The 61194-nt window shown below is 38.6% G+C and overlaps 1 pseudogene across 1 annotated transcript; it reads left to right on the forward strand.

Moving 5' to 3' along the window:
- The first annotated feature begins 5107 nt into the window (after positions 1 to 5107).
- LOC102916011 (cytochrome P450 2C39-like) lies at positions 5108 to 29820 on the forward strand (annotated as a pseudogene). The gene is made up of 4 exons (XR_013048450.1): positions 5108 to 5209; positions 8503 to 8664; positions 9201 to 9358; positions 28775 to 29820. The product of XR_013048450.1 is annotated as a cytochrome P450 2C39-like (transcript).
- The last annotated feature ends 31374 nt before the right edge of the window (positions 29821 to 61194 follow it).

Here is a 61194-nt window from a genome sequence, read left to right on the forward strand (position 1 = left end):
GCTCTTGGGAGCTCACAGACTATGGACCAATGGCTAAGGAACCTTCATGGGACTGACATATGCCTGTGATGGTTGTGCAGCTTTGTGTACTTGTGGGAATCCTGGCAGTGGGGGCAGGGTCTGTGTCTAATACTTTAGATGGATTTTGGAAACCTGTTCCTAATGATGGATTTATTTTGTCCAGGCTTAATACAATGAGAGGAACTGAGTTCTAACTCAAGTTGAGATGACAAACTTTGTTGGCATCCATGGAGGCCTGTTCTTCCCTGAATAGAGGTGAAGAAGGGTAGATTGATCAGAGAGGGGTGCAGAAGGGAGGTGGAGGGAGGGAGTGGGGGAAAGGGGAGAGGAAGCTGCCACCAGGATGTAAAATAAATTTTAAAAAATAGTTAATATTAAAACGTATTAGAAACAAGAGGAATGGAATGGATGGTGAAGACAGAGGAAGAAGTGGAGGGACTGGAAAGACAACAGGGAGGGGGAAATGCCACGGGGCTGTGAAATAAATAAATAATAAAAACAAAAACAAATCAAAACACAGATGAATATGGGGATTGTGTTGTGTGTCTATATTTCTAGCCCAGTTGACAAAGTAGTAGAAGAAAATTTGTCAATTAAATATCAGCCTGAATTACACAGTAACACTTTATTCAGAAACAAACATACTTAATATGGCACATAAAATAGTTATAAAACAAATTTCAGCATGGACGATAAACTGAGAATGGGGAATTTTGAGGAAAATTCATTCATCTCCAAACACAAAACAAAACAAAACCTCAGATGATTGTGTCTCCTAGGAATTTCAGCAACTACACCCATATAATTTCACTTGACTGCCTAAAAATGGCCTACCATTTAGACAACACCAATAAACACACTTGCACAGGAGAGGGAAAGCTCAGGAGGACTCAAACCTACACAAAGCAGTACAAGTCAACTGTGAACTAAGCAATGTTGAGAGAGAAATAATGTGTACAGGATGGAGCACACAAACTGGTTACCCAATACTTATTGGTAAACACTGAAAACATACATGCCATCCACATTATACAAATTTAGCAGGCTGTATTCATATATTTAGGAATATATATGTATATTCAAGTATGAGCCTACTAAACATTAATGAGAATCAAGGTGATTAATTTGAGAATCATTGAATACACACACACACATACTCACACACATACACACAAACACATATATACATATAGGAGGGTTTGGACAAAGAAAAGAAAAAAGAAATTTTGTAATTATAATATAACTTCAGAAGCAAAACTACTATTTAAATATTAGTTAAAATATTTTAAGAGTATCTGACCAGGTAAAACATCTGTTGTTGTTTTTTTAAATCAGAAATACTTGTTTGCTAACCAATAAAATTAAGCCAAAAATCTCTAATGGGCAACCCCATAAAGGATAATTTTGAGGAAGAACTTGTTTTGTCTCCTCTTTGGGGCAAAGTGTATTTGGACAAGAGATTAAACATTGTTTAGTGAAGTAGTCAGCAATGTTCCAAAGAGTAAATTATTGATTCTGCAGCTTCATCATATAAGCTCTCTGCTGCCTGATCACAGCTGTGTCAATGAGAAGGGTGTCCATGGATCCAGTCCTGGTCTTGGTGTTCAGTCTCTCCTGTCTGCTTCTCCTCTCACTCTGGAGACAGAGCTCTGGGAGAGGGAAGCTCCCTCCTGGCCCTACCCCTCTCCCAATTATTGGAAACATCCTGCAGATAGATGTGAAGGAAACAGCAAATCCTTTACCGATGTAAGTATGCTTTATGCTCTTATAGTACTTTGAGAAGGGGGAGAGATATCATGTAGTTTTTAATGAAATACTGGATGCAATCTTGTTTAAAATTATCATTAACATCAAAATCTTGTAAAGCTTTGTGTTTCTTTTGCTTTTTGCCTCTTGTTCTGGTCATGAGTTTTGTATTGAGTAATGTATTTCAGGTAGAAGAACATTGAGGTCATTGCATTTTATAACATAAATCATTATGTTCCGAATGTTCTATATGCTTCTTCACATCTTTGCTTTGCAATTATTTCCCATTATTTTTGGCTTAAGGTCAAGAGTTTGGAATATTTCATCAATGAGTCAGAATTTATGTACTCACTGGTACTAGGATTAGCCATTCATGCTGGACTCTGAAGAACTGACTGGTGCCTGATTTGAAGTAAATATCTATGGGTAAGGAAGGATTCACACAGGAAATAAAAGACATTTACAGTGTGACCAAATATAATTAAGAGTTTCCTTATCTATTTTCCTTTTTATAAAGTCTCTGCCTGGGGCCAAGGACACTGCATGATAAGAAATTTTCCCCCCATAGATATTGGATACTGTAGTGCAGCTTCTACAAGACCTACTCCCTGGGTTTTTGGTAACAGCAGATGAAAAACACACTGTGATTATTTGTGGTGACCTGAAATTTCTGCTCATTATCATAGAGCTTGCTAGTTTTCTACAGGAGGAGCTTCACAGCTGATCCTGTTGTTGTTTTAAAAAAAACATAATGGCATCACTGGTTACCATGCATAAAGGTCATGAGGCACAAGCCATGACAAAACCCAGTATCAGAGCTTTATTGGGGTGGGGGGACAATAGAATCAGGCCTGGGGAAGAAGCCCATGCAGAGAGCAGAGAGAGAGAGAGAAAGAGATAGTGAGGTAAGAGAGAGCAGAGAAGAGAGAAGAGGACTCTGTGTCCTGCTTTTTAAGGATTCCCATGCACATGCACATGTGAGCTTACAGAACTATGCCACGCATGCACTGATTGCGTGACCACACTGTGCGCATTTGTGCAATCACGCAGCACACAAATGACGTAAGACATAAGACCCCTTGCTTAGCTACTGAACTGCACATGTACCATCATGCAGCTGGAGTGGCCGCAGAATCTTAACATTCCAAACTTTTTGCTTATTATAAAAAAGTGGGTGAACAGGAATAGGGGTATCATTTCTCCCAGAAAAACTGCTTCCAGCTGACTTGATGGGCGTCAGTTGACTCTTGGGGTGGGGGGAAGGAAAGCAACTTCTGAGGTAGACAGGTATCCTGGGTTGTCTGCTGCCTTGGAAATTGTCTGACAAGGTGCTGTCCAGGTGGATTGAAGCCTGTTCTAGGGCTTACTAACCTGTCCAGTTGGATTTTCTGGAGCTTGGAAAATTTTTGAACATATTAAGAAGCAACCATGAGAAAATTAAAGTCTTGGGCTAGTGGCCATTGTAGTGTTTAGTATTCTGTTTATATTGGTTAGTGTTAATGAGAGAGAGAGAGACAGAGACAGAGACAGAGAGAGATTGGAACATGTTTTTAGTTTTTACCAGAAATAAGCTTTATTAGAGACAGATCATTTTAAGGTACTTGTTTCCTTTATTATTTTAGCATCCAGGAGAAACAGGTGATCAATTGTTGAGAGCATTTAATAGTAATGGATTGTTATATTAAAGTCTGTTTTTGCAGAGCCCAGACACTTTTAGGTCTGGGGGTATAAATACTTTCTGATTGTTGCTGTTCCTTTACCGCCTGGGTATATATTTGATGGTCCTTGGATTCCAGCTCTATGGTGATCCTGTAACAATTAACTGAGTAGTTAATTAGAAGAGGAAACCAGGAAGAGAAAAAGTTTTGGGGTGAGACTTCATTTTTCTGGAATTGGTGACAAGGCAGTGGAACCTGATATCCTCTGGAACTTGAGAAAGCAGGGCCCTGTCTGTGTCACTGTATATGAGAAGTGCTGCCGATTGGTATTGATTTAGCAAATAAAATGAAAGCTCCTACCTTAACCGGAAAATCTTTTCCCATTAAGTAACCCTGAAAGTACAATTAAGTCTGGTGAGGTGGGTAAGGCTGTCTCTCTACCCTGACAATAGGGAAATGAGAAGGAGAGGTGAGACCTCAAAACTCCCTCAGGACTGAGTAAGTGGCTTGGTGTCCAACAGGAAGGAAACAGACTGCCCCATGCTGCAACCTGGGTTCCCTGTGAGCCTGTGACCAAGCCGAGGAGGTCTGCTGGAGGTCTTAGTTTGATGACCCCAAGCCACTGGGTGCACAGGGGCTGTCAGTTGACCAGTTAGCTCTCTAGGTGGCACTTTGAACAAGGCTCAATTGACAGCCTGGCAGGGCACATACTAGCCCATGTGGCCTTCTAAAGCAGAGACCTGGAAGCCATTTTGCAGCCACTCAGATAGCATGTGCCAGCATTTGGCAATTCTTTTCATGGGCTTTCTCATCTCTCCCATGGTACACCTTAAATGACACAGCTGAATCTTCCTCCTGTGGGGTCATGAGCCTTGCTCTCCAGATGCTTACATAATAGCCCTAATGTCAGGGAGATCTGGGAGACAAGAGACAGATTTTATTCCCTGTCTTGAATATTTTTTGATGTCTGCTGGCTTGAGGACAGCTTTAGGAAGACCTACCAGGAGGCAGGCTGTTAGCTGATCTCTGGTTAAAGAGCCATTCAGATTATTATGATCCCAATTTGGGTCCTGATAATCAACTTATTTGCATGTGCCCTAGCCTGCTTCCAGACCTGTCTGTGCTTAGCAGCCAGCCTGGTACCGAAGAACAGAGTGAAGAACAGATAAGATAAGTTTCTTTTGATTCAGAGATCCCTTAGGTTCAGAAATGCAAGTGGGCAGGAGAGAAAGAATCAGAAAAGGGGCGTTCAGAGCTTAGGTAAAACGTGTGGGGATAAGGTAACTCTTTTTATTTGTGCATTCACTGGCAGGAGTTAGATAATTCCTGTGAAATATTGGGATTCAAGCAGTCATTATGTGACTAAATTTACTGGTATCTGGGGATATTTAAGGCATTTCTCAAAGGAGGAGTGGAACTACAAGGAGGAAGCTTCCATGTCCCGTGATTGCAGCTGAGAGAAAAAAAATAAAAAATTAAAATAACAAACAGGCTCCCAGACTCCCATCTTAAGCATCCCCAAGGATAGGTAATCTGTGGACCGGCATAAATTATCTGCACAAGTTAACCCAACTGTAGTCACAAGAGTGGCAAGGGCTGGAGGGGTGGGGCATACATACTGGAAGACTCCCTGGGAGTCCAGACAGCGTGCAATACTTCATCAAGAGAGAATGTGTTGCGGTATGCAGCCCAAGGATGCCCCAGGCGTCCTGCACGAGGAATATATCTCAGGCCACATTCAAGGAAAATGGCGAGGGATCGGAAAGGGGAAACTCATCAATCTCGTTTGCCAGTGTGCAGAGTGGTCTGGCAGCCGGGCAGACAAGAAAAGTAGAGCAGGCAGTTGTAGGTCCAATAAACCTCAGTAACAGGGTCCCAGATGCAGAGCCCTGGATGCAGAGCCCTGGGAGAGCCTGTCTCGTCATAGCACCAGTGTTGTTTTAAAAATGATAAGTGGCATTGGTTACCATTCAGAAAGGTCATGAGACATGAGCCACAACAAAGCCCAGTATCAGAGCTTTATGGGGGAGGGGGGAGAGAACCAGGCCTCCTGTCGCAGTCGTCTGACTATGGATGTCTCTTTTATAGTGGAGGGAGCGTGAGAGTGGTGGTAAACTGCTCAAGAATCCAACGACGAATATGCAGACTGCTGATGTTGAGTTGTGGTGGTATTGTGTTCCCCAAAATGTTGTGTACCCTAATAATCTTATCTAGGGTCAGAGAACAGAAAAGCCACTAGATACTTAGGATAGGCAGTGGTAGCACACACCTTTAATCCTAGCATTCCAGAGGCAGAAATCCATCTGTTCAAGGATACAGTCAAGTATGGTGCCTCACGCCTTTAATCCCAGAAAAATAAATAAATAAAAATAAAACCAAGCCTTTAATCCTAGGGAGTGATGGTAGAAAGGAAAGATATATAAGGCAGGAGGACCAGAAACTAGAAGCATTTGGCTGGTTAAGCTTTTAGGTTTTGAGCAGACAGTTCAGCTGAGAGACATTCAGATATGAGGACACAGAGGCTTCCAGTCTGAGCAAACAAGATCAGCCTAGAAGTTGGCCAGGTGAGGTTAGCTGTGGCTTGTTCTGTCTCTCTGATCTTCCAGTGTTCACTCCAATAACTGGCCTCAGGTTTGATTTTATTAATAAGACCTTCTAAGATTGCTGCTACATTGAGTCTTTTTCATTGGCAATAGTGCCAGTGGCATGTTAGAAGAGCAGCAGGTGGCAGATGACTTCAGGAAATTGGCCCACCAGAACCCAAGGCACTGATGGGTGAATCTTGAATAGGCAAGGCCCCAAGGGCTTAGGCTCCAGAATGCTTCCTGCTGCTCCTATATCTTTATATGTTTAATGCTGTCATTTTTTCTGGTATCTGGCATGGTGTTAATGGGTGTGTGTGGTCAATCCCCACTGCCTTTAATGTAGTAAAATTATCTCATGGAAAAATCCCATTTTAGTGGATATTTTTACCTGTGGATTATTATGAAGATGATTTCCTCTTATGCTATACTGTTTAATCGAAGCAATGATTTTATACAATAGTAGTGTTAGTTTAAATAGAATTTTTATAATTAAGGGTTTTTACACATATAATAAGGAATTATGATAGAGGTTAGTTTAGTGGAAAAAATAGTTTAGATAAAGGCTAAATATGGTGTTGCCACCATCCCTAATAAAGTAGGGGCTTCAGAGGATAGGAAATAGGACCAAGAGAGTGTCACACAGATAGGATTTAATGTTTTTCTCTTGAGGAGCTGTATAGATTGTGGTTTAGATTAATGATTAAGAAAAACAATTAGCCGGGCGGTGGTGGCGCACGCCTTTAATCCCAGCACTCGGGAGGCAGAGCCAGGCGGATCTCTGTGAGTTCGAGGCCAGCCTGGGCTACCAAGTGAGCTCCAGGAAAGGCGCAAAGCTACGCAGAGAAACCCTGTCTCGAAAAACCAAAAAAAAAAAAAAAAAAAAAAAAAAAAAAAAAAAAAAACAATTGAATCCAAGAAGCTAAGCTAGCTCAAGTTCTTTTAATCTTAATGTTGGGAGATATTTTTATGGGTTTTAGTGTGCATCACAACTAAAACAAAGTTTCAAAAATGACTTAAGGTTAGTTTAAAATGTTTTTGTCGATGGCTTTCAGGTAGAAAAATTGGGGGGACAATTTAAAGTTCATAAAGACACATTTTTAACAGTTGAACAAGGGATTTGTTGAGGTCAGGGAACAGGGAAAATGGCAGCCTGGCTATTGCTGGCTGAGATACATTTCTTGATGGGATAGGTTGGTGATCAAGGATGATAATTAATTTCTTGTACCCATTTCTGTCCTCAGCTTTGCATTATAAAAAACTGAATGAGTGCATATGCACCCTGAAGATTTAAAGTAGAGCTAACTGTTTTCCATATATAAAAGTTTAGACTTGTGATTCTTTAAGATTTCTTATTAGATTACCTTTTGAGATAAAGAATAAAGTGATTGATCCTTTCTTTGTGACGGCAAAATGAAGTCTGCCAGCAAAAGAACTGGCTGAGAAAAATAACTTGGCTGCTTACACTGTGTTTATATATAACAAGTTGCTTGGGTATGAATTTATGTGGGTTTATGGAACAACTTGAATACCTGTAATACATAAAATGTTTAATCATGTAAGGGATATGGAAAACATGCCATTTTCCACCTGTATTCATTGTAATTATTCATCGAAAAATGGAATGTAACCACATTGTAAATTTTATACTCGTGGAAAGTTTTAGGAGTTGGGATGTAAGCTGTAAGGGAAAAAAAATAAAGAGATGCAGAAGGGAAACAACAGGGTAGAAGAACAGAACAGGAAAAGAATAGAATAGAACAAGCAATAGAAAGAATAATAAAATGAAGAACTAAGCTTTGGCCCTCATAAAAGTCCTTGTGTGTCATTTGTCTGTCCAGTAGTTTGCCTACTCTGCATCTCCTTTTCAGTTTCTCTGACCTGCTGAAGGCTGGGCATTCTTCAGTACCCTAGATGATATCCTGACATGTTGGAAATGTGTGTGTGTGTGTGTGTGTGTGTGTGTGTGTGTGTGTGTGTGTGTGTGCATGTGTGTAAGAGCATGTGCATATTTTCCCCTTTTCACCTGCTCCATAGAATTAAGTTTTGCCCTCTTCATTGAACCCATAGAATTAAGTTTTACTCCTTCAGATAAATAAGTCAGTTGAGTATTTAGTTCAAACTCCATGGGTCCCCCTCAATTCCCGAGTGGCTAAAGGCTGGTCTACAGCCACAATACAATAGGGTCCAAAAAAGGAATTTGAAATTCTTTAATTTTAGTTTCTTTATGAAATAAGGACAAGAGACCTGGCAAATATCTTGATATGATGATTCGTTGTCCTCTATGGGTCAACTGTCTGGGTATTTGCCTGGGACATTGTTGAACATTCATAAGCAATAATCACCACCATGCTATATATTAGAACCATTTGAACCTGAGTTTGCCTGAATAAAAATGTTAAAATACAGTAATAAATCAGCCTCAATGAGATTGATTATATGGAGAATGAGGCAACATTTTTTATTAGCATTTACATTTTTTTTCCTGTTTCCAGTTCTCAAAAGCCTACGGCCCTGTCTTTACTCTGATTTTGGCACACAGCCCACTGTGGCATTGCATGGCTATGAGACAGTGAAAGAAGCACTAATTGATGATGGGGAGGAGTTTTCTGGAAGAGGAAGGGTCCCAGCTGTGGATAAAATTGTTAATGGCCTAGGTAAGTGTGCATGTGCTTATGTGCATTCTGGGCAGTATCCATGGTGAGCCAGAGAATGGAAAGCAAAGGACAAGCTTGTTCCTCAGGCACAGGGTGGGACTATGGCTGCCACTGCTGTGGATATTGCTCTGTATAAATAAAATGCTGATTGGCCAGTAGTCAGGCAGGAAGTATAGGCAGGACAAACAGAGAAGAGAATTGTGGGAAGAGGAAGGCTGAGTCAAGAGACATCAACCCACCATCCAGGGAGCAGCATGATACTGCCACACAGGTAAAGCCACGGAATGCATGGCAACATCTAGATTAACAGAAATGGGCTGAGTTTAAGTGTAAGAGCTGGTTAGTGGTAGGCCAGAGCTAATGGCCAAGCAGTTTTAAATAATATTAGCCTGTGTGTGTTTATTTGGGTCTGAGTGGCTGCAGAAATGTAAGGACACAGGAGCCAGGTGGACACAGAAAAACTTCAACTACATGCCATTCAACTTCCTCTTCTGTCTCTGGGAACTACTCTCTAGTTTCTTTTCCCATTTGTTCAGGAATCACTTTTAGCAATGGGAATATATGGAAAGACATAAGACGTTTTTCCCTCATGACCCTGCAGAATTTGGGCATGGGAAAAAGAGCATGGAGGGCCATGTTCAAGAGGAAGCACAGTACCTTTTGGGGAACTTAGGAAAACCAATGGTAAGTGCAGGTTTATAATCTGGCTTTTACATTTTGGTAGAGTATGACTGAGTAAGTCACATGGTTCCTATTATATTCAAAGCTTTATTTACAACAGAAGTCAGGAACATGTGTCTCACGTTAACTTTACATTGCATTATGGTATCATGCATTTCCCTCAGCACAAGTATAGTTTCTCTATTGCATATAATCTAATCCAACAATAATTGTCACTGATAATGGTGGCAATGTCATTGTGTATTCCTAAAGAGCCTAAATTGTATAATATTGATGTTCATTTTATTCAGTGTCATTGCTCTCCATTGCTTCACTCATGTGTCCAAGGGGCCTTCAAGGATCATGTTCAAATTCCTTCATAACAGTGATTTGGGGTATGGATTTCATTTTTTACCTGAGTATAATAAAATTTTCATCAATTATTGAATCTCTGTATATAATAAGATTTCACAATTTTATCGTTATTTCTTTTTACACATCACTTAGTGTTCTGATTCATATTTTTTATTAAATTATGTTTTGTTCACATGCCCAACATTGTTAATTAATGGGGCATTTATTTTAATCTAAAGTCATAAATTTGGTATCACCTTGTGCATAAAGATTATTGATTTCCTCATCGCAGCAATTTTACTACAGGAATGAAAAGAAAGAAGTATTTTATCCTAGATTGTGTGTTGATGTAACCAACCATCTTATTAAATAAGAAACACAGAAACAAAGTAAAAGAGAAAGCTGAGAGGTCAGAGCTCAGAGCTAAAATCTCACCCTTTCGCCTGCGGTGTCCCAGCTTCCCGAAAGAGAGCTACTTCCTGTCTGTAAGTCAATTTTCCAGTCATTCTGCCTTCTCATTGGTTGTAAACCCAAACACGTGAATGCCTCGTCACTGTCTGAATGTACAGCCCCCTAGGTCTTAAAGGCATATGTCTCCAATGCTGGCTGTATCCCTGAACACACAGAGATCTATGGGATTAAAGGTGTGGGCCACCACTGCCACACTCTGTCTATGGCTCTAATAGCTCTGACCCCTGGACGACTTTATTTATTAACATACAATCAAAATCACATTTCAGTACAATTAGATTACCACCACATTTCCCCTTTTCTATTTTAATAAAAAGAAAAAAAGAAAAAGGTTATAACTAACAAAAGAAAAACTATATACAAAAGTACAATAACTATACACAATACATACAAGTAATAAATACCTAAACAGGTATTTGACAAATCAGAGAAAATAATTCCATTATCTATCCTATTTTGGTAATTCCAAGATGTATCTAATGTACTTTCTGGTGATATTTTATTTGTACTGAAATGTTATTTTAATTTTATGTTAATAAATAAAGTTGCCCTGGGGTCAGAGCTATTAGAGCCATAGTAAGAGCGTGGTGGTTAGAAGAGCTAGGTAGATTTCTGTGTGTTCAGGGATACAGCCAGTATTGGAGACATACGCCTTTAAGACCTGGAGGGCGGTACTTACAGGCAGTGATGAGGCAGTCATGTGGTTGGGTTTACAACCAATGAGAAGGCAGAACAGAAAGATTATTTAAACAGGGACACAGGAAGTACCTCCCTCTCTCGGGGAAGCTAGGAGCACTGCAGGAGGTAAGATTTTATCTCTGAGCTCTGACCTCTCGGCTTTCTCTTTTACCTTGGCTCTGTGTTTCTTATTTTAATAAGACGATTGGTTACATCTACATCTGGCGCCCAACGTGACAAGAATCCATTAAAAACTGCTTGGGGCCGGCTCCCTAGCCCGAGCAACTGGCTCCCTAGCCGGAGCAGCCAGCTCCCTAGCCCCTGCCCAAGGTCTGCTTGGCCTCAGGCCGGACTGTGAGCTGCTTGCTTAAAGCCAGTGCTACAAACAGCTCAGGCCTGCCCTGCTAAACAGGGCCCCTGCCTGTAAAGCCAAGCCTTGACTCGGCTCAAGAGGGAACAAGTGGCTGGCTTTAAGCTTTAGCCGGCTACCCCTTCGCTTTCACTTTCACTTTCACTTTCGCTTTCGCTTTCGCTTTCTCTCTTGCTTTCTCTCTGTCTCTCTGTTTCTGTCTGTCTGTCTGTCTGTCTGTCTGTCTGTCTCTCTCTCTCTCTCTCTCTCTCTCTCTCTCTCTGGATTCACACCTAGGACACTAGGTGGCTTTTTTGAAATTCACTCGGATTTCTACTGTTCTACGCAGATTTGGTAAGTCATAAAGGAAAAAATGGGTTTTCTGTGTACATTGGAAAAAAATTGGGTTTTTGAAATTTTAGGCAGTCTGACAATGGAACAACTATATGAAAAGATTAGTATTATGGGAATTATGCAGTTAATCACCATGCTTATTCTCATTTTACTATTTAAAAAGATAGTCGATTTAAGTGCCAGGATAACAGCTTTAGAAAAACCTGTTAATTTTAACAGTGAAGTTGGTTCAAGTTTGGATCATAAGGTTACAGAAAGAAAGCCTGTTTTCACACAGTCATCCTTAATTTATCCTGTAACCGTACAGCAGATGCCTGATCAAATGGCTACACAAAATATCTGGGCTCCAATTGAACTGATGGATTTTAAAAGGTTTAAGGAGGCAATAGTATCTTATGGCATGCATTCCCCATATGTAAAGCAAATGTTAAACTCTTGGTCAACATATAATAGGATTATACCACAGGACTGGCGGGACCTTGCACAAGCTGTTCTGGAACCCAGCCAGAGAATTCAATTTCTAACGTGGTTTAAGGAGGAAGCTAGAAACGTAGAAACACAATGGAGGGATAAAGGAATACAAGTTTGTCAGGATCAGCTTATTGGAGAAGGCCAATATGCTTCAATACAAACACAATGTTTATATGATGTTCAAACCCTAATTTTATGTCGAATGGCAGCCTTGAATGCATGGGACAGAGTTGATGAACCAGGAAAAAAACCGGAGTCATTCACAAAGGTTATGCAAGGCCCAAAAGAATCTTTCACAGATTTTTTAGAAAGACTGGCTTCAGCAGTAAACAGAATGGTCTCAGGATCAGAAGCTAGTAAGGCAATAATTGAAGCTTTGGCATTTGAGAATGCGAATGCAGCATGCAAAAGAATGATCAGGCCGTTAAGGGCAAGATCTGCACCTTTGGAAGATTGGATTAGAGAAACAATTAATGTTGAGGTTGATGAGCATGATACGTGGGTAGGAGAAGTAATTTCAAAAGGTTTGAGGAGTGTTAGATGTTTTGGGTGTGGACAGCAAGGACATTTTAAAAGGGACTGTAAACAGGTCATTCCTAGAAGCAATGTTTCTTCAAGGAACAATGGCAACAGAAGGCCCCTTCCTTCTGGAGTATGCAGAAGGTGTGGTAAGGGAAAACACTGGACCAATGAATGTAGATCAACAAAGGACAGACAGGGTAATCCTTTGCCTCAGTTTTCGGGAAACTCCCGGAGGGGCCTCATGCAGGCCCCCATAGCAAAACCAGTTCAAACCTTTCCTGCAGCTGTAGAGGAAATCCCTGCTCTGAGCGATTAAATAACCAAATGACTATTGGAATAAATCATGCTGGTCAGGATGATGAAAAAGAGAGAATAGAAAATTCAGGAGAAAACATAAAGAAAATTTTTTGGCAAACTTCTATTAATGAACAGAGACCAAAATTAACGATAAAAATAAATGGTGTTTTGTTGTCTGGTCTGGTAGACACAGGTGCGGACATTACCATAATTGCACCAGAATTTTGGCATCCAGCTTGGCCTCTTCAGGAGGTAAACGTTCAACTGTTAGGAATTGGGACATTATCTGGAGTGAAACAGAGTGCAAGATGGCTGGAATGTATAGGTCCAGAAGGACAGAGAGGAAAATTAAAACCATATGTCGCTAACATAGCTATGAACCTGTGGGGTCGAGACTTGTTGCAACAATGGAATACTCAGATTAAAATCCCTCCAATCTCAGAAACAAATCATAAACTAGCACATGTTTCTGAGAGAAATATTAGAAGGCATTATTTTGAGTGGTCACCAGCCATCCATATTATACAAGAACAGGGCACAATAACTGATGATCTTCCAAAGACACCAACAGCTCTACCTTTAAAATGGTTAACAGACAAGCCTGTATGGGTCCAACAATGGCCTTTAACAACAGAGAAACTCCAGGCTTTAGAAGAGCTGGTAGAAGAACAGTTAAATGCTCAGCATATTGAACAGTCAACCAGCCCTTGGAATTCTCCTGTATTTGTTATTAAAAAGAAATCTGGTAAATGGAGAATGGTAACAGACCTTAGAGCAATTAACAAAGTAATTCAGCCGATGGGCTCTCTACAATCTGGAATTCCTTTGCCTACTCTGTTACCAAAAGGATGGCCTCTCATAGTTATTGATTTAAAAGACTGTTTCTTTTCAATACCCTTACAAGAAAAAGACAGAGAAAGATTTGCTTTCACAGTGCCTACTTATAATAATTCTCAACCGGTTAAAAGATTTCAATGGAGGGTCCTCCCACAGGGAATGTTAAATAGCCCAACTCTGTGCCAATATTTTGTACAACAGCCATTAGAAGTGATACGTAAAAAATTTCCTAAATCTATAATTTATCATTATATGGATGATATTTTACTAGCTGACTCAAATGCAGATACTTTAGAAAGAATGTTTGAAGAAGTAAAGAAAATTTTGCCTTGCTGGGGATTACAAATTGCTCCTGAAAAAATACAAAGAGGAGATTCTATTAATTATTTAGGATATAAAATAGAGCTACAAAAAATTAGACCCCAAAAGGTGCAAATTAGGAGAGATAGACTACAGACTCTTAATGACTTTCAAAGATTATTTGGAGTTATTTCTCATCTACGAACTATTGTTGGGGTAAAAAATGATGAACTGACTAATTTGTTCAAAACCTTAGAAGGTGACAAGGACTTAAATAGTCCAAGAGAATTATCACCTGAAGCTGAGAAAGAACTGGCCTTGGTAGAAAAGAAAGTGCATGAAGGACACGTGGATCGTATTGATCCAAAGCTGGATTGCATTTTGGTTATTTTACCTTCTAGGCATTCCCCTACTGGAATATTAATGCAGAGGGAAGATATTATATTGGAATGGATATTTTTACCAAATAAACCAAATAAAAAATTAAAAACTTATGTGGAAAAAATCTCTGACTTGATTTGGAAAGGAAAATTGAGACTTCGTCAATTAGCAGGAATAGACCCAGCAGAAATTGTCGTACCTTTAACTAAGGAGGACATTGAAAAATTATGGACAGAAAGTGAACCTTGGCAAAGAGCTTGCAGTAATTTTTTGGGAGAAATTAACAGCAAATATCCCAAAAGCAACAGAATTGATTTTATAAAGAGAGCTGATTGGATCTTGCCTCGAATTGTACGGCAAAAACCCATATCTGGAGTTTGTACATTTTATACAGATGCCAACAAAGAAGGAAAGGCAGGTTACAAATCAGAAAACTTATGTAAAGTGGTTCAAAGTCCGTATAATTCAGTTCAAAAATCAGAATTGTATGCTATTCTGTTGGTATTAATGAATTTTTCAGAACCTCTCAACATAGTAACTGACTCTCAGTATGCTGAAAGAGTGGTGTTACATATTGAGACTGCATAATTTATCCCTGATGCTTCAGAATTAACTTCACTATTTATTCAATTACAAGATACAATCAGGAAAAGGAATCATCCTTTATATATAACTCACATTCGATCCCATACTGGTCTGCCAGGCCCTCTAGCACAAGGCAATGATGAGATTGATAAATTATTGATAGGAAATGTGCTGGAGGCCTCAGAATTTCATAAAAAACATCACGTCAATAGTAAAGGTTTAAAAAAGGATTTTTCCATAACCTGGCAACAAGCCAAAGAAATAGTAAAGAAATGTCCTACTTGTTCCTTCTACAATCAGACGCCATTACCAGCAGGATGTAACCCAAAGGGTACTCAGAGAAATGAAATCTGGCAGATGAACGTGTTTCACTTTGAATAATTTGGAAAATTGAAATATGTACACCACACTATCGATACTTATTCAGGATTTCAATGGGCAACTGCTTTGAGTTCTGAAAAAGCTGATTCTATAATCACTCATTTGCTAGAAGTTATGGCCATCATGGGTATACCTGCACAAATCAAAACTGACAATGCTCCATCATACGTCTCTGTTAAAATGAAACAGTTTTTTGCTTATTACAATATAAAGCATATTACAGGCATACCACATAATCCTGCAGGTCAAGCAGTTATAGAGAGATCAAACAACTCTAAAGGATATGCTAAATAAACAGAAATGGGTAAAAAAAACTCCCAGAAATAGACTGCATAATGCTCTTCTAACTTTGAATTTTCTGAATGCCAACGAGAAAGGAACAACAGCTGCAGAGAGACATTGGATAATAGAAAAAACTACAGAATTAAATCAGCCTATATACTTTAAGGATGTGCTGACCTCAGAATGGAAACCAGGGTATGTATTACATTGGGGACAAGGTTTTGCTTTTGTTTCTACAGGAGAAGATAAGTTGTGGGTACCATCAAAATTGATAAAGGTTCGATTTGAACAAGAGAGACCTCTTAATTAGAGGAGGTGATAGTTCATCAACCAGCATGAACATCCAATTTAAACTAACTTGTATCAATAACACATGCCTTTTCATTTAATCAGATAATAACTTGCCAAAAGGAAACATCCCCAAAATTAGTCTTGGGGAAAGGTTTTTGTTTTTGTCTTTTAGGAGAATGAAGGTTAAGGAATTTGAAGAACACTGGACAAATGAGACAACTGAAGAAAAGGGACAAATCATCTATCCCAAGAAACAGAATGAAACGATGTATGGGTATATATTATCTAAAAAATTTTATGTCTTCCTAAATGTTTGTTTCTGCTTTTCTCTAAAGATTTAACACTATTGGTTTTCTAATAGTCCCAGTTCAATTAAAATTTAAAGCTGACTTTGGAGTTGGAGAATGGCTCTCTCCTTCTTTAAACTCAAGCATGTTGTTAAAAGGAAAATGCAAACTCCCTGTATCATGCCAGAATAAAAGAGCCATCTTCTGCTATGGTACAGGACAAAAGCAAAATTAATAAGGGACCATTTTATTACTAATCTCAACTCTTTGATTCTATTCTGATTCTTTAAACTCTTCTTCAAGTATGAATTTTATATCAAAATTTACAAGATTAATATATGTATATAGATATTTATACATTTTAAACTTTGTTAAGACATGAATGGTCACATAGAGTACTAACTAATTCTAGAAAAAAGGCTAGCTGCATATATATGCTTTTGTGTTCGAGTCTCTTATCAGTTTTCTGCAGGAAATCACGGCCAGGCCTAACATCAACTGAAGTCTCCAGAAAGAAGATGGGGCCCCACAACAACAACAATTCCACGTGGACAATAATAATATCATTAAGCTGACAAACATCATCCACAGATCAGCTTTGAACTACAAGGTGCTCAGAGCAATTTTGAGATGACTAGCTGAGATGATCCAGTCTCAAAGGCTACTTGAATAAGGACTTGAGATAAACCCTGAACTTTGGCATTATACACAGGCTGGATAATGAAGGATATAGCTACCTTTCCTAGAATTTGACAATTAACCTAAAGTTTTTCTTTCAGGATAAAGAAAACTTCGCCATGCCCAGCAGGAAGCAATTTTAAGAATACGACACCCACATTCCCAAAGAGGTGGTGTGGGGCGGGTGGTTTTTTGGTCTTTTTAATGGGTTTTGGGTCTGGGATAATTTTCAGTGTTTAGGGGGATTGGTTACAAGTTATTGTCAGGGGTTAGGGAAAAGGCTAAGCAAAGGAGATGAGATTTAAGGTTCTTGTTTAAAAAAGAAAAGAAAAGAAAAAGAAAGAAATGAAAAAGACAATTACTAGTTTTAAATACTTTACATTGGATTGGATTGTTTTATATTGTATACAAATTTGAAATTGATATTGTTAGAAAATGCTATATGTATATTTCTAATTGTATTCATACCATTCATTTAACAATGTAATGCATATTTCTGATCCTTGAATGTTATTATTACCAACTACTAGGATATAAAGAAATGAAAGTTAGTAGTTAGACATTACAATAGAACTTGTAGTCATATTAGATATGTTTTAAAAATTGAGCAGAGATGTTTTAGACAGGTCATCGTCAAACCCTTCAGAGATCTACAGAATATGGCATTTAAAATGTTTTAATAACTTAGAAAATTTTTCTTTTTAGAGACATGTCGGCTCCTGGCAGTACCAATCTACTTCAGAGAAAATATGGGCATTGAAGAAACTGCATATGGAATCAACTTTCATTGTGGCAAAAGTTAACCACTGGACAACAAAGTATCCTCGTATCAACAGGACAAAATGGACAGACAGAACATGAAACAAAGGACTACTGATTCTTGCCAAAACAAGTGTGGCTATGGCTTTATCAAAAGGCATCTTCTGAGGCCAGGACAATATGGCCCCATCCCTGAAGTGGCCTTCACAATCCGGAAAAGGTACAGTGCCCTTTTCTTTGAAGGCAGCTTAACAGGCAGAGGGCCAATGGCTTCTGTTGTGCAATGGAACAGCAGCTGAAAGCTCATGCCTCTCAAAAGTAGACTGGCATTTAATAGAGGGATGTGGAGAAGAAGGGGATGCTGAGATGAAGCCGTATATACACAGCCAAGAAGAATGAACAGCTGAATTTAAAAACTGTCAACAATTTCCAGAATTTAAAATCCTGAATCAATACAGGACACTAGTGGAATTCAGGTGTTTCTGGTACATGGACTGCTCTCACCCAATGTGAGGTTGAACTGTTGACCTTGTGTACATCCTACTTCACAAATGAGTCTGTCAGATACACTAAGCCTATAGGCTGAAGATGATGCCCCAACACTGTGGAGAAACCTCAGGTGACTGTCCAGGCAGCGGGCTGTTTCTGTCAACTCACAATTTTTTTGGAAGTTGCTTGCATGCACTTCCTGTTTTTATTTTTGTTAGCTAATATTATTCCCTTCTTGGGTCTCTGAGGGAGTTGAAGATTAGTTAGTTATAGTTGAAGATTAGTTAGTTATGGTTGAAGATTAGTTAATTATAGTTGAACATTAATTAGGATAGAAAGTTGTAGATGTAACCAATCGTCTTATTAAAATAAGAAACACAGAGCCAAGGTAAAAGAGAAAGCCGAGAGGTCAGAGCTCAGAGATAAAATCTTACCTCCTGCAGTGCTCCTAGCTTCCCCGAGAGAGGGAGGTACTTCCTGTGTCCCTGTTTAAATAATCTTTCTGTTCTGCCTTCTCATTGGTTGTAAACCCAACCACATGACTGCCTCATCACTGCCTGTAAGTACCGCCCTCCAGGTCTTAAAGGCGTATGTCTCCAATGCTGGCTGTATCCCTGAACACACAGAAATCTACCTAGCTCTTCTAACCACCACGCTCTTACTATGGCTCTAATAGCTCTGACCCCAGGGCAACTTTATTTATTAACATAAAATTAAAATAACATTTCAGTACAAATAAAATATTACCACTTTTCCCCTTTTCTATTTTAATAAAAAGAAAAAAGGCAAAAGGTTATAACTAACAAAAGAAAAACTATATACAAAAGTACAATAACTATATACAATATATACAAGTAACAAATACCTAAACGATGTCTAGTCCATTTGTATTTGACAAATCAGAGAAAATAATTCCCTTATCTATCCTATTTTAGTAAGTCCAAAATGTATCTAATTCACTTTCTATCCTAATTAATCTTCAACTATAACTAACTAATCTTCAACTCCCTCAGAGACCCAAGAAGGAAATAATATTAGCTAACAAAAATAAAAACAGTAAGTGCACAAAAGCAACTTCCAAAAATTTTGTGAGTTGACAGAAACAGCCAGCTGCCTGGACAGTCACCTGAGGTTTCTCCACAGTGTTGGGGCATCATCTTCAGCCTATAGGCTTATGGTATCTGACAGACTCATTTGTGAAGTAGGTTGTACACAAGGTCAACAGTTCAACCTCCATTTGGGTGAGAGCAGTCTATATACCAGAAACACCTGAATTCCACTAGTGTCATGTCATGATTCAGGATTTTAAATTCTGGAAATTGTTGATGGTTTTTGAATTCAGCTGTCCATTCTTCTTGGCTGTGTATATATGGCTTCATCTAAGCATGCCCTTCTCCACATCCCTCTATTAAATGCCAGTCTACTATTGAGAGGCGTGAGCTTTCAGTTGCTGTTCCATTGCACAACAGAAGCCATCGGCCCACTGCCTGTTCAGCTGCCTTCAAAGAAAAGGGCACTGTACCTTTTCCAGATTGTGAAGGCCACTTCAGGGATGGTGCCATATTGTCCTGGCCTCAGAAGATGCCTGCTGATAAAGCCATAACCACACTTATTTTGGCAGGAATCGGTAGTCCTTTGTTTCATGTTCTGTCTGTCCATTTTGTCCTGTTGATTTGAGGATACTTTGTTGTCCAGTGGCTAACTTTTGCCACAATGAAAATTAACTCCATATGCAGTTTCTTCAATGCCCATATTTTCTCTGAAGTAGATTGGTACTGCCAGGAGCCGACATGTCTCAAAAAAGAAAAATTTCTAAGTTATTAAAGCATTTTAAATGCCATATTCGGTAGATTTCTGAAGGGTTTGAAGATGACCTGTCTAAAATATATCTGCTCAATTTTTAAAACATATCTAATATGACTACAATTTCTATTGTAATGTCTAATTACTAACTTTCATTTCTTTATATCCTAATAGTTGGTAATAATGTAAAGTATTTAAAACTAGTAATTGTCTTTTTCTTTTCTTTTCTTTCTTTCTTTTTTTCTTTTTCTTTTTTTTTTAAAAAAACAAGAACCTTAAATCTAATCTCCTTTGCTTAGCCTTTTTCCTAACCCTTGACAACTTGTAACCAACCCCCCTAAACAATGAAAATTATCCCAGACCCAAAACCCATTAAAAGAACCAAAAAACCACCCACCCCACACCACTTCTTTGGCAATGTGGGTGTCATATTCTTAAAATTGCTTCCTGCTGGGTATGGGCGAAGTTATCTTTATCCTGAAAGAAAAGTTTAGGTTAATTGTCAAATTCTAGGAAAGGTAACTATATCCTTCATTATTATCCAGTCTGTGTATAAAGCCAAAGTTCAGGGTTTATCTCAAGTCCTTATTCAAGTAGTCTTTGAGACTGGATCATCTCAGCTAGTCATCTCAAAATTGCTCTGAGCACCTTGTAGTTCAAAGCTGATCTGTAGATGATGTTTGTCAGTTCAGTGATATTATTATTGTCCACGTGGAATTGTTGTTGTTGTTGTGGTTGTGGGGCCCCATCTTCTTTCCGGAGACTTCAGTTGATGTTAGGCCTGGCCGTGATTTCCTGCAGAAAACTGATAAGAGACTCGAACACAAAGACATATATATGCAGCTAATTGAAGCCTTTTTTCTAGAATTAGATAGTACTCTATATGACCATTCATATCTTAACAAAGTTTAAAATGTATATATATTAATCTTGTAAATTTTGATATAAAATTTATACTTTAAGAAAAGTTTAAAGAATCAGAATAGAATCAAAGAGTTGAGATTAGTAATAGAATAGTCCCTTAATTAATTTGGCTTTTGTCCTGTCCCATAGCAGAAAATGGCTCTTTCTGGCATGATACAGGGAGTTTGCATTTTCCTTTTAACAACATGCTTGAGTTTGAAGAAGGAGAGAGCCATTCTCCAACTCCAAAGTCAGCTTTAAATTTTAATTGAACTGGGACTATTAGAAAACCAATAGTGTTAAATCTTTAGAGAAAAGCAGAAACAAACATTTAAGAAGACATAAAATTTTTTAGATAATATATACCCATATGCCATATACTCCCATATACTCTGTTTCCTGGGATAGATGATTTGTCCCTTTTCTTCAGTTGTCTCATTTGTCTTGTGTCCTTCAGATTCCTTAACCTTCATTCTCCTAAAAGACAAAAACAAAAACCTCCCCCCAAGACTAATTTTGGGGATGTTCCTTTTTGGCAAGTTATTATCTGATTAAATGAAAAGACATGTGTTATAGGTACAAGTTAGTTTAAATTGGATGTTCATGCTGGTTGATGAACTATCACCTCCTCTAATTAAGAGGTTCTTCTTGTTCAAATCGAACCTTTATCAATTTTGATGGTATCCACAGCTTATCTTCTCCTGTAGAAACAAAAGCAAAACCTCGTCCCCAACGTAATACATACCCTGGCTTCCATTCTGAGGTCAGCACATCCTTAAAGTATATAGGCTGATTTAATTCTGTAGTTTTTTCTATTATCCAATGTCTCTCTGCAGCTGTTGTTCCTTTCTCATTGGCATTCAGAAAATTCAAAGTTAATAGAGCATTATGCAGTCTATTTCTGGGGGTTTTTGTTACTCCTTTCTGTTTATTTAGCATATCCTTTAGAGTTCTGTTTGATCTTTCTATAACTGCTTGACCTGTAGGATTATGTGGTATACCTGTAATATGCTTTATATTGTAATAAGCAAAAAACTGTTTCATTTTAACAGAGACATATGATGGAGCATTGTCAGTTTTAATTTGTGCAGGTATACCCATGATGGCCATAACTTCTAGCAAATGAGTGATTACAGAATCAGCTTTTTCAGAACTCAAAGCAGTTGCCCATTGAAATCCTGAATAAGTATCGATAGTGTGGTGTACATATTTCAATTTTCCAAATTCTGCAAAGTGAAACACATCCATCTGCCAAATTTCATTCCTCTGAGTACCCTTTGGGTTACATCCTGCTGGTAATGGCGTTTGATTATAGAAAGAACAAGTAGGACATTTCTTTACTATTTCTTTGGCTTGTTGCCAGGTTATGGAAAAATCCTTTTTTAAACCTTTACTATTGACGTGATGTTTTTTATGAAATTCTGAGGCCTCCAGCACATTTCCTATCAATAATTTATCAATCTCATCATTGCCTTGTGCTAGAGGGCCTGGCAGACCAGTATGAGATCGGATGTGAGTTATATATAAAGGATGACTCCTTTTCCTGATTGTATCTTGTAATTGAATAAATAGTGAAGTTAATTCTGAAGCATCAGGGATAAATTCTGCAGTCTCAATATGTAACACCACTCTTTCAGCATACTGAGAGTCAGTTACTATGTTGAGAGGTTCTGAAAAATCCATTAATACCAACAGAATAGCATACAATTCTGATTTTTGCACTGAATTATAAGGACTTTGTACCACTTTACTTAAATTTTCTGATTTGTAACCTGCCTTTCCTTGTTTGTTGGCATCTGTATAAAATGTACGAACTCCAGATATGGGTTTTTGCCGTACAATTCGAGGCAAGATCCAATCAGCTCTCTTTATAAAATCAATTCTGTTGCTTTTGGGATATTTGCTGTTAATTTCTCCCAAAAAATTACTGCAAGCTTTTTGCCAAGGTTCACTTTCTGTGCATAATTTTTCAATGTCCTCCTTAGTTAATGGTATGACAATTTCTCCTGGGTCTATGCCTGCTAATTGACGAAGTCTCAATTTTCCTTTGCAAATCAAGTCAGAGATTTTTTCCACATAAGTTTTTAATTTTTTATTTGGTTTATTTGGTAAAAATATCCATTCCAATATAATATCTTCCCTCTGCATTAATATTCCAGTAGGAGAACGCCTAGAAGGAAAATAACCAAAATGCAATCCAGCTTTGGATCAATACGATCCACGTGTCCTTCATGCACTTTCTTTTCTACCAAGGCCAGTTCTTTCTCAGCTTCAGGTGATAATTCTCTTGGACTATTTAAGTCCTTGTCACCTTCTAAGGTTTTGAACAAATTAGTCAGTTCATCATTTTTTACCCCAACAATAGTTCGTAGATGAGAAATATCTCCAAATAATCTTTGAAAGTCATTAAGAGTCTGTAGTCTATCTCTCCGAATTTGCACCTTTTGGGGTCTAATTTTTTGTAGCTCTATTTTATATCCTAAATAATTAATAGAATCTCCTCTTTGTATTTTTTCAGGAGCAATTTGTAATCCCCAGCAAGGCAAAATTTTCTTTACTTCTTCAAACATTCTTTCTAAAGTATCTGCATTTGAGTCAGCTAGTAAAATATCATCCATATAATGATAAATTATAGATTTAGGAAATTTTTTACGTATCACTTCCAATGGCTGTTGTACAAAATATTGGCACAGAGTTGGGCTATTCAACATTCCCTGAGGGAGGACCCTCCATTGAAATCTTTTTACCGGTTGAGAATTATTATAAGTAGGCACTGTAAAAGCAAATCTTTCTCTGTCTTTTTCTTGTAAGGGTATTGAAAAGAAACAGTCTTTTAAATCAATAACTATGAGAGGCCATCCTTTGGGTAATAGAGTAGGCAAAGGCATCCCAGATTGTAGAGAGCCCATTGACTGAATTACTTTGTTAATTGCTCTAAGGTCTGTTACCATTCTCCATTTACCAGATTTCTTTTTAATAACAAATACAGGAGAATTCCAAGGGCTGGTTGATTCTTCAATATGCTGAGCATTTAACTGTTCTTCTACCAGCTCTTCTAAAGCCTGGAGTTTCTCTGTTGTTAAAGGCCATTGTTGGACCCATACAGGCTTGTCTGTTAACCATTTTAAAGGTAGAGCTGTTGGTGTCTTTGGAAGATCATCAGTTATTGTGCCCTGTTCTTGTATAATATGGATGGCTGGTGACCACTCATTAGAACAATATCTTCTAATATTTCTCTCAGTAACATGTGCTAGTTTATGATTTGTTTCTGAGATTGGAGGGATGTTAATCTGAGTATTCCATTGTTGCAACAAGTCTCGACCCCACAGGTTCATAGTTATGTTAGCCACATATGGTTTTAATTTTCCTCTCTGTCCTTCTGGACCTATACATTCCAGCCATCTTGCACTCTGTTTCACCTGAGATAATGTCCCAATTCCTAACAGTTGAACGTTTACCTCCTGAAGAGGCCAAGTTGGATGCCAAAATTCTGGTGCAATTATGGTAACGTCCGCACCTGTGTCTACCAGACCAGACAACAAAACACCATTTATTTTTATCGTTAATTTTGGTCTTTGTTCATTAATAGAAGTTTGCCAAAAAATTTTCTTTATGTTTTCTCCTGAATTTTCTATTCTCTTTGTTTCATCAACCTGACCAGCATGATTTATTCCAATAGGCATTTGGTTATTTAATCGCTCTCCAGATCAGGCATTTCCTCTATGGCTGCAGGAAAGGTTTGAACTGGATTTGCACTGGGGGCCTGCGCGAGGCCCCTCTGGGAGTTTCCTGAAGACTGAGGCAAAGGATTACCCTGTCTGTCCTTTGTTGATCTACATTCGTTAGTCCAGTGTTTTCCCTTACCACACCTTCTGCATACTCCAGAAGGAAGGGGCATTCTGTTGCCATTGTTCCTTGAAGAAACATTGTTTCTGGGAATGACCTGTCTACAGTCCCTTTTCAAATGTCCTTGCTTTCCACAACCAAAACATCTAACACTCCTCAAACCTTTTGAAATTACTTCTCCTACCCATGTATCATCATGCTCATCAGCTTCAACATTAATTGTTTCTCTAATCCAATCTTCCATAGGTGCAGATCTTGCCCTTAATGGCCTGATTATTCTTTTGCATGCTGCATTCGCATTCTCAAAGGCCAAAGATTCAATTATTGCCTTACCAGCTTCTGAATCCGAGACCATTCTCTTTACTGCTGAAGCCAGTCTTTGTAAAAAATCTATAAAAGACTCTTTTTAGGCCTTGCATCACCTTTGTAAATGACTCAGATTTTTTCCTGGTTCCTCAACTCTGTCCCATGCATTCAAGGCTGCCGTTCGACATAAAATTAGGGTTTGGACATCATATAAACATTGTGTTTGTACTGAAGCATATTGGCCTTCTCCAATAAGCTGATCCTGGCAAACTTGTATTCCTTTATCCCTCCATTGTTTTTCTATGTTTTTAGCCTCCTCCTTAAACCAAGTCAGAAATTGAAGTCTCTGGCTGGGTTCCAGAACACCTTGTGCAAGGTCCCGCCAGTCCTGTGGTACTATCCTATTATATGTTGACCAAGAGTTTAACATTTGCTTTACATATGGGGAATGCATGCCATAAGATACTATTGCCTCCTTAAACCTTTTTAAATCCAACATTTCAATTGGAGCCCAAATATTTTGTGTAGCCATTTGATCAGGCATCTGCTGTACGGTTACAGGATAAATTAAGGGTGACTGTGTGAAAACAGGCTTTCTTTCTGCAACCTCATGATCCCGACTTGAAACAACTTCACTGTTAATTTCTTCTGTCTGAATTTTTACAGGTTTAACAAGTTCTTCTAAAGCTGTTATCCTGGCACTTAAATTGACTATCTTTTTAAATATTAAAATGTGGATTAGCATAGTGATAAGGTGCATAATTCCACCAATACTAATATTATATAGTTGTTCCATTGTCAGACTGCCTAAAATTTCGAACAAAAACCAATTTTCTTCCAATGTACACATAAAACCCATTTGTTTTTTAATGTGGAAAAAATTCTCTTTTAGATAGTTTCCTTTAAAATATCTGATATGTTATGACTTACCAAATCTGCGTAGAACAGTAGAAATCCGAGGGTATTTTCAAAGCAGCCACCTAGTGTCCTAGGTGTAAATCCAGAGAGAGAGAGAGATAGAGAGAGAGAGAGAGAGGAAAGAGAGAAAGCACAAGAAAGCGTAGCCGGCTAAAGCTTAAATCCAGCCACGTGTTCCCTCTTGTGCCGAGTCAAGGCTTGGGTCTGGCTTCCTTAAGCTCCGACCACGTGCGTTGATTTACAGGCAGGGCCCTATTTGGCAGGGCAGGTCTAAGTTGTTTGTAGCACCGGCTTTAAGCTAGCAGGCTTTAAGCAAGCAGCTCAGTTAGTCCGGCCTGAGGCCAAGGACTAGGGGGCCGCCGCTCGAACTAGGAAGCCGGCGCTCAGACTAGGACGCCGGCCGCCCGGTCTGCCGCCCTTGCGGGAAAGCGAAACTGCCACCAAGCCAAGCGGTTTTTAATGGATTCTTGTCACATTGGGCGCCAGATGTTGATATAACCAACCGTCTTATTAAATAAGAAACACAGAAACAATGTAAAAGAGAAAGCCGAGAGGTCAGAGCTCAGAGCTAAAATCTCACCCTTCTGCCTGCGGTGTCCTAGCTTCCCGAAAGAGAGCTACTTCCTGTCTGTAAGTCGATTTTCCAGTCATTCTGCCTTCTCATTGGTTGTAAACCCAAACACGTGACTGCCTCGTCACTGTCTGAATGTACAGCCCCCTAGGTCTTAAAGGCATATGTCTCCAATGCTGGCTGTATCCCTGAACACATAGAGATCTATGGGATTAAAGGCATGTGCCACCACTGCCACACTCTGTCTATGGCTCTAATAGCTCTGACCCCCGGGCAACTTTATTTATTAACATACAATCAAAATCACATTTCAGTACAATTAGATTACCACCACAATTGTGTGTGTGTGTGTGTGTGCGCGCGCGCGCGCGCACGCGTGCATGCTCATGTGTGCATGTCCACAAGCATGCATCATGGAACAGGGGCAGGGTTCACCTCATTACTGAGAAAAGCCAGGGCAGCAACTCAAGGCAGGAACTTGAAGGCAGGAAATGAAGCAGAAACCATGAAGGAGTGCTGCTCAGTGACTGCTCCACCTGCTTTTCTTAGCTTCTTTAGTGCACCTCTAAAGTGCAGGACCACTAGGCCAGAGGCATCATTGCTCACAGTGGGTTGAGCCCTCATACATGATAGATAATGAAGAAAGCATGTAGAGATAGAGACGTGCCAGAGATTGTTTTGAAGTAAGAAATTACTCTCCTGTATGTCTCTCTCTTGAACAAACTCTAGGTTATATCAACTTGACCACAAATAACCAGCACAGAAGCTGATTACTCATTTTCCTTACTTGTGAAATCAATCACATGATCAACATTTTATAAAATATTTAAAGAGTTTGCAATATGAAACACATGAACTATGAACCAATAGCTGAGGAGCCCCCAACTGGATCAGGCTTTCTGGATAAATGAGACAGTTCATTAGCTTGAACTGTTTGGGAGGCACCCAGGCAGTGGGACTGGGACCTGTCCTTAGTGCATGAGCTGACTGTTTGGAGCCTAGGGCCTATGCAGGGACACTTTGCTCAGCCTGGGAGGAGGGGACTGGACCTGCCTCTACTGAGTCTACCAGGCTGAGCTGAATCCTCAGGGGAGTCCTTGCCCTGGAGGATATGGGAATAAGGGGCAGGCTGGGGGAGAGGGGGCGAGAGGAGGGAGGACAGGGGAATCCGTGGCTGATATGTAAAATTAAATTAAATTATAAAAAAAAGTCTTAAAAATGTCTATATTAAAATATCCACAAATGTCAGTTTTATTCAAATATATTTAATGTAAAATTAGCCACAATGAATATTAATTTATTTTAAAGTAATTGTCATTGTTATATAATCATTGGATTCTTCCATGAGTTCATAAAGACAATTTGGTAACAGTTTGTTATGTTTTTTGTAGTGCTCACCGTCATGTTCTTTCTTGCCCATTACCACCCAGTGTTCCAAAATTACTAACCAGAAATGCATTTATATTTTCACAGGAAATATTTTTTTTTAATTTTCAAAAAAGTTTTGGTTTTGTCACAGGGTCTTTCTACTACGTAGCTCTGTCTTTTCTGGAGCTCACTCTGTAGACCAAGTTGACATCAGACTCAGCAACTGTCTCTGGAGTCCTGGGGTTAAAGTTGTGCAGCACTATGATCAGCAGGAAAAATTTATTTCTTAAGGAGCAAAATCCATTGTTTTAAATATGGACATGGGAAAAAGTCTCCATTTGTTTCCTCATGCTGTTTGCCTCACCTTGGATTGACAATAAAAAAATAAATAAAGGCTCTCATATTATTTAGTTATGTCTGCAGATCTTGTCACAGTTACAGTTGTTGATATAGTTTTTCTTCCCATATAAGACTGATTTATTCTGTGATTAAAATTTGTTCATTATTATTATTGAACCTAATAAAATATTGCCCTTTATTTACACTTTACTGGTACAATACATAATGTTTACAACATTCATTCCTGACCCAAATTCCAAGTTTCAACTCTTCTATTTTCTTTTCAGTTCGATATGGTCTATAGACTTGGCAGACAAAAGTGATTCAGCGCTGACAACTAGAATGTTAGGTATATACAAGTCTTTCCATGAAAATAACATGCAACTGAGGTTAATGCATACAATTCAATAAAATAGATGTGATGTGCCATTACTTAACCAGTGAGAATGAAAGCCAAGTTGGAATTAAGTTCAAGGTGATTGCTGATCCTTCACCAGGTGAATATTGCCTGTTAAGAATGTTCATGCCTAATAAATTCTTAAAACATATAAAGTAATTTGTCTATTAATGGAACAAAGTGTCTTCTTGGTATGCCTCAATGGCATTTTACAATTGTTTCCAACTCTCCAGACTTACCCTGTGATCCCACCTTCATCTTGGCCTGTGCTCCCTGCAATGTGATCAGCTCAATTATTTTCCAGATTCGTTTTGATTATAAAGGCCAGGATTTTCTTGACTTGATGGAAAAATTACAAGAGAACAACAAGATTTTGAGCTCCCCCTGGATACAGGTGAAGCCAAGAGCCTTTCCTCCAGAAAACACATGTATGATATTCTTTCTCACAGGTCAAATTCAATGTGGATCAAGTAGTGAGGTAATCAATACCACAGTTCTTACTAATGTACTATGGAGAAAACATGAGAACAGAACATCTATCCCCTTTGCTGTATAAAGAGCAAGACAGAAGGGACAATGTCATGAAGGCACAAGCTTGATACCTCCCTATTCAGTGATTTCACCATTGACTTCTACAGAGCTCTTTTTATAAAGTACTGTATTCACTTCTACAAGGGTGGCCATTCACTTATAAGACATTCTTCTACTATGCACTTTTACTGGCCTCTTTTCAGCAATTCCACTGACCCTCATCATATTATTGGGCAGGAATCTTTTAGTTAAGAAAGAATATTCTCTAAAATGAGAAAGAATATTTTGGGGAATGAAAGCTACCAGGAAACATTGAGTAGTTAGTGGTTTGATGCATTTGCTGGGATCTTGGTTAACAGTGTGGCATGAATTCTTAGATCATAGAGGATTCTTAAGGGCTGTGCAATAAATGTCAAGGCATTTTTGAGCCCCACCCATTTCTACATGCTGTTTCTGTGTAAAAAGAACTGCTTTATGGAAAAAAATCTTCAGGTCCTAGATCTCTTTTGTAAATCAGGTCAAACAACCATCTTAACTTCAACTGTCACTTTAAAAATGTGAGTATGAGTAATTTGCATCACATGGTATTTTAAACTTGTAGAACAGTGTTTGAGACATCAAACTAAGATGAACATTATTTATACTAAAAGATTCATAAATTTGGAAATTTTTCTATGATCTTTGATTATTTAGGCAGAAATTTCTCCTTCAAATCTCCCTATTAGCATAAAATTTCTATATATGTAAAATCAACAGCCCTTGCTTCCACCACTAGGAGTCCCACAAGTAGATCAAGCCTGATTACAGGAGATGGGCAGTTCAGGCTACCTATCCACTATTGCTAGGAGTCTTAGCTGGGGTCATCCCTGTAGATTAGTGGGAGTTTCCCTTGTACCAGGTTTCTACAAATGGCCCCCTAGACGTCTCTTTCCATACTCTCCCCTTCCATCCACCCTTCAACCAAATCCCTTATGTTCTCATCCCCACTGCCTCCCAGTCTACCCAGGAGACCTCTTCTATTTTCTCTTCCTAGGGAAATTCATGCATCCCCCGCCCCCGCTTTGGGCCCTCCTTGTTACCTAGACTTTCTGGTGCTATGGATTGTAGCACAATTTTTCTTTACTTTCCAGTCAATATCTACTTATAAGTGAGCACAAACCAGGTTTGTCTTTCTCGATCTGGGTTACATCACTCAGGATAATTTTTCTTCTTCCATCCATTGACTTCAAATTTCCTAATGTCATTATTTTTAACAGCTTTTTATACTCCATTGTGTAAAAATATGGCATTTTGTTTATTTACTCTTCGATTTGGGGGTATCTGGGTTGTTTCTATGTTATACTTTTATAAATAAGGCTGCGATGAACCTAGTTGAGCAAGTGTCCTTGTGCAATGATTGAGTGTCCTTTGGGTATATGCCCAGGAGTAGTATGGCTGGATCTTGAGGTAGATTGATTCCCAATTTTCTGATAAACCTCCATATTGATTTCCAAAGTGGCTTTGCAAGTATGCACTCTCACCAGCACTGGAAGAGTATTCGCTGTGTTCCACATCCTCTCCAGCATAGGCTGTCATAAGTGTTTCTGATCTTAGCCATTCTGACTGGTGTAAGATGGAATCTCATAGTCATTTTGATTTACATTTCCCTGATGGCCAAGGATGTTGAACAATTCTTTAAGTGTCTCTCAACTATTTGAGAGTTTTCTGTTGAGAATTTTCTATTTAGATCTGTACCTTATTTTTTAATTGGATTTTTTTTAATGTCTAGTTTCTTGAGTTCTTTATATATTTTGGATATCAGTCCTCTGTCAGATGTGACATTGGTAAAGATCTTTTTCAGGTGTACAGGCTGCCATTTTGTCTTATTGACAGTGTCCTTTGCAGAAGCTTTTCAGTTTCATGAGGTTCCACTTATTAATTGTTGATCTCAGTGTCTGTGCTACTGGTGTTCTATTCAGGAAGTTGTTTCCTGTGCCAACGTATTCAGTAAGTTGCATCCTGTTTCAATATATTCAAGTCTATATTCCCCACTTTCTCTTCTATAAGATTCAGTATATCTGATTTAATGTTGACCTCTTTGATCAACTTGACCTTGCATATTGTGCAGGGTGATAGTATAAACCTGTTTTCATTCCATTACTTGTTGACATCCAGCACCTGGGACACAAACAGTCCCTGGGAATCCCCACCCATTACTGCCCCAGGTGCCAGCCAGCAGGGAAGACTCCTGTGGGCAAGCTCCCCCACCAAACCCCTCTTTGTCATGGAATATCTTGTGTTCTTCATCTATAGTGATTGTAAGTTTTTCTGGATCTCATATCTGTGGCTGGTATCTGTGGTCTTTTAAAGTATACAAAACTTCCATCAAGGGTCTTGTAGCTTTCAGAGTCTCCTCTGAGAAGTCAATTGTAATTATAGTAGGTCTGACTTTATATGTTACCTGGCCTTTTTACCTTGCACATTTTTATATTCTTTCTTTCTTCTATATGTTTAGTGTGTTGATTATTATGTGATGAGGTGACTTCCTTTTCTCATCCAATCTATTTGATGTTCTGTAGACTTTTTGTACTTTTATAGGCATGTCCTTCTTCATGTTAGGTAAATTTTCTCCTATGATTTGGTAAAAATATTTTAGGGGCCTTTGAGTGTGGATTCTTTTCCTTCTTTTATTCCTTTAATTCTTAGGTTTGGTCTCCTCATAGTATCCCACATTTCCTGGATATTTTGTGCCAGGAATTTTTAAATTTCAAATTATCTTTGACCAATGCATCTATTTCTTCAGTATCTTCAGTATCTTTCTTGTATCTTCAATGCTTGAGATTCTCTCTTCTATCTCGTGTATTTTGTTGGTGATGCTTTCATCTTTAGTTTCTATTCAATTACCTAGATTTTTCATTTCCAGAATTCCTTCAGTTTGTGTGGGGACACTGAGAGGGTAGAGGATGACCTCCGGTGGGCCACCTATCTTGGGTTCTGGCAGCAGGTGTGGTCTCTGGTCCAGCAGCAAGTTTCTGCTTAAGTTTCGTTATTTTTTTTTTCTGGCTAGTGTGACCTGCACCTGTTCTCCTGATTAGCATGTTTTGCATCTGTTCTGACTGGCATGTTCTGCAGATTTTCTTTTGAGTACAATGGCCTGCACCTGAGCAGCGATTATCTGCCCAAGGTGGGGGCATCAGCATGGCATCATGGGGAGGGTAGGACAGGAATGGGTGACAGTGGAGTAGGTCTTCAGGATCTATAACCAAGGGCAGGTGGGCCTCTTCTCTGTTCTTCTGACTAGCGAGGCATACCCATACCTCACTACTCTCTGTTTTTAATATCATAACTATCATATGTCATGGGAGGTTTCTTTTCTGGTCCCATATATTTTGAGTTCTGTAGACCTCTTATACCTGGTAGCCATCTCCTTTTATAGTTTTAGGAAATGTTCTTCCAAGGTATTTTTGAGAATAGTTTTCATGCCTTTGCTCTGATGTTCCTTTCTCCTTCTAAGCCCATATTCTGTAGGCTGGGTCTTTTTATGTTTTCTAAGTACCCTTCTAAATTGTTCATATTTCTTTTTTAATGTATTATTAGCCATTAAAGAGTGATAAACCCCTGACCTCTTTATGTTGTTGGTTTTCTTGGTCAATCGATCTAAAGAATATCAATATTACTTTTAAATATTTTATTCAGTTAATGTATTATTAAGTCACTGCCTCCTACCTTCTTCTACCAACACCTTTCATGCTCAGTGCTTCCTTAGAAATTTATGGCCTTTTATTCTTTCATAATTATTGAATATATAAAAGTTTTTGGATAACTACATGAATTAAATGCATTCTGATATGTCCATTTAGTCTTCCTTGTATGTTAAGGGGTATAAGTTTGGATTGGAAAACCATTTAGGGCACTCAATTCTGAGAAAAGCTAAATCTGACTCTCTTGGTAATTTTTCATTGCCAGTGTCTCTTTATTAGTGTTGAACTCTCATGCAATTCTGCTAATCACAGTTGTCATTTCAATTAATGTTTTCAATTTTCAGGTATGGATTCATAGCCATGTTTTAAATTTCATGAGTGTGGCTACCATGTCATATCTAGCAGGCACATTCTTGCTGCAAACCCTGGTCTTCTGGCTCTTATAATATTTCTTCCTCTTCCAAGATGTGCCTTAAGCTTTAATTGTAAGGGTGGTATTGAAGATGATATAAATTAGGGATGGACATTCCATAGTTCAGTTCTCTGCAATTTGATTAGTGGATGCTTTCAATATTGATCTCCATCTGTTCCAATAAGAAGTATCATTGATGAGTTGAGAGCAATACTACTCTATATGTATTATGATAAATATTTATAATGCACTTAGAATTTTACTAGTTTAGAAAATTGGAAATATTAGGTTATCTTCTTAGAACTGTTATCTCACAGGAGTATCTGACAAGAATTATAGTAAGGCAGAGTTTCCCTGTTGCTGTCGGTGCCTTGACTCTGAGCCAACTGTTGTTGGTTACTGTCAAGATACAACTGCCACAACTGCACCACTATCTATTCAAATGCCTCATATTTTTGAGTGTATTGCTTGTGAATAATTTACGACATATCCAATGTAACATTTACAGTTAGAAAATGAGATGAATCTCCATTATAAAGGTAGCTAAGTGTCTTTGTCTGGCAAGCATTAATACAGAGAATAGTCATCTTAATAGTGTTGATTTTACAAAATTGGATACACTAAAAGTCACAGGCAATTACAAGTAATTATTAATAGTTAGAAAATGATATTTTATCTATGATTTCCTGACTGAACATTTCAAGCTGTTAACCTTGCCGAGGAACCTATTGCACATCAAATATCTGATTTGGTAACTTAGATACTCTTACATTCTCCTTAATCCCCAAGAGGGACATTAGTATGTCACATTCTGTGTTCATGACTTAATGTCTGTTGGATTCATATAGTACATGTTCTCTTCCCCATAACAATAACCTTATTTCTAGATGACTCCTATGTGAAATGGAGCCATGTCACCTTGAATCGGTGAACCTATTCTTGATAGCTATGAATCCTTATCTCCTTTACACAATTTGAACTTTTATGGTGAGTCTGCAGCAATATTGAATCCATGAAAAACCTTTTCAAAAATCTTTATCAGATTCTTCATAAAGGCTTGCAATGGCTACCATTATGTCCTCTATTTCCTTCTTGCTATAAATTTAAATTATACTTTCCAACAAATAAGAGGAAATTTAGTTATGAATGTCAAAATAAATATCATAGATATGTTTAATTTAGACAAAAAGAGTTCATTACAAATCAGTGTTTACATTGAAGAGTAGACATGATGGGCCAAAGTCAAGTGCCTGACAAATCTCACTTTGTTTAGCACTTATGTTTTCTTCTTATAAATGAGTCTACTTATCCCCCAGATAAATGTAACACACATTCTTCCCTACAAATGTTTTGATAGTAGAGACTAAATAATGAAAGAAATACAGGTCTCTTCATATCTTCTCAGGCCTTAAATCCAAGCACTGTAAAAATACACACACATGAGAAGATAATCTTAGAATTTTAAGAAATGTAAATGTAGAAATAATGTTTGCTATCTACAGCATAATCTATGAAATGCCATATTGGTTTCCACTACTAGTATTAGTTCGGAATTTTGCATTTTCAAAATATAAAATTATGCTATATTATAAATTCATTGTAATTGGATGTGCCAGTAACAAATTATCAGATAATTTTGTAACACTATTCTTAGGAAAACTGCAATCACCAGTTGAACTATACATTTTAAAATCTGGCAGTAACTGTGACCAATCTGTTTGCTGCTGGGACAGAAACAACAAGCACAACACTGAGATATGCTCTTCTGCTCCTACTGAAGCACCTACAGGTAAGGACAGTGTTCGTGAAGCAGTGTTCCTGTATGATTCTGGAAAAACTTGGCTAGTGTCTTGTATGTTGTTATTCAAAATCTCAGTATTTGCAAGTGGAAATGGTTGACCATGCCTTTAATCTTATCACTTGGGAAGCCAAGCCAGGCAGATCTCTGAATTCAAGGCCACTCTGGTTTATAAAACTAATTTCAGGACAGCTGAGACTACACAGAGAAACCATGTGTTTTAGTCACTGTTCTACTTCTGTGAAGAGACACCATGACAAACACAACACTTATGAAAGAAAGCATTTAACTAGGGTCTTACCTACAGTTTTAGAGACTGTCTATTAGCATCATGGCTGGAGGCATGGTGGCACACATGTTGCTAAAACAGTAAATGAGAGCTATTTCCTGGCCTGCAGACTTAGAGAGAGTCTCCAGGCTTGGTATTCACTTTTAAACCTCAAAGCCCACCCTCAGAGTCAATCTCCAGAGACACACTTCCTGCAACAAGGCCATATATCTCAATCCTTCTAATGCTTTCAATCAGTTCCATTCCCTGGTAATTAATCACTCAAATATATGAGCCTGTGGGTGTCATTTTCATTTAAACCACCACACCCTGTTGCAGAAAAACAAAAAGCAAAACAAAATCTCAGTACTTAATTTTCTGTTCTGCTATTTGCCATGAGAAAGATTGTAGCCAGACACTTTTTCTGTACTGTCCTGGATCCACAGTCCTGCAGCCACTTTTAAAATAATCATTCAGAGGCTTAATATTAATTACAAACTCTTTGGTCTATAGCTCAGGCTTATTGCTAGCTATCTCTGACATCTTATCCTTCCTTGGATTTCCTACCTGGCTATAATTTGTCATGCCATAGGTCAGAACAGCTACTTTATTAACCAATGGTAGCAACACATACAGAAAGACCATCCCACAGCACTTGCCTTTTTTGTCTAATCAAAGAGGAAGGTTTTCATTTTAACATAGTAAAATTACATATAATGAAATAGTTATCAAGCAAGAATTACAGTTATAATACCTAGTCTATTTGTATTTGGCAAAATTAAAGAAAATACTTTATCATCTATCCTATTTTTGTGAGTCTAAAGTTTTATATCTAATTTACCTTTTATTATTAATAAGGAAAACTATAATTATAATGGTTCTTTTTATGACAATGAGACATGTCTGCTCCTGGAAGCAACAATTTATTTCAGAGAAGATGATGAGCATTGCAGGAACTTGTTATAGAGTTTGCTTACAATGTGGAAAAGGCTAACCATTTGGGCAAGAAACTGCTCTTGCCTGGAATGTTTGACAATATGTTGTATAAATGGACAAGCAGGACCCATAGGAAAGTGACCACTGAACTTTGCCAAAACAATGCAAGATGGTCCTTCAGGTTCCTGTTTCACAGAAGAAATTGCCAGACATTCTGCAGGACACAGAGGGAAGCGACTGACAAATTTTGCCAAAATAGGCAAGACAGTTCTTCAAATTTCCTGCTTCACTGAAAAGTCTGCCATATACTTTAGACATATAGGCTGAAGATGGATGCTTCAATGTTAAAAAAAGAACTTTGGATGACTGTCCAGGCAACCAGATTTCTTTTTCATTTCTAAAATTTTGGAAGTTGCTTGCAATGCACTTTCTGTTTACTTGGGTAATATTATTTTCCTTCTTAGGTCTTTGATGGAGATGAAGACTAGGTAGTTATGGTTACAATCCTCCCATATCTTAGTTAAGAGTTTATCAGGTACTAGATTTATATTCTTCAGGATAGGACAGCTATTGGGGTAATCTCTGTAATTTGCCATTTACCTGTGGTCTGGACATTTAGTGTATGTTTCTTGCTTGATGTTGTTCTTGTGGGTTATAGTTCCATTTTTGTTTATGTTATGACCCTTTCTTTCTCCTGGGCAATACTTGATAATTGTTCTTATTGTACATAGTTTTGTACTAGGTTTAGAACCTTCTTATTTAGACAAAAAGGGGAAGTGTAGTGGGAATTCTATCTGCCCATGACCTTGGGCTATCTGGTGTTTCTTATCTGCCTATATGACGACTTGAAAGAGAAGAGAAAGGGGGTCTCACTCTCTTAGGTGTTGAAGACCAGATCAGGTGATGTGAAGCTGCTGTGGATACCGCTCTATATAAATAAAACACTGATGGCCAGTGACCAGGCAGGAAGTATAGGCGGGACAAAGAGAGAGGAGAATTGGGGAAACAGGAAGAAGGAGGAGAGACACTGCAGCCACCGCCAGGACAAGCAGCATATAGAGACTCTGGTAAGCCACCAGCCACGTGGCAAGGTACAGATTTATAAAAATGGGTTAATTTAAGATAAAAGAACAGTTAGCAAGAAGCCTGCCATGGCCATACAGTTTATAAGTGATATAAGCGTCTGAGTGATTATTTTATAAGTGGATTGTGGGACTGCAGGGCTTGGGGAACCTGGAGAGAAGCCCTCCAGCAACATGAAGCAGTGTGTGATCAGTCCCCACCTTTCCAAGGAAGGACTCTGCAACTGGATTTACCTTATCCTGTATCAGTGAGTCTGTTTTCCCCCATAGAACCCTTTAATAAACTGATATAGATAGATCATAGAGGATCTCATTATAAAAGATGACTGAGAAATAAAAAGACCATGGTTATAGGAAAAGTGATCAAAATTGGTCCTTTTTATTTGTTTCTTTGAATGTCATCTGTGGCAAGCTCCACTGGCATACTTTAGCCTGTTGTGTGTGTAAAATGTGTGTTATATAATGTATGTATAATATATAATAATATATATTCCCCAACATCAAACTTTTAAAGCAGTCACATTCTTGCAGTTAGCTCTCTTCTTTCTGATAAATATAATTCTGAGGTGGAGATAAAACAAAACAAAAAAAAACCTCATGTTACTGAAGCATAGCAAGAAACCCTATTGTCAACAAGGTAGCAGGGTCTGGGAGGAGTAGAGGGAAGTGAAAATATTATTTGAATATATTATGTGAGAAAAATTCCATCTTCAATAAAATAAAAATTAATGAAAGAAGGAGGAGGAGGAGGAAAGGAGGAGGAGAAGATTGTGATGGAAACTGTAGCTTGGCCTTTTGAGACGGACACACAGTTTACCATTTAATCTGTTCATCTTTACTTGCAAATGTTCATTGTCAGGAATAATTGTTCTGGTTCAAGGTCTCTGGTTTCTGCTAAGCCACTGAAAATGGACTCTCACTGGGGCTCCTCTTGGATATCCTGTTGTCCTGTGTCATGGAGATCCTGCTCTTTTGAATCTGTAGTTTCATCCCTCCCCTTTACATGTTCATAGGTTCAGTGGGTGTTGGGGTGGGATAACTCAGCCCTGGTTCTGGGCCTGTGTGATAGCTGGGTTGGTCAGCTCATCAGTTTCTGCTCATCACCACTACCTAGATGAGTTTTCCAGCGCTGTCTCAGCTAGCTCAACCAGTGTAGGCAACAGCACATGTAGCAAGGGGTGGATGGGGGAGGGCATCTTTTCCTCACTGGCCACCATATGGCCGATGATGGGGGTGCAAGGTCAGCTCAGTTGCTCTCAAGTCTTCAGTGTTGGCTCATTGCCTCCCTGACAATAAAGTTTGCTCTTGTTGTACTGCTTAGAATAGAAGCTTTCTCATGTGCTGCAGCTAGTGAGAATCGGGCATAGCTCTCCCATTCTTGTGACTCCAGGGCCAGCTCTCTCATCTACAGGTGGCAATGAGTGAGGGTATCTTTCCCTCACACATGCTACCACATTGAAGACAAGGGGGTATGGAGTCAGCTCTCCTACTCTCATGTCCTCAGATTCAGCTTACATGCAGATCTGACCACAGGGTCAGCACACGTATGTTTCTCAGAAGAGGTGCATGCCTATGGTGAGGGGTAGGGCTAGCTTTCCTGAGTGCAGGAACTAGCTCTACCTCTGAGGGGTAGAGCCAGATCATCTGATGCAATATCCAGTGAGTGACAGGACCAGCTGTCCCATGTCCACTGAAGGGTGACTCTGGCTTAGCACAGCATGGTTCCAATGACCTCTATGACTGAGAGACTCTAGGCCTGTGGGCTGAGACAGATGCCCCAACTTTACAAAGGAACATTAGGTGACTGTCCAGGCTGCCAGCTGTCTCTGTCTACTCTTGCAAGACTCCCAAAAGTTGCTTGCATCCTTTTTCCATTTCTCAGGTAATAGTATATCCTTCTGGGGTCTTTGATGTAGTTGAAGACTAGAGTTATAATTTTCCTTAGTTATGATAAAAGATAAGTTAGATATGAAACCTTAGACTCACAAATATAAGATAGATAGGATATCTTCTTTAATTTTGCCAAATACAAATAGACTAGTTATTGTAAATAGACTAGATATTATAACTATAATTCTTGCTTGATAATTGTTTTGTTATCTGTAATTTTACTATGTAAAAGTTAAAACCTTCCTTTTTGAAAAAAAGAAAAGGGAAAGTGCTGTGGGATGTTTTGTATGTTAAATGTGTTGCTCTGATTGGTTAATAAATAAAACACTGATTGGCCAGTAGCCAGGCAGGAAGTATAGGTGGGACAAGGAAAGAGGAGAATTCTGGGAAATAGAAGGCTGAGTGAAAGACACTGCCAGCTACTGCCATGAGAAGATGTTAAGATCCTGGTAAGCCATGAACCACGGGGCAACTTATAGATTAATAGAAATGGGTTAATTTAAGATGTCAAAACACCAGAGCCAAATAAAAGCACTAAACTGTAGTTGTATTATTTTGTTTGTGTGTTTGTTTGTTTACTCTTTGGGGGGCCCACCATGCAGCTCCCAAATAAATACACAGAAACTTATTCCTAATTATGAATGTCCAGCCTTAGCTTGGCTTATTTCTAGCCAGCTTTTCTTAAATAATCCCATCTACCTTTTGCCTCTGGGATTTTACCTTTCTCTATTCTATGTACTTTTCTTTCCTTCTTACTCTGTGGCTGGTTGTGTGGCTGAGTGCCTGGTCCCTGCTCTCTCTCTCTCTCTCTCTCTCTCTCTCTCTCTCTCTCTCTCTCTCTCTCTCTCTCTGCCTTTCTCATTCCTCTCCCTTCACTTTCTTTTTCCTTAGATTTCTCCTCCCATTTATTCTCTCTGCATGCCAGCCCTATTCTTTCTCTTTCCTTCCTGGCTGTTGGCCTTTTATCTGTTTATTAGACCAATCAGGTGTTTTAGACAGACAAAGTAACACAGCTTTATAGAGTTACACAAATGCAACATAAAAGAATGCAACACATCTTTGCATCATTAAACAAATATTCCACAGCACAAACAAATGTAATGTGTTTTAAACTAACACCCCATAACTAATATTTCCTCTAAGGAAATCCCTGATTCACATATATACTTTTCACATTGTGATGTCTTAATTGTTGATTTTAAAAATTACAGAAATAGACTCCCACACATACCTGAAATTTTATACCCTATTTTTGCTTTCTTTATGAAATTCTGAAGGATCTTTTATATCCTGTTGTGTAAAGCAACATCCCAGGAAGTTAAGGACTGCAGAAATCTGCACAACCTGGAAGAGAAGATGATGGTTTCAGAATGGTATTTGGAAACCAGACTTAGAAAGCTTCTGGTTCTGTATTTACCCCTCAACGAACAGAGAATGAGGGATGAAGAGAAGTTATGTATGGTGTGATGGTCCCATCAACTGAGCTTTTATGCCAGGAGCTGAAGCTAGAATTATTGTTTTTCCATTGGCACAAAGGCTGTTTTTGTGAGCAAATGCAGTTCTGCAGTTACTGGCTTGCTTCCCTAGCAGCAGCCTGGCTGCTCAGGCCTCAGTCTGGCTGGAATTCTGTTCCTGAAGGCACCAAATATAGCTTTTAATTAATTAAATCTCTATCTTTCTATCAATAAGACCCAGGAGTCAAAGGCTGGGGTGAAAATCTGCTAGCTCAGAGGTTGAGTAGCAACCGGCTGATCTTTTCTCTTTGACAGCATCTCTGAAAGGGCCTTCTTTGGCTCTGCCAAACAAAAGAACCCACAATCCACTAAGTCCCTCCCTAATACTTCCTGTGCATCTCTTTATCATCTTACAGACACCGTATGACTCTCTGTGATTTCTTTCTGTCTACCAGTTGCTAACTTGGCCTCCTGACCAAAGGTTGATTTTATTTAATTACCATAAACACAAACTTGGGGGTCACAGTGAGATTGAATATCCCACAACATTAAATAGTTATAATAATGTTAATTCACAAAGTGGAAAACATAAACTAAAGGCATTCATCAGTCACAAAATGTATATAATTAATGAAACTTACTGTACCTTATGTAATAGAGAATAATATTAATGTAAGGACAATTTTCCCTACAATGAATATTGATTTAACTAAGTATTATAACCCAATATCTCTTGTTAAGGAAGTGACAGGATGCATGTTTATAGTGTATATATTGTGTGTATGTGTGTGTGTGTGCACGTGCTTATGCATATATACATTCATTATCTATTTGTAGTTATTCATTTACATGTAGTATTTATTTATAATATTTTCACTTCTCATATCAATAACTCAAAAATATTGTGTATTCTTGAGTATATAAGAAGCAGTTGCCATTTAAAATATGAATATATTTCACAAGTACTTGTTGAAACTGACCACTTTTGGATAAGTGGAACATAGCTGGAGTATCATTTAAAATTGCACAAATACACACATACACACACACACATTTAATAACTGATTTCTGTTGTATTTCACTAATGACTATAGTATCTGGTTAATTTTACTATGTTTCATTATTTGAAGTATTTAGTTACTTCACATATTATTTTCTATTATGGCACTAAGTAATTAGTATATTATAATGAATCATAATTTCTATTCTATATAATAGTGTCAGAATAGTGTCTATACATTTATGTCAGAAAATTATATATACATATATATATATATATATGTACACACACATATATATACATATATGTTTCCTCCTGAGCAAGGAATGCATGTTTGTAAGGATGAGGCATGTTTTTCTTGTCCTGTGTAGTACTTCATTAGTGCGACAAACTTCTCAATTTCACCTGAACACCTTTAAAATTGCCTGATGTTGTGGCACAACTGGCAATGTCAGCACTGGAGAGATGGAGACAGCAAAAACTGAGGGCCACGCTGGGCAGGGTGTCTACCCTAAAGCTGCAGACCCTGAGACCTTATGTGGAAACAAAGGAAATGAGTCCTAAAGAAGAACATCTGAGATTTCCATCCTCCCTCCACATACAGTGTACACATGTGCACATGAACCTGAATAAATGTACACCCACATGAACACACGCAAGTGCACACTTATACATAGAAAATAGATGACATGTAGTATGAGAGTGGTGTGAATCCATATCTTAATATCATATATATCCAAATGTATTCCTCAATTTTTACAAAATTTATACTTATTATGCTGGGGCACCTTGGTCTTGCATTATGTGACCTTGACTTATTGCTACAAACATGCTACTTTTCCTGCTATTCCATCATTTCTTGGTTGCAATTAGAAAAAGTCCAGGAAGAGATTGATTGTGTGGTTGGTCGACATGGCAGCCCCTGCTTGAAGGACAGGAGCCAGATGCCCTACACAGATGCCATAATTCATGCGGTCTAGAGATGCATTAACCTTGTCCCCAGCAATATGCCCCATGCAGTGACCTGTGACACTAAGTTCAGGAACTACTTCACCCCCAAGGTAAGCTTATCTCTTCTCTGCTGCACCTCTGAGCTCTTGATCTCCCAAATCATGGTGTGGTTCCAGTCTGCTGAGTCACATTGTGCTGCAGGTGGCTTATGATGTTTCCTGATGGGGAGGGGAGCGCTAGAGCAGGCAGGGACATGATCGTGATGCTTCTATGTTTGTTAGGCCTTTCAAAGTTTTCTTTGACAAGGCTTAGGGTTTTATAATTCCATGTGTATTCTCCAACTTTGTGTCAAATTTCTCCAAAAACTCTTGGGATTTTTACCATAGAGAAAAACAATTGGAAGGAATTTATATCCTGAATCCTTCAACTCATTAAAAGATTATATCTATTTTTAATTTATGCTTTGTTTGTTTCTTTCATAAGCATTTCTTTCAATGATGTATATTGTAAATATTTTCTTAGAATTTTTCTGAATAATGAATATTCTCTGATTATCTTTTTCTAGAATTTCCCTAATTCCTTTGATTTGGTTTATAAAACAATTGATTCAATTATGATGTTGAACTTAGTTTACCAAACCTTAGGTATTCTACTACATACAACTAGTGGTTTATCTGTAAGTGTATGTGGAATTTTGAGTTATTTTTCTGGTTAGTATTTTTAAGTATACTTTATATATTCTTGTCCTTTATTTCAGTTCATGTTATTATTGAATTGACTGATGAATTTCAGATAGCACTAAACAGAATTGTTTTTTAATTTCTATGTTCTCCAACATCAAATATTTGTAAAAGAGAATCAGACCATTACAAATTTGGTTCCAATTAGAGAATAGAAAGGAACACAGAAATGGGAATTAGTGATTTAGGCTATGGATGCATGAAACCCTCCCAACATGAAGTTGACACAAATATTGTGGAAAAGATGACTGAATGAATGAGTCCAATTACCCTAGTGTGCATACTCATTTTATTTCTTAACAGTGTAATTTCAATATTTCCTTGTCATGTCAATGCTTTTAGAAGATTTGAAAAGTGTTTTATTAGATTAATATGTGGCTAAAAGACTCTCTACAGATATGATTTGTGGTTCTTATTATTGAGGTCTATGTATAGTATAACAACACTTAATATATATCCTTATACATAACAAAATGGTAAATAGACTGAAGAAAGAGACAGGAATGACCTACATTCCAGATTCCTTCATAAGGATGAGTCTTGCTTTGGGTCAAGTGCTGCCTTTATAAGTCTGCCTCCCTCTGCTGGTAGCTCATGACATGACTATTCTTTGACTCTTATGAAATAGAATAGTATTCTTTCCCTTCATGGAACTGTCTGACACAGAAATAATCATGAGTCTATGGCTGACTCTACACACTTAAAAATCAGGTAAGTAACTTGTTTACCAGATGGGACCACTGGTATTAGTACAGATATAGGCAAAGGCAACATTTAATAATCCTTGCCTATAATTGGATTGGTAGACAATGCTTCAGAATTTTTGATCAATGAGGATTGTGTCAGTACTATGAACTTGGCCATTGTAGCAAGAAGCAGTCATAGACAGTGTGTCTACAAATGAGAATAGGTGTTTTCAAAAATTATTGAGATTAGCATTTAATTTTCAAGTGCTTTCCACATTGCAAAAATAATCATTTTAGTTTTTTTTAATTTTCAGATTATTTACTTCAGTTGATAAGCTAATACAGGATATAATCTTGTGAAAGCTTTGTAGAGCACATATTGTTCTTCCAGAAGTTTTGAAATGATACGGGGTAGGTTTTTGTATCATTGGAAGAAGGCTAGAAGTAACATCCTTAGCCATTTACACACTTCTCCCAAATCATTTTTATTTAGCAATATACATAGAACATAATCATCATGATATATTTAATTTAACATTTCCCTCTTACTACTCCATTTCCTTAGTCCCCCTTCCCTCCAAAAATGTCCCCATTTTGCCTTGTGTGTGTTTGTGTTTATACATAAATTCTATATATGAGAGTAGACTCTTCCTTCCAAGATATATGACACCTACATCTATGTCTGGATTATATCCATAACAGAAAATAATGATACTTTTCTTTATACACATTGCTTCTTGAGTGAATTCCTGTTTCATTTGCATACAACTCAGCTCTCCATTTGGAACCATAATCCATGAGATTTATGAAAACTACATAAATCAACTGGAGCAGCAAGTAGTAAGACACACATATCCAAATCTGAAGAAAAAAACAGACTTAGAAGACTTAGCACTCAATGCTCAAGTGCTGACTTCAAATGTCCCTGGAGGCACCTTAGCAACATCACTGTGATTACTCTCAGACTCATCCCTGCTCCTCACCTGCTTTGTGTGTTGAAATGTCCCTGCTGTTCTTTGCACTTAACCCCTTTTATGGAGCAGAAGTTGAATTGTATTTCTTTGAAAATTATTAAAATATATCTTTCACAATTAGATATATTTCCACTAAAGTATATCACAGCAAAGACTTCAAAATATTAAAACCATAGAGAATTATCTTTTATTTCATTTAATTTTAAGCAAGTGTTGAAAAAGTGGACTAGGAGAAACTGGTAAGCAGTCAAGAGGCTTACTGCTCTTGGGACGGAATGGAGTAAGATTTCCATTGCCCACATCTGACAGCTCACAAAAATCTTATAATTCAAGCAACATGAGTGCAACCCACCCTTCTGGCCTCCTCAGACACCTGCTTAGAAGTACACAAACAATACAGAAAATAAAGTAAATCTTCAAAACCTATGCAATATTAATAGTAAACATACATCCAAGAAACATCATATTGACTGTGCAAGTTGTATTTATGTATCAGGAATATGTATGAATATACACATAAATATATGTATACAACAATTATTAATGAAAAAGAGGCCATGAATTTAATAGAGAGAAATGAAAAAGTATGTTGGAGCATTTGAAGGAAATCAAGGGAAGGGAGAAATGATATATGTATGTTGTAATCTCAAAAAGTGAAATAAATAATTTAAAAATCAAAATAAAAGCACATTAAGCATATTTATATTCTTAAACAACTTATATTTTGGCAGTCAAACTTTTCTTGTTTTTGGAAATATATACCTCATGTTTTTATCATTAGATGCATTAAACTTCTGTTTCATAAAATACTAGAATTTGCTACCATGTAGATTGACCATTCACACTTCCCCCACCTCTCTATTATACATAACTTGTACTAACAAACAATACACTCTAGATTTCTGAGGTCAAGTTTTTCAATAAATATTCCACATTAGTGACAAAATATTGTGCTTGTCTTCTGTGTCTGTCGCATTTTCCTTAACTCAAGAATTTCCACTTCCATTCATGTCAGAGGTGAGGCCACATTTGAATGAGGGTAAAGAAATCTATTATGTGCATGGACCATGTTTCTTCATCCATTCATGAGAAGATACACACTTAAGTGATTTGTGTACCTGGTCTATAATGAAAAGTGAGACATGAACAGTGTCTTTCATATACATAGGCTATGATTTCCCCTCATATTCAATATGGTTTTGGCAGTTTTGATAGAGGATAAAGGCAAAATAATTAAGCAAAAATTTAAAAGGAAAATCAATTCATACCTGGCTGCAAATGACATTATTTTATAAGTAAGTACAAGGCATCTACCCTATACCAAAATTTGAAAGCAAGTAAGTACAGCTGTGAGGGGGAGAAATTTTCTTGCCCGAGGAAGACTACTCCAATTGACTATGCAATACCAAATATGAAATTATACATACAAGTAATATTGATCTGACTCATCATGTTGTATTTATATATTTATAAATACACATGCACATATATTTTGCATATATAATTATATTCACATATTTATAAATATACAAACATACATGTATATATATATATATGTAACAAGCATTAATGAAAAAAGACACCATTAATTTGAAAGAGAGCGAAGGGATCTAAATGGCAGAGTTTGAATGGTGTAAAGGAGTTAATAATATAAATCTATGTTAAGAAGGAATCTTAATAAGTCTTATTAATAAAATCAAACCTGAGGCCAGTTATTGGAGTGAATGCTGGAAGATCAGAGAGACATAACAGGCCACAGCTAACCTCACTTGGCCAACTTCTCAACTGATCTTGTTTCCTCAGACTGGAAGCCTCTGTGTCTTCATCCGAATGGCTCTCAGCTGAACTATGTCTCAAAAGCCTAAAAACTTAACCAGCCAAATGCTTCTAGTTTCTGGTCCTATTGCCTTATATATCTTTCTGCCTTCTACCATCACTCCTTAGGAATATTTAGGTCATTGTATTTTGAATGTTTACTCATTTGCAATATGGCCCTGAAAATGAACATGGGATTTTCTTACTTCAGTGTCTTTGTGAAACATGACACAGAGACTTGTTGAATATCTCAGTGTGAGAATTCATTGTCATCTGTGTGTAAACTGGGTGATTACTGGTATACTAAAGGTAAGTCATATGTGATAATAATCATAATCTAAGGTATATACAGACTTCAAACTGAATTTACCTAGATAAAACCAGTAAAATACAATAATAATATCAGTCTAAATGACACTGACTCTATAGAATCTAAGGTGAATTTTTTTAGTAAAATTTGTATTTTTCTTCCTGTTTCAATTTCTCAGAAGCTTATGATCTCTGTACACTGTTCTTGGGCACAGATGCCATTGTGGTGTCTTATGCCTCTGAGGCAGTGAAGGAAGCATTGTTTGGTCATGGGGAGAAAATTTCAGGCAGGGAAAGGAACTCAGTTGTTGATAAATTTGCTAAAGGCTTTGGTAAGTGTGCATGTGAAAATGTGTGTGCTGTTTCTTAAAGTATCAATTGCAAAGATCTTTCAGGTTCTTAGTTGTATTTATTCCAAAATATTTTTGAGGTTATTGAGATGAGCGTTCAAACTTATTTTCTGATTATTTATTTTTATTAGATTGCAAATAAATTTGAAATTCAATTTTTTTTTTAATTTAATTTTATTTTACAATACAATTCAGTTCTACATATCAGCCATGGATTCCCTTGTTCCCCCTCCTACCACACCCTCCCCTTCCCCCCAGCATACCCCCCATTCCCACCTCCTCCAGGGCAAAGCCTCCCCCAAGGACTGGGATCAACCTGGTAGACTCAGTCCAGGCAAGTCCAGTCCCCTCCTCCCAGGTCGAGCCAAGCGACCCTGCATAAGTCCCAGGTTTCAAAGAGCTAACTCATGCAATGAGCCCAGGATCTGGTACCACTGCCTAGATGCCTCCCAAACAGATTAAGCCAATCAACTGTCTCACCTATTCAGAGGGCCTGATCCAGTTGGGGGCTCCTCAGCCTTTGGTTTATAGTTCATGTGTTTCCATTCATTTGGCTATTTGTCCCTGTGCTTTATCCAACCTTGGTCTCAACAATTCTCGCTCATATAAACCCTCCTCTTTCTTGCTAATTAGACTCCCGGCGCTCCACTCAGGGCCGAGCCATAGATGTCTGCATCCAGATTCCTCAGTCCTTGGATGGGGTTTATGGCACAACTATTAGGGTGTTTGGCCATCCCATCACCAGAGTAGGTCAGTCCCGGCTGTCTCTCGACCATTGCCAGCAGTCTTTTGTGGGGGTATCTTTGTGGATTTCTGTGGGCCTCTTTAGCACTTTCTTTCTTCCTTTTCTCATGTGGTCTTCATTAACCATGGTCTCCTATTCCTTGTTCTCCCTCTCTGTTCTTGATCCAGCTGGGATCTCCCGGTCTCTTTCACTCAACCGTCGCCCTTTATTGCTTCTACTCATGTCGAGGTTGTTCATGAAGATCTCAGCCATTTCTCCATCATTGGGCGATCCTCATGTTTTTCTTGGGGTCCTGTTTTCCAGGTAGCCTCACTGGTGATGTGAGTAGCAGTCTAGAGAGTGGGAAAAGATCTTCACCAACCCCACATCTGACAGAGGACTGATATCCAGAATATATAAGGAACTCAAGAAATTAGACATCAAAATGACCAACAGTCCAATTAAGAAATGGGCTATAGAACTAAACAGAGAATTCTCAACAGAGGAAACTCAAATGGCTGAAAGACATTTAAGGAATTGCTCAGCATCCCTAATCATCAGGGAAATGCAAATCAAAACAACTCTGAGATACCACCTTATGCCTGTCAGAATGGCTAAGATCAAAAACACTGAAGACAGCTTATGCTGGAGAGGATATGGAACTAGGGGAACTCTCCTCCACTGCTGGTGGGAATACAGGCTTGTACAACCACTTTGGAAATCAATATGGTGCTTTCTTAGAAAATTGGGAATCAATCTCTCCAAGATCCAGCTATACCACTCTTGGGCATATACCCAAGAAATGCTCAATCATACCACAAGAGCACTTGCTCAGCTATGTTCACATCAGCACTGTTTGTAATAGCAGGATAGATTCTTAAAGAAAGGTATTAGAATTCTCCCCATCCCACCAGTACAGTTGTAAAGAGGATAAGCACAGTAGTCTATAGAGACAGTAACAATAATTGATATGACCTAAGTCTCCCCAAACAGCACTACCAAGTAGGTACCAAGTATTTAAATACCTGAGCCTAAGAAAACATTTGGAACTTAACCCACCTCTTGCATTTGGTCCCCTTTTTGCACAAAAGCATTCAGTTTAATTATATCCATCACAATTTTTTGACTGTGCACTGTGGCACTATACTGATTGTAATCATTAACATTCACAGTAAACATGAATCTAGTTAATAATTATATCATCATTGTATTAACATAGAAGTCAGATAAGTTTGCTCAAGTTTTGTAATCTTGCTCAAAGATTACAAAAAAATAGATGCAAAGGTAGCTAAGATAAACTTTGATAACCCAAAATCATGGTTATCCTCATTATTTACAATGACACAAGCAATATTTTGTTGCCCAAATCTTATTGCTCTAAAATCCCAAAGAATGGATTTGAATAAAATAGTCTCAGTGGATTTCTTTTCATGCCTGGAGTGAGTGATACTTATTCTGGCACATTTATACATAAGCATGATGCTTTGGACAAACTTTTCCTTTTATAGAATATAAGAATCAAAGAACTCTTAAAGAGAGATGGGTCTCTGCGCTTAACTGGTCTGCATTTTGCTTTGTTTTTTAAGGAAAGAGCTGTTGGTGATGAATGGAGTATTACCAATCACTGTGACTCAATTAGATAAATTGACTATTGGGAAAACTTTTTATTGACCCTTCATTACATTTTGTTTTTTAGCTTGTCTCTTCTTTCATCAACATCACATAATTTTAAAAATTATTCTGGTATATTTTAGACTACCTAATGTGTTATCAAACAAAGACCAATTCCTTCCATTGTAAAAAGGTTTCCCATTTTTTTAATATGGGAAAAATTATCTTTTTTATAATTTAATTTTACATATCAGCCACAGATTCCCCTGTCCTCCCTCTCCCCCAACCCTCTCCCCAGCCCACCCCCCATTCCCATCTTCTCGAGGGCAAGGACTCCCCTGGGGATTCAGCTCAACCAGGTAGATTCAGTCCAGGCAGGTCCAGTCCCCTCCTCCCACGCTGGGCAAAGTGTCCCTGCATAGGCCCCAAGTTCCAAACAGCCAGCTCATGCACTAAGGACCTTTTAACTAGTTTTTTCCTTTAAGATATCTTAGTTGACTTTCCAAGTTTGTGTAGAACAGTAGAAGTTCAAGGGAATTTCAAAGCAGCTACCTAGTATGGTGGAAGTCCAAGATGGAAATCCAGAGAGAGCCCACCACCCACCAGGAGCTAAAAAAAAAGTCAAAGAGACTCCAGCCTCCAGTGAGTTGGAGTTCTGACTGCAACCAGCTCCAGCTGTGCATGGCTCAGATTGCTTGTAGGTCTGGCTGAGCTAGGGGGCCTGTAATCCCCGGCCTGTAAAGCCACCAATGGTTTTTTAATGAATTCTTGCAACATGGGTACCAACTGTAGACAAATTTCTAAGCAGTCTTATTAAATAAAAAACACAGAGTGAAATATAGGGATGAAAGCCTTAGAGATCAGGGAAATAGGGATAGTGATCAGCTAACTTTACCTCACCATGCCACAGCTTCCAAAGTGAGCTACTTCCTGTCTACCCATGCCTTTATTGCCTTGCTGTTCTGCCCTCTCATTGGCTCTTAGCCCAGCTACCTCATTTCCTTGTCACTACCTGTCTGTACAGACCTCCAGGTCTCTATGGTTGGTAATGGGATTAAAGGCATGTGTCACCATGCTTGGCTCTGTTCCTTAATATGGCCTTGAACACACGGAGACCCTGCCAGCCAAGTGATGGGATTAAGGGTGTGTGCTAACACTGCCTGACTTTTGTGTTTACTTAAAATGGCTTGCTATTTCCTCTGATCTCTAGGAAAACTTTATTAACATACAAATAAAATATCCCCACAATTCGGCACAAATAAAATATCACCACAGGTCTTATTAATTAAAAAAAAAACCAAAGCCAGATATTGGGGTGAAAACTGAGAGATCGGAGGAATAGAACAAGCCAAGCCACAAGTTCTTACCTCTAGGAAATCTTCAGCCTAAGAGAGAGCTACTTTCTGTATACTCACGCATACATACCTTTCTGTGCCCTGCCATCTTACTTCCTCTCTGCCCAGCTACATCACTTACTCGTTCCACTCAGCTCTATCACTTCCTCTCTGTCTGTTCAGATCTCCAGGCCTCTATGGTTAACTAGTGCTGGGATTACAGGCATATGCCACCATGCCTGGCTCTGTTCCTAGTGTGGTCTTGAATTCACAGAGATCCGGATGAATCTCTGCCTCCCGAATGCTAGAATTAAAGGCCTGTGCTACCACTGCCTGACCTCTATGTTTAATATAGTGGCTGGCTTTATCCTCTGATCTCCAGGCAAGCTTTATTTGTTAAAGTACAAATATCACCACAATCACATTCATCCAACACATACTTGGGACATACTTTGTCTGGCTTGATCCTCCACATGTCTTATGTTTGTTGTCACAACTGAATTCTTGTATGTTGTTACACATTTGTCTGCAAAGCGCTTCTTCCTTGTAGTCATTCATGATCTCTGGCTCTTACAACATTCTGGCCCTAGATCTGCAGTGATTCCTGAGTCTTAGAATGTGATGATGTTGAAGAAATTGACCCATTTGGCACTGAGCAATATACAGACTCTTATTCTCTGTATCTTAAATACCTGTGTGTCTTGGTGTTAATTGTCACTTGATGTGTTGTAAACATAAATAAAACCAACAGGATCATTAGTATTCAGTTAAGTACTATGTCCCTTTAAAGTAATAGTAGTTGGCTCTCCCCTAGCATACATAATCTACATAGCTATAGGTTCTAGGCCCTGATAATAGTTTCAGTTTTGGGTTCTGTCTTATGGGCTGGGTCTTAAGTCCACTCAGAAAGTGGTTGGTAACTCCCACTATATTCATATCACTGTATCACTGGTACTTTCATGTCACTATAGCACTGGAGCCTTTGTCTTTCATACTGTTTGACAAAAGGTTCAAAGCTGGACATGATTGGTGATCACAATTCTCTTCCATTAGTGTGTATAGCACCTTACAGTTCTATGAAATTTAGCCAGTATAGATAAATTTCCTACATCATATACATACATAAAAAGAATTTAAATGAGTTGCTCTAAATTGTGGTAACAATGCCCTTAGTAAATAGTAAGACTACTAAATAAAAAGTTTATACCAGGCACAAGTTACCTCTACTGTTGGTTTTGGCCAGTGAAGCCTCATAGACATATAAATATTACAGGTTATTGCAATTGTTCTGGGTTATCCTTTAAAACTCATTGGTAAGACCCCATTGCTGATGGTACCTCATTCTTGAGTCATAGACCATGGAAAATCAAGATAGTATATATGTGACAACAAAAATAATGAGGATAAACTTGTCTACATTATGCTTTGTGTTTTTTTCAAGGAGCTGTTTGTGAAGCATTGTGATTGTCATCAGTCATGTAGCAAAAAAGCAAATAGATACTAAATGAGTTGACTGTAAATTTTTTTCTTTCCTATTATTGTATATCTTATAGTAACTTGTGTAATCCACCATTAATATCACAGAGACTTTGATCACTGTATGTTTGGTTTTATAATTATTTATTTTATGTAGACATAATTAGCATGTGTTCATTTTACAAATTAATAGGATCCACAGTGGTATTTTCATTCAAGAGTCTCATGACCTTTGACAGTCATTCTCTTCCTCTATACTGTGAGATTCTTCATCACTCTTCTCTCTAGTCAGCTGAAAGCAGACGGCATTGTAATGGGAGTAGAAACAATAAGCATTTGGACAACTTCATCATGTAACTTGCTTGTGCTTTCAGTACCTAGCTGGGCTAGATCATACATATATATCACTTCCATTTGATAATAGATGGCTGCTGTGCATGTCCTACTTTATGACATGGTAAGTCAGATAATATTGAGCTATTGATGGGCAGCTCAGGCTGCACAGTGTTTTGGTAGCCCATTGTCAAAAGTTCAGTTTTTAATAATGTCCAATAGCAGGCCAAAAGCTTCTCTTTCAAAGGGAGAATAATTGTCTGCATATGATTGTAAAGACTTACTCCAAAACCTCCAAATTTTTTTTCTGTGATTCTGCCAAAGGCTTCAAACAATATTCCTATCTGCTAATGACATCTCTAGTACCATCTATACTTCTAGATCATATATCCAAGTGACAGAGTGGACTACACAGAAGCCTGCACCTGTTGAAGAGCACTCTTTTGTACCAGGAAACACACAAATCTAGTAGCTTTTGGAGACACTTGGTATAGGAGTCAAAGTTCCACACCCAAGTAAAGAATGTGCTGTATCAAGAGTCAAAAAAGGTCCACTAAATGTTGTCCTTTTTTCTTACTGGTGAGAGAGGCCAGGGAGATGCAATATGTTATGCTTCACATTGGAAGGAATATCTCTATATTATCCACACCACTGAACTCCTAAGAAGTTCACCAAGGTAGAGGGCTCTTAAATTTTGGTTAGATTTATTACCCATTCTATGATGCACAGATATGTTTTCAATGAATCCCAAGTGGTTGTTACTACATGCTTAGATGGTCCAATTATCATAATGTCATCACTATAGGGCACCAAGGTAATATTTTGTAGAAGACACAGATGATCAAGGTCTCTTCTAACCAAGTTATGACACAGGGCTGGAGAGTAAATATATCCTTAAGGTAAAACTGTAAGTACTTACTTCTAAACTTGCCAACTGAAAGTAAATGGCACTCTGTTGGTCTTCTTGGACAGATTCAAAGAAAAACCATTTACTAGATCAATAGCTGCATAATATGTACCAGAATATGTATAAATCTTCACAAGTAAGGACACCACATGTCATTCACAGCTTCAATCAGAGTCATTCCTGATTGAGTTTTTAATATTCAACTGTAATTCTCAACAATCCATCTGTCTTTTTCACTAGCCTGATAGTAGAGCTAATGGGAGATGTTTGGGGAAGCAGCGTGCCTGCATCTTTCAAGTACTTAATGGTGGCACTAATTTCTGCAATTCCTCCAAGAATGTGATAAATTTTGGATTCACAATTTTCCTCGGAAGAGGCAACCTAAAGGCTTCCATTTAGCCTTTCTAACCATAAAAATTCTCACGCCACAGGTCACTGAAGCAATGTGAGAATTCTGCCAATTTCTAAGTATGTCTATACCAATTATACATTCTGGAACTGGGGAAATGGTGACTAAATGAGATTGGGACCCACTGGACCTACTTGGAGTCAGACCACAGCCAATTCTCCTTTTATCCTGATCTCCATAAGCCCCTACATCAACTGGAAGGCCACAACATTTCATGAAATCTCCTGGAATCAGCATCAATTCACAACCAGTATCCAATACACCCCAGAAAGTCTAATTGATTCCTTCCTCCAGTGTACAGTTACCCCTGTAAAAGGCCATCAGCCTTTCTTGGGAAGGACTAGAGAAAGGCAAATTTTAAAACTTTTAGATATTTTATTTAGGTCCTTCCTCAGGGAGATCTGGTCACTCCTTTATTCAAGGGGTTCTTCATCTGCAAACTGGCTCAAGTTTGGAAATTGGTATGGGCTAAGATTCCCTTTTGCCATGATCCAGTGTAGTCTTTTGTCCATTTGTTTGAGAATATTTCCACTTATCTAGATCCAACAAATATTGAGTAGGCTTCTTTTCTATTTCATGACTGGAAACACCACAATGGGTTAACTAGTACCAAAGATCTGTACTAGACACTCTACCATAAATTCACATTTCTTATGCTGACCAGTCCAGGTTAGGTCCTTATGAACAAATATTCCATTGTCTATGCTGTCAGTTGTATTAGTTACAATTACCTTACCTTTTGTGATTTAGTGCTGCCATTTGGCCCCTACTACTAAGGGACCCAATTTAATGCATTGCATTTAATTCACCCAACCCAGCAGCAGCATCTCCAATCCTAAAGTTTGGCCCAAGGAAAGGGGCAACAAGAAAACTATTCAAATATGTTGGTACCCCTCTCACTATTTTGTGTCTTATAGCATTAGTGAAGGGTGTGTCTGCTGGACCTTCATATTGTGGAGGATTGGCTTTTATTCCATGTACCCATGCTAGCATTACAATTTCTCCAAGGCTTAAAATCCCTTGAACACCAAGCTTAGGGATATCAGGCATCTCTTACTCTTTTTCAGTAGGTCATGTTTTGACAAATCCTTCACCCAACCATTCTATCAAACTTGACACCTTCTTTAACAGTGAACTTCCATATTGAACCTAGAATCATCACTTAAATGGGCCATATCAATTACTCACCTTGATCAAGTTTTAGGTTTCTTCCCCCATTATCCAACACTCCTAAAATCCATTGCCACACATATTAACCAAACTTCTGCTTGAATGAATTAGCAAAATCATTAAACTTTTTGGTAGGGTAGCAACCTCCTTGTGGACTACAGTTTCTTCCTCCCCTATAGAAACCTGGTTTGCCTCAAGTTGGTTATACAACTAGAGGCAACTATTGGTGGGTCCTGAGTGACATCAGTATTGTCTTCCCTGGTAGTCCCTTCAGAGAAGGTCACTGCTGGTTTAGCAACCATGAATATTTCAGAAGTTTTGGATGTGAGTACCTTTCTGTTCAGAGTGGAGAGACTACTTCCTCAGGTGAGACAATCCCTTGAGAATCTGAGTATTCAAAGTTCCCAACTTTAATAGGATCTTTCCACACATCTTCAATCCAAGTTACAGTATTTAACTTTTACCAATTAATGGCCTTATTTTAACTGCTGACATTCTTTGAGGCTACAACTTAAATTTTCACTTTAATTCAGCCAATTTTGTGATGAGGGCTTTGGTTTGATTTTCTGCAACTTGAGTTTGTAACTGCCAGAGAGATTTTCTTCCAAAGAACACTTAGAAACCTTTTGACTATTTATGCCCATCTGGAGCCAGACAATTTTATTACCAAGTTTATTGCTGTCCTTTACCATATTCTGAGATATTAGAAGTTGGTTATTAGAAGCTCAGTGGAGCTCATCCCTATCCTTTGTCAATTTACTCAGAGATGCTAGGAACAACCAACCAAGGAGAGGTATTTTCATTATTTCCTCCCAAACTATTAAAAGTTTATTGTACAGCACCACCAAATCCATCTCCACTCCCTAATGGTGAATCAGGATAATCAAATTCACTTATATCCTTAAATTTGTGATATTGTTCATACCACGGGCTTTTAATATTTTCCAAGCTTCCAGGAAAGGCTTCAGTAACTGTAGAGGCTTCAATAATTTTAAGTGTTGGAAATTTAGAAAGCCTGTTTCACATATGAGGCAGGTAAGGCCAAAAGCACTGGTCCACGCCTTAAGCAAACAGAGAGCTCTGACATACACAGTAGTATCCTGACCCAGAGGAGCCTAAAACCGGACCCCGAAGAAGACAACTGCTGATGTAAGACCCAGAGCCAACCAGGAAACACCAAGGCAGCTGGAAGCAGAGTCCACCAAAAAAATACACATATAAATACCTCAGTCCTTTGTTTAATAAATGAGATTGCTTAAAATCTCCCAGAGCCTGTGGCATTTGGTTCTGTGTCTATTCACCCCCTTCCCTTGGGATCAGAGACAGTGGGATCCCAGCTGCAGAGCCAGCAACATTTCTAGTGCTCAACGTGGATGAAACCCTACCTGAGACTTGCACTTTGGGTATTTTCTTTTCTTTATTGCTGGCCAGCTTGCTGTCCTGATTCCTATTACAACTAGGCATTATGACACGCCCCCTTTGGCTGTTTTTCAGTGAGTAGACCTCTTTTCTCAGTTTTCTGTTTTTCGCCACAACGCAGTAATTATTGGGGCGTCTCTCTCTCTCCTGCCAGAGACGGCATATGAAAAGCCTGACATGTTGCCAGTGGAATCTGTGCTGGAGGTACCCGAGAATGAGGACATCAATCCTCCCGGCCTGCCCCACCAGATATTCTGCCTTCCGTGGGCCAGGGAGAGAACAACCCTTGTGTCCCGATGGCAGACTTTATGGCATATGCATGTCATGTTCTCACCCATCCAACTGTTACTGGTTCTTGTGATCCTCCTACTCTATTTGCTCTCTATGATTTTCTTTCTGTCTCCTGCGGTGGTTTCCATGGAATTAGAAATGATATTGAGATTGTGACAATGGCAGGAGTTAAAGCTGCTCTGCAGGTCATGGAAAAACCCAGAAGGCTGGTGGCAGAAAACTGTAGATGGAGTGACATACAGATAGGATAAAAGACAAGAGTTGCCCAGAACTAGTTAGAAGATAACTTGACGAAATCACAGAAGGATGAAGAAGGACTTAAGCTGAGAGGAAGCTGGCAGTCTGGTACCTTAAACCATTGCTTGTCTTTCTGTGCTCTCTGAGAAACCGCAGTAGATGGCCTCTGGGGTGATAACCTCAGATGTTCTGATAATTTTTAACCTGTGAAAGAATAAGCTGGAATGCTTTGGCTTTTTTCCTGGGAACTTTTATGTGCAATCAAGGAGCATGGGTACACTTTGCTGATTTACAAAAAGAACTTTTGAAACTATTGTGAGAACCCAATCACCTGTTGAATTTTCTCATCCCCTATTTCCTTGTATTATTACAATAAAAGACTGGGGTTGGCTTAGATCAGGAGAAGACAGAGAAGATGCACATCTCCAGATCTGACAAGACTTGTCAGCTTGCACCAACTCCTGTGTCCGAGTCTTTCCTTACACCTGCCAGATATCCCCTGCTCTTCGAGAAACTTGGAACTGCTGAGGCTGGCTCCCCAGCACTCTCCCTATCTTTTCGTTCCTTTCTCTGTCTGTTTTGTCTGTAGAGCACACACTGTTAGGTATTAACCTGCCTGGCTTCTGAAACTTGTGGCCGGGCTTTTATTTTTTTTATCCTGTTTATTTTTTCTTTTATTTTACAATACTATTCAGTTCTACATAACAGCCACAGATTCCCTTGTTCTCCCACTTCCTGCCCCCCTCCCCTTCCCCCCAGCCCAGCCTCCATTCCCACCTCCTCCAGATCAAGGTCTGCCCCGAGGACTGAGATCGACCTGATAGACTCAGTCCAGGCAGGTCCAGTCCCCTCCTCCCAGATTGAGCCAAGTGTCCCTGCATAAGTCCAGTTTTCAAACAGCCAACTCATGCAATGAGCCCAGGACCTGGTACCACTGCCTAGATGCCTCCCAAACAGATCAAGCCAATCAACTGTCTCACCTATTCAGAGGGCCTGATCCAGTTGGGGGCCCCTCAGCCTTTGGTTCATAGTTCATGTGCTTCCATTCGTTTGGCTATTTGTCCCTGTGCTTTATCCAACCTTGGTTTATATGAGCAGGCTTTTGTTTTTACAGAGGTTGTAAATCCCCTGATACTTCCTCAAGGTGTTGGGAACATTTGTTTGTCCTTGATTTCTGTTTCTCTCACTGCCAGAGACCCCCAGCTCAGAGCCCTTTATTTTTCTTTTTCTTTTTTGTATTTATTTATTTGAAAAAAATCATATATGTATATATATTTATATGCAACGTGTCTTGTAATTCATATCTGACTCCATTTCTCCTATTCCTTTGAGGTCTCTCAACATACTTCCCTCCCAACTTTTTTTTTCTTTTTTTTTTCATTTTTCTTTATTAAGAAATTTTCTACTCACTCTACATACCACCCACAGATCCCACCTCCTCCTCCCACCCCCCCCCCAGCCCTCCCTCTCAAGCCATCCCACATCAAATCCCCCAAATCAAGATCCCCCATGAGGAGTCCACAGAGCAAGGCACACTGAGCCTAGGCAGGTCCAAGCCCCTCCCACACTGCACCAAGGCTGCACAAGGCACTGGGCTCCCAAAAGCCTGCCAGTGCACCAGGGACGGATCCCAATGCCCCTGCCTGGGTGCCTTTTTAAAGCCTTAGTTCAGACCAGGGAAATAAGAGTTAAAACTTCCCATCTGGAAAAATTTTGGAGCGAGGCTTCTGTTATAGCACACTGGACATTGCCTGAAAACATCTGGAATCCATCAGTAGGGCTGCCGGTCCTCTTTTTAACTAGGAAACAAGAAGTGCAGGAAGGAAAAACATTCCAAGCAGCCTTTGTCCCAATGCTTTTGGGAATCATAGCTTGTACAAAATCAGGCTTTATAGAAGAAGTCCTCTGGTCCTTTAATGACCATTGTGAGGAACAAAAATCCTCCTCATTGTCCCTCATCTCCCCACTGCGTTACAAGGGCCTTATCTCAGATGGGGAAGAGAATACTCCACAGACATCACCTTCCTCCAAGAAAATACCCAGGAAATCCATCCTTAAGGGCAATGAACTACGATGTACTGTTTATCCCTGGGGAAACTTAGAGGATACCTCTCCACCCTCTGTTTCCCATTGCCCCTCAGGAATAACTGAGACCACCAAGCAGGACAGTCCTCAGTTTAAATTCTCTGATTACCACCCAAACAATCCTTTTGCATTTACAGTTAATGTTGGGGTCAATGCAGCTACTCAGCCGTGGGTTCCTACCCTTCTAGCTGATCTTTCCTTGATTCGTAAGGCTACCAATGAGTCAGGCCTTGACTTGCCATATTTTGAACAGTTACTACAACAGTGGGCAATGAATTTACAAAACTATTATGATTGATCACATTTAATGAAAGCTGTATTAGACCCCACAGTTTTTCTTAACTGGTTAGCAGCATATGAAGAACAAGCTGAAGCACAGACACACCTAAATATTTAATATAATATTGCTATATCCCTAGACATGCTGACTGGCAGGGGCCAATATTTTAGTCATGACCCAAGCACAAATTGGCCTGCATGCCTGTTTTCAGCAGGTCTCTGAAATTGCATTTAAAACTGATAAGGCCTTTTATGAGGAAATAGTAACACATGACAAGACAGGTCAATCTGGTAGAAATTCTAGCCTTCACTCCCAATTCTAAGGACCACTGCCCCCTGCATAGGTATAAATATTCTAAGGCCAATGCCACTAAACTGTACATCACAGAAGCCTGTGTGGGCGGACCAGTGGCCTATTAAAGAGCCCAAACTATCAGAACTGAGAAAGTTAGTTGAAGAGCAGTTGTCACTGGGCCCCTTAATTTCTCTCATTGCTCTCCAGCATTGGCTGTTAGGCCTATGTTTGGCAGCTGGCCACTATGTGGACCCAATGCTTACTTGGATATGACAACATTCCTATTTTAATGGGAGGAGCTTATTTTAATGGATCCTTTACTGCTAATGAATCATTTGAGTCCTGCATTTCTATTAAACAACAAAAGAATTTTACCTTCAAGGGCACACCCATCCACGTAAAGACCCCCTTTTCTTTATATTAACCAATTCTTCACAGCCTGAGATGAATTGCACTGAGACAAAATGCTGGTTCAGTGCCTGCTGGATTGCAAATTAGGCCCTTCATGCAGAGTTGGTACATACTCCTGCTTTCATCTGGATACCACTAAATAACGTGACACAATGTCATAGAATGGAATTGACTGAATAAACCAAAATAAAGAGACTTTGGAAGAACAGCAGCTATAACTGCCACTATTCTGCTTGCTGTGGCAGGTGGTGCAGCAGCCACAGCCTCCCTGGTTCAAATGGGAGCCACCACCTCTACACTTAATATGGCCACAGAAGAATCAGCCTGAGCATTAAGCACTCAACAGCTGATTAGTTCCCATTTCCAGTCAGCTAAACTCAATTTACAGCAACAACTAGATTTATTGGATGAAGAAATCCAGACATTAAGATGCCTGGTAAGAGGAAATTGTGATCCCCAATTTTCCTCCTTTTATTTAACCTCTTACTCGGTCTCAAATATGACACAAGCCAGGAGTAAATTAAGGGAAATCATATTGGGATCATGAAGCCAAGAGTTCTTAAACCTTTCAGTATAATTCTCTAATGAAATCTTAAGCTGAACTCCACACATGTGAAACCACTGGAGGTGTCTACAACATTCTTTGCTCAAATTTGGAATCACATAAAATTTATCTTAGACCCTTCAAAAATTATAGTATGGGGAATGATAGGGGGAATGATACTCTTAATAATTCTGTTGCTTGAGTGTTTCTTAAATGTTTCATGGCAGCGCTGCATCAACAAAACCACCCTTG

The sequence above is a fragment of the Peromyscus maniculatus genome, chromosome 1, assembly GCF_049852395.1.
Source record: "Peromyscus maniculatus bairdii isolate BWxNUB_F1_BW_parent chromosome 1, HU_Pman_BW_mat_3.1, whole genome shotgun sequence".
In the NCBI taxonomy this organism is placed as follows: domain Eukaryota; kingdom Metazoa; phylum Chordata; class Mammalia; order Rodentia; family Cricetidae; genus Peromyscus; species Peromyscus maniculatus.